Source organism: Akebia trifoliata, chromosome 6 (assembly GCF_017979445.1).
Source record: "Akebia trifoliata isolate Shusen 1 chromosome 6, ASM1797944v1, whole genome shotgun sequence".
NCBI classification, from domain to species: Eukaryota; Viridiplantae; Streptophyta; class Magnoliopsida; order Ranunculales; family Lardizabalaceae; genus Akebia; species Akebia trifoliata.
The window spans coordinates 16,726,411-16,798,499 of record NC_141380.1 but is presented as its reverse complement, the minus strand read 5'-3'; the positions used below and the strand labels follow the sequence as shown (position 1 = coordinate 16,798,499).

Below are 72,089 nucleotides of genomic sequence, written 5' to 3'. Positions count from 1 at the left end.
TCTCGTTTCTCGGACTCGAACTTAGGTTTATAGGCACTTCAAAAAGCCTATTCATTTTATGATTCAAAAAGTTGGAGTCTCGTTTCTCGGACTCGAATTAGGTTTGTAGGCACTTCAAAAAGTCTATTCATTCTATAATTTAAAAAGTTGGAGTTTCATTTCTCGGACTCGAACTTAGGTTTGTAGGCACTTCAAAAAGCCAATTCATTCTATGATTCAAAAAGTTAGAGTCTCGTTTCTCGGACTCGAACTTAGGTTTGTAGGCACTTCAAAAAGCCTATTCATTCTATGATTCAAAAAGTTGGAGTCTCGTTTCTCGAACTCGAACTTACTAAGTCACTTTTCTCGGGCGTAGTTTATAAGAACTTAAACAATCCTATTAATTGATTATATGATTCAAAATCGAACTCAAAGTTTGAAAGATCAGGCCTTTATTGGCTTATCATGCATCTGGATTCATAATTATCATTGGACTTCGCCAGACTTTTAAACTTTTGTAAGATTTTCTTTTTATCATGTGATTAAGAACAAAAACTTTGGAATTAAAATGACCTTAAAAAATGCCCCTAGTTTCAAGGTTGACTTTAACTGGGACTTGACTACGAGAATGATGAAATGAATTACGCTTGAAAAATACGGACTCTGATGTATGACAGATAGAAGAACTTACATTCTTTTAAGACTCTTAAGATTATCATATGTGCAATAAAGAATTGATCATTATTTTTGATAAATACTTGAGCTGGACTTAAAAAATCTTGATAAATATTAGAATATAAGATTTTTCTCTTCAAAGTGGTTGATGATTCTACATCTTCCATTAACGAACACTTGAACAAGTAACATACTTTTGAAAATCCTACAATGTTCAAGATGACTTCTGATTTTTTTTTTTTGATTTCAACATTGTCTTCGTCGGATATGAGCTCTTGGTTGAAAAATGAATATTGTGACTTGAATGGTTCTACAGTTTCTGCACAAGCTTCCTTCTGAATTTTTCTTCTTGATGAGACTTTTCCTCCCATTAGATGATGCCCTAATTTTTACCTAAATCGCCTCTTCAGGTTTTCAATCTAGCGGACTTTATTTTTCTTTTTCTGATGATGCCTTGATTTTTTCCTAGGTCACCTTTTCAGGTTTTCAACCTAATAGGCTTTCTTTTTTATGGTTATTCCCTAAATTTTGCTTAAATCGCCTTTTCGGGTTTTCGACTTAGCGGGCTTCTCTTTTTTTTCTTGATGATCTTGAATAACCAACTCGACAACTTTTTGATTCCCTACACCTTAACCGAGTCAATTAGCATTCAGAAGGACTTAATAGGTGGGCTTAGGATATGGTTCAAAAAGAAAAGATATAAAGCTCAACTACCCAAAATCCCCTAATTTGATATTCTCTCTTTTCTGTCAATTATTTTGATTTTTTCTAAATGCCCCTAGTTTGGCATTCTTTTCTTTTTATCAATTCTTTTGATTTTTTTTCTAATGCCCTTAGTTTGGCATTTTTTCTTTTGAATCTTCAATAGGGGATTTTCCTTTTGGATGACACTTTTCTTAAGAGAATACATTTTTTTTTCTTGACCGGGCCTGAAGTAATTTCTCAGGTTGTCTATGTACCCCAAATATTTTTTTTTCTTTTGGGATCAGGTCAAAACGTAGTTCATGCCTAGATTCCCTCCCAAGGTTGGTCGACGTGGTTTAGAAAGAAGAGGCTATTGATTTTTTTTTAAAGGCTGCGATAGGCTAAAGAAGGTTATCTTCTTTTTTGTAAGACAGGAAAATGGTTCGACCAATGAAGGCCTCCTTTAATGAAATACTACTTGATTCGATCAAGGTTTTAGGAACTCAATGTCTTGATTGCTCTATCAAGTAAGGTATTTTTTTGAGAATGAGTAATCCTCAATCTTCTTCTGAGAAGGAATAATCTTCAGTCTTTTTCTGATAAAGAGAAATCTTCAGTCTTTTTCTGATAAAGAGAAATCTTCAGTCTTCTTTTACAAAGTTGAGTGTGATTGATTTCTTTGTATTTGACGTTGACTCATTTAACATTTTTCAAACTTTGAAAAAAAATCTTATATTCTTTCGCGAATGAGAACTCTTCTTTCTTAAGTGAAAAATATGATGAATCCCTTCTTGTAGATCTTAACACCTTTGTTGATAGTTTCAACTACATCATTCTTGATAATCTTTGATTTTGAAGTTCACCCTCAACTTTAGGATTTGATCTATTTTGGTGCAATCTATCCATGTATTCTCACGAGACCATCCAGGAACGTTGTTGAATTTCTCAAGTAAATTTCTTATTCTTTCATGTTCTTCTAAGGAAAATGTAGTACCCATTTGCACTTTTTAAGTGTACTCTTTAATTCAAATATTTATCGAGCTTGATTAGTGAGCTTTGAGTCATTTCTCATGTTATGCTAAAATCGTTATTACACGCATGATATTCAGAAGTTTCTTTATTTTATTGGAATTAAAAAACATAAACTGACAAACTCATCGAAGACTCGAGAGTTGAAGAAAGACTAACGTAATTGAAAAAACTAACTGGATTTAAAGACTGACGAAAACTGAATTGAAACTCAAAGAAAAATCAGGGATAATTATGTACAAAGCGAGAAGGTCCTTCTGGGTGGATGGACTACTTGGACTTGACATTGGTACTTTGACTAGATGACTTTTTTTTACGGATCCAAAATGGTACAGATGGAGGTTTAGAACGTTTAGGACCAATTATCACCTGGTTGAAAGTAAACCAAGGTTAACCATTGACTCTAAAGGTTTGACTCTTAAGTCCAGTGGAAAATATCGAATCCAAATGCACTATAAGTCTATAGTGACCAAGAAAGTGAGAAAGGTTAGACGCGGGTCTACCCCTGATTGGGATTGAGTCTTTGATCAGACAAATTAATTTGATCATAAGATCGAATCTTTCTATACAAAGTGATTTGGATCTTTAAAAGTGAAACCAATTAGTCCAACCGATTTGGTATTGATCAGTTTGATCCATTTGTCAATTGGGCCAACTGGTTTAATTGGTTCAAATTGATCGGTACATTTCACCAATTGGGTCGGACCGATATTGTGGGTATAGTTTGAACGGTCTAGATCGGTCTGCCCACTTACCTGTTGGTTGGATTGATTAAAGCAACCCGGGAACACCCATAGTCAATTCGGGTCGTGACCTATAGGAAGGCTTCTAGACTCTAGGTTTACTACGTGCAATGCAATTTATCTGGCCACCCTTGCCCAAGCACACTTATATACATCTCGATACGTGGTGACTTGGTTTGATATACCGTATAGGTGATAATCTAAAACCTCAACTCACTTCTCTGAAGCCAAAAACAGCCAGTTTGATCTCTAGTTGAGAGGTAGCGCACAATCTGAGCAAGGACCAACTTAAATACCTCTCGTCTAGAATAGACGTAATCTATCCCGCTTGTACAGTAGGGTACAACGGGGCAAGATCTTGCTTAGGCACCGATTTTTACCAAGAAGTGCAATTGATATACTCAGATTATCTTTTACATACCTATGGGTACGAATCAAGAGTTGTAGTTTTCATAAATGGTTTGGCATCCCACGAGGGGACCGACCACGTACTAGTACTACGTTGGCAATCGGGACATGTGACTGTGTGGCTCACAATAGGTCAAAGGCTCAGGTCGCTCCAGCCTGGGTGCCTCAATATACTTCTCAGAATTACCTGATCAGACGGTATTGATGCCCCCAGTTTGATATACCCTAAGGTACGTGACTGGAGTTGTGGTTTTCATGAATGACGTCGCATCTCCGAAGAGACCGGGCCACGCACTAGTGCCACGTTGGCTATATGGGACGTGTAAGTGCGCAAAACAGTAAACGTGCACGTGGTGTATACAAAACAGGGTGGGGTGTGCCCAGGGCCTTTTTCAAACAGTGGGCCCGTGGGCCAAATCAAATCATCAATATGGATATTAGAAAAATATGATCATACAGCATGAATATCCAAAGCATCAAGATCAAGAATAAGGCATGCACATCAAAATATATATCAATCATGATCATAGCATATCAGATAGGCAATCAATCAAGGTAGTAAAAAAAGAGCAACGATACTCAATCCATTAAGATAATACGGAAACAATATCGATCATTGATTAAACATTGAGATAGGCAAAAAAAAAATTCTTTTTTGAAAAATTAAATTTGGTATTCGACAAAATTCTCAATGAGCACTTCGGTTGCTTGATTAACACCTTAAGATTTCAAATTTTACGAAGAGTCATTAGGCTCACATGATCGATAATCCAATGCCATGGCCTTTTAGATTTGATGGAAAAAATGTAGATCCGAAAATAAAATTAAAAAATAAATAAATAAATAAAACTTAGATCCAAAGTTTTGAAAATGGGTGGCAAAGAAATTCCATCAAAATGTCAAATTTAGAGTCGAAATTCTATGATAAAGTATACAATTATAAAGGATAAAATTCTAAGAATCTTAAAAATGTTCAATTTTCACGTTGGATTTCAAATTTCAAATTGGAAAATTATAGCCACCCACTTTCAATATCGACAATTAAGATCAATTTTATTTTTAAAATCTGAGGTTTTTTTTTTTTTTTTTTTTTTTCTTTTACAAAATCTAAAAGGCCGCGGCATCAAAATTTTTAATTTGATGTTCCAAGTGGACCCAATGATACCTAGTAAGATTCAAATCTTACTAAGTCATAACAGCATAGCTCATAAATTGAGTTTCAATTCAATTTTTTTTTAACTCATGTTGCTGGCAGCACACAAGTATTAACTCATTATTTTTTTATTAAGATGTGGGTCCCACGTTGTTAAGTAAAAAATTCACAAAACAAAAATTTGGTCTTTCAAACACGTAGTCCATTCAAAAAAAATCAAAAAATCTTGAATAACAAATTCATAAAGCAGATTTTTCTAAATAAAAAACGCAACAATAACATATGAGTAAGATATTATTAAAAAAAAAAGAAAAAGGTTTTTCTTTTATTCTCTCCTCAGCCACATGTTAACTGTACTCATTCGCTCTCTTCTTTCCTCTCTTTCTTAAGGATTTGAAATTTCTGTTTTTTTATTTTATTTTATTTTTTTTTAAACTTTATTGTGCCATAATACCATCTGAGGACAAAATATAAATAACAAAATAGACTCAATAAAGACGACTAAAATCAAACGGTAAAATATAAAAATAAATAAAACGCCCCGAATCTATATATTCGAAAGAACAACCATCACTCCTCATTGCTTCAAAAAAGCTAAAATAGAGAGAAGAAGAGACGAGTAGATAACAGCTCCCGATATCGACAACGTAAAACCAGCTCCATTATCCATCGATGGTGCTGGCGATTGGGCTATCTCTCCATACTAAGCCAAAATAGAGACCATTGTGAAAATAGCGATGAAGAAGAAAAACAAAGCAGCCTTGTTGGTGCTAACTTGCACCATTGGTGATAGTTGCTAAGAGACGATAACGAAGACTGCAAGTTATTCTTGAAGGTTAAGAGAAAGAAGAGAGATTTTGAGACGGAGATCGGCATCAACATCGTTACAGTCTGATCAAGAGGTAATTGAACGAGAGCACACTCAACCATTTGATCTTTAATTTCAGATACACCTCCAAACAAAGTGAAATCGGGATTAAGCCCTTCTTAAAAAAATTAAGTTTCAACTGAGTTCAAAAGACCAATCTCTACCCAAATAACCACATCAGATTTTCAAAGGGGAATCCACAAATCCTGTGTTCTCTCTTTTAAAAAAAAAAAGAATCGAGATCCTACTCTTTTATGTCGAATTACAAGTCCATTGCCGATCAAAACAGCAACCTTGCGCTCTTTCTTCGATAGGCGAGAGAAAGATCGATTTTCTCTTGATTAAATCGTTTGAACTACAGTCGGTTTCAAGAAGAACTAACGGGTTGTAAACTCTAAATCACGAGAAATCGGTGATTAATATGGAGTTCTCAATCGATTGGACTGACTTCAACCGATCGGACTGAGAGATTAGATCAGTCTCTGCTGAAAAAAAAAATGATGAAAATGGGAAAAAACCGATTAAGAAGATGAAGGTGTGTGGGTTAAAGCAGTTTTCGTTTTACTAATGACACACCCCCTTTATTGAACACTATGGATAGTTGCTGTTGCTAACAGCACACTATCAAATTGCCTTCTTTTTTTTTTTTTGATTTTTTCTTATGTTTTTATGCTACTTTTTTGCTTGCTGCCAATGGACAGCACAGCTTCTAAAAAAATTTATTTTATTTCTTTATAAAAAACATACTAATCACACATCTTTTTTATTTTAAAAAAAAAAACTAAGAAAAGAAAATGATATCCATGGATCAATTGCACACACCCTAAAAAAAAATAATAATAAATTTTTTTTTTTTTTTAAATAGATCTGCACATGTAATTAAAAAATCAAACGTCATGGTCCAACAATCATAATATTATCTTCAATAAACCCAACCATCCTGAAACCATGCATTATTTAGGATCACCTTAGATGATCCTTGATTAACTCACAAAAATAATGTGTCGAATCCAAATATTCAAAATCAAAACACATGCTCAATAATCGAACAAAAAATAGAAAACAAAGATGCAAATATAATAATAAATAAACAAATAAACAAATAAACAAATAAAAATAAATAAAAACATTCTAGGTCATTTTAGCAATGCTCCCATGCTTGGGGTTTTTCAAGTCTGATCCTCAATAGTCCCCAGTGGAGTCGCCACTGAAAGCGCCCTCGATCCGCGGGGTGCGCGGATCCGCTTTTGACCCTTAAGGTTTGGGAGTCGCCACCTAGTTATTACGGTTTAGGAACCAAACCGATTCTAAAAAAGGCAAACTAATCTACGAAAGAAAAAGGTCCGGGGATCACGTTACGGGGTTGGAAGGTGTTAGGCACCAACCCCGCCCGGCCAAAGCCGGTCTCTACTAATTTCCCAAAAAAAGTTACATTGTTAAAAAAAACCTAGATAATGATAAAAAAAATAAGAGATTATACATTTTCGATAGCAAAGACTTTGTTCCCTCAGATCCAAAAAAATTATTTCTTGTACCGTGCTCCTTGCTTCGTTCTGTCTCCGGATTTGATTTCCGATCTCCGAGGCAAGGTATCTCTTTTTTCTTGGATCTGGACTCTTCGAGTTTATTATGGATTTTGAAGTGTTTTTGAAGGGCTTTTAGGTGTTTTTTAGGCTAAAACCGAAGGAGGGATGTTAGGTAAGGAGTTGGGGCTCCAAAACTAGGGTTTATGGGAGGCTAGGGGGGCTTTTAGACCTACTTCTCTTAGGGTTTATGATTTGATACGAAAATAGGGTGTGGGGACCTCTATTTATAGATGTTTTTAGGGGTTGATTTGGATAGAGTTAGTGTTTAATTAGAGTTCTTTTAATTAGAGTTGTGTTTTAGTTAGACTTGTTTTAGGTAGAATTGTGTTTTAATTAGAATTGTTTTAGGTAGAATTATTTTTTAGTTAGAACTCTATTAGATAGAATTATTATTTAATTAGAATTCTATTATGACTTTTGGTCTTATTTGATTGATTTTTAATATTTTGACTTTAGTCTTAATTGATTGACTTTTAATATCTTGACTTTAGTCTTGTTTAATTGACTTTAATTTTGACTTTAGTCTTACTTGATTAACTTTAATACATTGACTTTAGTCTTGCTTGATTGATTTTAAATTTTTGGAGAACTCCCCTCTAGTATATCTTTAATTCTTTGGACCCCCAAATGGAGGGGTCCTTAAAGAAATATCTCACGAACCCTCAACAATTTTACTTGAAAGCCCGATTGATCGATTTTTTTAATTTAAAATTTTAAATTAATTTCATTAATGTTTCAATTTAATTATTTAATATTTTATTTATTAATTTCGAATTTTTTTATTATGAAAATTGTGAAATTATCGTTTTACCCCCGGAGAGGACTTTTCACGTTTTAAGTCAGTTTTTAATGTTCTAGGATGTTTTAGAATTGATTTTTCGTAAGGAATTCAATGGAAATTTGTGCCATTAATTTGTGTTCACCTTTGTGAATTTTTTAATTTTGTCAAATTTTGTTCATTTATTTGGTTTTGATTTGTTATTTTATGTGTTTGAATGGGTTTTCCTAATCGTAACGTAGGCTCTAGGGTTGTTTTGATGTTAGGGGTATTTTGGTAATTTTTAGTGATTTTTATCGTGAAGCTTCTTTTTGGTCTGCAAGATGATGATTTCTATGTTTTTGGAGTCGTATTTTCCTAGCGTAGCGTGGTTTCTAAGATTTTGTCAGTTCGAGATACCTCATCCGGATTTCTGAAACACATCTGGTAACAAAATAAAGCAATGGAATACACATCCATCAATTAAAATCATTGCGATCGGGTTGACGAGTTGATTAATCAGGCGAATGCAAAAATGGGGTGTCTACAGCAGCTATCACAGTGTTTGATGTGCAGTGTTGCATCCTTCTGCAAATAGGGCCAAAAATAGTCCTGGGAGAGTACCGTATGCACCAGGGATCGCACCCTTGAATGATTTCCACAGTTTTCCTCATGTATTTCGCTTAACACCTCTTTTGTTTATTCCGTGAATAGACAACGCAAGAGTGGTCCTCCCATAGACTTCCTATATAAAACCACATCCAAGATTGTGTACCTCTCTGCTTGGCTCCTAACCTACTATGCCTCCTTCGAATCACTAGGTATCTCCCACTACTGAAGGAAGGCTAGGATTGGATTCATCCACCATTGGTCTCTCACAATTGCTACCATACTGGCCAATCCGGGCTCATCTATTGCTGGACACTCCTGATAACCTAACACAACTCTCTCTTGTCTTACCCGGCCAACATTGAGATGGTGTAGGCTAGAGAATCTGCATGCCTATTATCTGTCCAGGGTATATGCTCTACTTTTATTCGTCCTACGTGATGCATAACGGATCTAATCTTCTCTAGGTAGAGGTGCATCCTGGGATCTTAAGCTTCAAACATCTCATTGATGTGATTTACTACTAATTGAGAGTCACTGTAGACTGTGGCTTCGAATAACCCCAGTCTTGCTAAAGATTCGAGGCCGAGCAACATCACCTTGTACTCCACTTCATTGTTTGACGCTCTAAATCCCAATTTTACCACCTTCTCTATTCCCATCCCATCTAGGGTAACCAACACTACTTCAATGCTCGATCCTTCAAAGTTAGACGACCCATCCACATAAGCCCTCCATCCTGGACCACCCTGCAACTCTTGCTCACCATCCTCTTATTCCAACTCTTTTACTAGTAGATCTATTTTCTTTTTCACTGGGAAGTCTACCAAGAAATCAACTACCACTTGGCCTTTCAATGAGGTTTTAGGCTTGAATTCAAGTCCAAACTTTTCTAACTACACTACCCATTTAGCCATTTTACCCGAGCCTTTCCCAATACAGATTTCAAGGGAAACTCAGTGATGACTTGCACCCGATGTGCCTGGAAGTACGGTCGTAGGCACCACGCCGTATAGACTAAGGTTAACCTTACCTTCTCAAGTCTGGAATAGCGCATTTCTACATCCGTGAAAGTCTTAATCAAAAATTAAATGGGATGCTTTGTCACTGTCCTAATCCTGACCAAGACTGAGCTGGGGGCATGGTTAGAAGTGGCCAAATACAATCCCAACTCATCCCCTACTTCTGGCCTCGAGATTATGGGTGGTTTGCCAAGGTACCTCTTCAGTTCCAAAAAAGATTGCTCACACTCATCCATCAATTCATACCTAGAGTTCTTTCGTAGTAGCTGGTACAAGGATCAGTACTTATCGAAAAATCTAGCGATAAAATGGTTTAGTGCCACTACTCTCCTCGTTTGTACTTCTGAGTCCTTGGGGAAGGCATTTCCAATAGTGCTTTGATTTAATCTGGATTAGCTTCAATCCCTCTCTTTTTGTGACTAGGTAACCCAGGAATTTCCCTAAAGTTAATGCGAAGGTGTACTTCTCTGGGTTGAGCTTCATTCCCACTATCCTTACTCGAGCAAAGACTTCTTCTAGATTACTGACATGGTCTTCCCTCCTCTTTCTTTTGACCAGTAGGTCATCTATGTACACCTCTGTTGTTTTGCCCAATAAATCTCTAAAGAGCTCCGTTACCAACCTTTGATACGTGGCTCCCGTATTTTTTAGGCCAAAGGGAATTACTTTATAACAGTAAAGCCCCTGCTCTGTTATGAATGCTATCTTCTCTTAATCTTCTAGGCTGAGCTAGATTTGATTGTACCTAGAGTAGCCATTCATGAAAAACAGCCTCTCGTGATCAGAAGTAGCATTTACCAGTTGGTATATCCGTGGTATCGGGAAACTATTCTTGGGACAGGCCTTGTTTAAGTTCATGAAGTCTATGCAGACTTTAACCTTCCCATTATTCTTAAGGACTACCACAATATTAACATCTCTTCGATGAACTAGGCGAAGACATCCCTATTCTTCCTCAGACATTCTGCTAACTCCTTCAACTCATCTGGCTCTAGCTCCGTCCCTACTCCTATTTTCTTTCCTTCTCCCATATCAACCATCTCAATGCCTTCCAAGCATAGGGGTCCATTGAACTTAGCCTCCCCCCACTATAATTATTATTATTGTACCTTGGCCTCGGATGAGTCTTCCCTGTCCAATGTGCACACCTGAGCTACTACTTGATTGCTTCGTACATCCCACATCCCCTACGGTGTGAGGAATCAAAGGACCTAATAGTACGTGGATGGAACTGCTCGCATCTCATTTGTCCACTATCTCCCCAAAATAGTATTGTACGGTGAACTCGTTTTAACAATTACGAACTTGGTCATTAAAGTTACCAGTCCCGCTTGCACTGACAACATTATTTCTCCCTAAGATTGATTGGACCTTCCATCGAACCCAATCAACGGTGCTCTTGTTGGGGAAAACACCTTCCTATTAAGGCACATCTTCAAGAAAGTCGAAGCATACAAAATGTCTACTGAACTTCCACTGTCAATCAGCACCCTCTTGAGCGTGAAGGTGCCTACTCGGAGTATTACTACCAACGCATTGTAATGGGGTCTCACTACCCCTTCCAAGTCTTTCTTGGTGAACGCCATCGTTTGCTCCCCATAGGGGTCCTGTCTGCTTAGTAGGCCTACTCCTTGTTGTAAAAACGTAGGCCAGATGCTCTGCCCTCCTTCTCTTTGTCCTCTCATTGGTTCCATCTTACCTTGACATTCTACTCTCCTCACTAAAGATAACATGTATCACTGATGCCCTTCCCTTTTGCTCTTCAACAGGTGGCTGGTCAAGCCTACGGTTCCTATCTTGGGGCAGGTCTTCTCTTTGTTTCTTGGACTGGTCTTTCAACTTGCCCTGCTCTAACAACCTCTATAGGAATCTTCTCAAGGTTTGGCATCTATTAGTGGTATGCATCCACACCTTGTTAGACTCATAATATCTCTCATTTCATTTAATTTGATCTCAAAGAAGAGGTGCGGGCCATTCAAAATATGGTTCATTTGCGATGAGAAGCAAGATTTCACTGGGTGGCATGACAAAATATGTCCCCCCTCTTCTTCTTTCCCCTTCTTGCTCAAGCGACCTTTTCCTGCCCTACTGCTCCAACTGATGCTATTTATTGGGCTTTTCTACAGCATGTATAACCTTATTCTTCCCCACTAAACTCTGAGGATTATATTCTAAGTCGATGTACTTCTCTGTACTTCCAAATAGCTCGCCCAGATTTTTTGGCCTCTTCTTCACTAGGGAGCTATATAACCGAGATCTGGATGGTAAAACATTTTTGAACGCTACCACAACCATTTTCTCTAAGGCTCTCTCTAGATCCCAATTTCATGCTAAGCAATGCATCGACGTCTCCTCCACTCTTCCTATTGTCAATGTATCATACTATAAAGGCAATGTAGAGTTCCTCGAATAAGGAGATGGAACCGCACGGCAACTTGTGGAACAAAGTCAATAAGTTCTCCTACAAGCTCAAGGGGAACAATCTACACATCAACCCTTCCTTCTCCTCCCACAATGCAAGCATCTGTCAAAAATGTTAAAGATGCTCCACTAGGTCCTTCATTCCTGAGTAAGGGGTGAAACACGGTGGCACAAATTTCTTCAAGATCTCTTTGGCTAAAATTTCTGGTGTAAAAGGAGACTTCTGAATCCCTCGAACGGCTTGCATTGTTGTTGTACCTATGTCAACATTCTTCATCATCTCTTTCTCTTTCTTGATCATCTCTCTAACTTCCTCTCTAATTAAACCCATTTCAGGCTCAGTCCGAGCGATCGTCGTAACAACCTCTATTTTGCCTTCTCTCCTAGGGATCAACAGCGATATACTTCCTTCTGTACTGAAAGCATGATCATCTTGCTTGCGGATAGAGAATCTCTTGGTAAACTCTCTTGCCTAGCAGGCTATTGGTTATCAAAGTTCTGGCTTAGGTTCCGATTATATTCAACTAAACCATCCATTTTTATTTGCATTTCCTTCTGTTGTTTTCTCATGGCATCCAACATTACCAAAAGTTATGCATCTGCAGCTGGAACCGTTGGTAGGGGCGTATTGTCTTCGTTTGTTCTTGTGGATCTCACCATTGTTTCAACTGAAATCAATCTTCTTCTGGTGTTCCCACGGACGGTGCCAATTCTGTGCTACCAGACTCTAGTAAACGGCTACGAAGAATCCAACCGCACTGATCTAAAATCGATCCTAGCACCTCTCTCTTCATGGTGGCGTGGTACCTATCAAAATCACTCCAACGCTCAAGTTAGTGAAGTCGAGGAAATCATCCTTAGTACTAGTTAGACTCTAATATCTCCCAAAAAGATCCCCCTTAATAGTGCTTACGCTACTTATCCCCCCCAACTGCCCATAGGATTTCCTCCTTTATAGGCTGTAATCATAGGACTTCCACTAACTCTGCGGAGTTGTTTACCTAATCGGGATCTTCTAGATCGATTATACTTACCTGCAGAGATCTCTTCTGTGATCTCCGGGATTGACGTGCACGTAACAGTTTTACGATTTTCCTATGACTTGGCCTGCCATGCTTGGTATGCCTGGTCTAGCTTATTGCTATGTTGCCTTACTAGCCAGACTAGGGAGGTCCCTATTCTTACCTACCCTACTTGTAGGGCTGCGCCCCATATACTGTTTTACGCCTGGTACCACATAATTGATTCAAACACCTGTATGGTTTAAATTTAACATGCAATTATTTCCCTCTACAACCACGATACAATTTTGGTAGATAATTATTATGCACTCTAGGATAATAGTTATTTAATCTTAATTAAGCATTTGGGAAATGAGAAGGGTCAAAGACGTTTCTTTTGAGACTAAAAGTGAAATTGAGTATATCGTTAGCATAGAGTATATAATGCAATGTGAATATAAACCTAAAATCTTAAAGAGCAAAAGTATTAAGAATTTGAAAGAAATTCAATAGAGAATTAATCTGTATGGAACTTGCAACGTATATATTTGCATGTGGTGGTCTTGGATATGCAACTACTCAAGATATCATCTCACTATCCTTTGGGTTGTCCTTCCCTTTGTCACTATATGACAGAACCAGTTGATTTGTGTATGAGATTACAAATCGATGACACTTGACCTCAAACTGATTCCCTAGAAACTAAAAATATAATTTTCATAAATAACTACATCATCTCCAACATTTTGAACTTGTTTCCTAACAATATCAGCTATAGGATTCAAAAACAACATATTGAAAACAACATAAGGATCTAACCATGATATAAATTAAGCTATAAGGTTGATTGGATAGTTTAAAAATTTTGGTTACCTATGCACCAATGCCATATTCTTGTGAATCAATGGGCAAGCCCAACTCCTCGTTGGCTTCCACAATGTCACGACCATCGTCTTGCGGGTTGTATGCACAAAGCTTGTGGCCCAGACCAATGCCCCTTCCCTCGTGTCCACGTAGGTATACTAACACACCTCTCCCAATTGTTTCAATCTGTTGCATTACAAGTGTCAGTTGGTTCCCATTATCACATTTGGCTGACTCAAATATGTCTCTTTTGAGACACTCATAATGTACTCTTACAAGAATATCTTGCCCATCACCAATCTCACCCTGTTTACATCACAAACATGTTAATCAATTGGGGTCATATTACAAATCAGAGTCACATTTGGGGTCATATTATTACTCTAAAATAAGAAGAGTATCTTTAATGCCCTATTGGTATTGCATATTGCACCTAGATTTTCAGGTTTTGTTACTTTAAAACAATGAAACATAAAGAAAAAAAAGAAATATTTCCTTAAATTTCAACTTTTTTTCTTACTTTAACACCATCTTTAGCTAGGTTACTATAACTATCTGAATCTAAGTTGTCATACGATGTACATAGGACAATAGAGGGAGTTACAACTTACAGTGCAGTGAGGTACTTGATGTTTGTTGATTTGATAGTGTTTATGATAACCTAAAATGCACAAGCCAAATAAAAGAAGAAAGAAGCATGTGAGCTACGAAAAGGTTTTATAATGTGAGTATTAAAATTCGGCTAATCACTTAGAAAATCAAACAAATCATCCAAGTATGCCAAATCACATTGGGGATGTAAAGACACCCCATTTTTGCACTTGCTTGATTAATCAACTCGTCAATCCGATTGTGACGGTTCCCAATGATGGATGAATATTTCAATATTTTTTATTTGTTGCTAAATATGTTTTAAAAATTTGAATGAGGTATCTTAAGCAAGTAAAACTTTAAAAACCATGCTCACTAGGAAAATATGACCCCAAAATGCAGAAATCATCATTTTCAGATAAAAAGAACCTTTACGAGAAAAATCATCAAAAAATGATCAAATTACTAAAATACCCCTAACATCAAAACATCCCTAGAGCCTACATTACGTTTAGGAAAATCCTTTCGAACACATAAAACAACAAATTAAAATCAAATAAATCGTTTCGCCAATTTTCTCTAAATTTGACAAAATTATGAAAATGCCCTCATAGGATACACAATTATTTCATGCAAAAAATCTACAAATGACACAAATAAATATTCTCATTGAATTCCTTACAAAAAAATCGATTTCAAAATATTCTAAAACATCAAAAATCAACCTCTCAACTCAAAAGCCCTCTTTGAAGGCAAAACGATAATTTTCCAACCATAAAATTCAAAATTTTGAAATTAATAATTAAAATATTAATTAACGTGAAGTGAAATATTAATAAATCGAATTGAAATTTTTAAACAAATAAAATTAATTAATTAAACCCACGAGTCAAATTTTAAGTGGGACTCATATAATATTTATTAAAAGATCCCTCCATCTAAGGGCCCAAATTTTTAAAATTTAGTCACACTTTTTGATTCTTAATAAAAAATAGACTATTTACTTGTCATTTTTGAAGTATAGAAAGTCAAATTCTCGTAAAAAATGAAAACGACGTAAATTTTACGGTCCCAATGGGCCGAAAAAGTAAATTTTTGTTAGAGATAGAATTTCTAGAATTTGACCATACCATTAGATCCAGAACAAAAAATTAGATAAAATAGAGTATTCATTCATCACTTTTGAAGTCCGGATGGTCAAGTTATCGTCAAACGAAACAATAGGTAAAATACCGATTTCATCCTGCACTTATATAAATTATTTTTTTAATCAAAAATACTATTCATCATCACTTTAAATAGTTACAAAAAAGCAAAAAAATTTCACACAAAAAAATATTTAGTTTTTTCAAATCTTCAAACTCCGATTCATCGCAAACGGTCCGTCTTCAACCTCCAACGCAGAAGGGAAAAACGTCTACAGCCTCGTCCTCTATAAAAGCCACCTAGTTTCATTTCATTTTCTCTTATTTTTCACCTCGTATAGTCAAAAATCAATCGTATATGATATAGGGGTTTCGAAACTTTGACCCTAGATTTCATCTGTTTTGAGGCCAAACCGTCCTCTGTCTTAAAAGGGAGAAAGGACGACAACATCGAGATCTTCAAAACCACCAGGTCAAATTCAAAAATCAACTACCTCAAAGTTTGATTTACCTTGATTTCTACGCATGCGCTTTAATCCAATGGCATAGAGAATTGTAAGGACTCAATTTTTATTAACAACCGTAGATTGTAAAAATTGCATTTAAGGTTTTAAAGAAAATTTATTATATGTTTCAAAAATATAGAATTTTTTTCGCTATTTCAAATTCATGCAATAACTTGCATATTTGATGTGTTTAATTTTATTTTATAATAAATTATATGTGAATAGGATATTTTACCTGGTTATTTCCGCTAGTTAGGTTTCGTGCACTGTTCGGACCCTATTTTGATATAAATTTTGTAAATTTTCAATTTAAATGATAAAAATGAATTTCAAAATATTAAAAAGAATTTGATATCAAAAAATAAATATTTGAATGAATGAATTCGAAAAATGAATGATGTGTTTAAAAAAGTAAAAAGTGTAAGAATTAAAAAAAGGGAAAAAGAGGATAAAATGGTAAAATGTAAGAATCACATCTGAGGGGTAATGTCTACATTTTATATTGTATTGTTGTGTATAGGTTGGTGAAGGGATATATTCTAGGAATAATTATTAATTATATGTTTATTTAAATTTTATTAGCGTAGAAGCTTCGAGTTTTGTTATTTATTTTAAGCTGTGTGACTACAGTTGCATTGTAAGAAATTTTATATCCATTCTCAACTTTGTATTGCTAATATTTCATTTATTTTTAAAGAAAATTTTCTAATTACTTTTAAAGAAAATGATATATATATAGCTATTTTGTGAACTGTTAAAGAGCTTGTAATACTTGAAGGGATAGACTATCATATCATCCGAAATAATATATTATCCTGGGATGTAAGGTAGGGAGAACCAAACTCATATGTGGTACAGGACGCGTATGAAAGTGGAGTCACAATTGGAATCTGGGTTTATTCCTCTCTATCTTTATCAGTGAACTTGTAATATAAAGGTGGTCGTATAGGAATGGATTGTATATTTGGGAATCACATGTACGCCTGGTAAGTATAGACGATGATGATTTGTCAGTGATCACTAACAATCTATAGTAGTCAAACGCTCTAACACATCGAAAAGAGACCCATTATTTATGTTTACGTCAAATGGCCAGCCTAAGCCGGATAAATGATTTCACAAGTGTGGTAAATAGTGACCAATCACAAAATAAAAAACTAATACTTTATTATGAAACATCATGTCCCGATTGAAAACGATCTAGTCGTGAATCCCAACTCTCTAATTCTACTACTCCACTATTGTGTATTATGTATCTGTTGCCTTATTTTTATATATAAAATGAAATACATATTTAATGTTTCTATTTGGTCAATTAGATTTGTATAAAAAGAAAATGTTATAGTGAGTACTGTTGATTGATGTAATGTGAGTTTTAAAATGTTTAATTAGTCATCCCTAGCTATATGTACCAATTAATCGTAGTTTATTCTGTAAAACTTTACATATTTTAAAATAATTCAGTATGTTTATTCGTTCATGTTAGGAAAGGTTATTGATAGAACTTGTTTGCTTCCCTATTGGGTAACCATTCTTACTTACATTTTCCTTCTCCATTTTTTAATTTCAAATCCGAAGTTTGGCGAGACAGGTATAGAAAATGAGTGAGGACTATTTGGTAGGTCAGATAAACGACTAGAGTTCGTTACATGGTGAGTATTGGGGCTATATCCCCTATTAGTATTACTTCGTTCAGGTAGTATTATGAGTATTATATTGAGCATTAGGACTTTTGTTAGAGTGATGAATGTTTGTATAATCCTATATTTTATTTCTCCTTCCGTACTCTGATTTATCATACATTATTAGATGTATATAGGCTTCTGTTATTATTCTATTTTGTATGTATATATACAGGATATAGTATATGTCATTTATGAGGTGAAGGTTGAACGCCTTGGAATGCTAATATAAATAGAGGAGACCATGCTGAAATTTCGAGGCGCCACCTAGTACCTCGAGATCTGACATAGGACTTTGTGTTAACGTTTGGCGGGACGTCACAGATGGTATCATAACATAGCATTAGATCCGTATGGGATACATATCTATTATGTTTTGGAGAATTAGCAGATACCACAAATATTAGAGCAATAATCATAGAGTGTTACTAGGAATTTGATATCTGAGCTTATTAGTAGTTTCGTATTGGAATTACGAGTTCTTCCATGTCTAGAAGTCTATAGAGCCTAGTAAACCTAGGATAAGATTCTAGGTTTGTTCTATTAGTAATAGAAATGGATTCCATTACTAAGTTTCAGGTTACAATAGCAATTGGACTTATTTTGATACGTACCTTGTTACGGATAAACACAAGCGAAAGGAGTTGATGAGTTAGAGGCCGAAACGTAACAGGGACAAGACATATTCTGGATCAGACCACTGGCCCAATAACACAGCTAATGTCATTCATGGGACAGATGGTTGAATCTCATGTCAAGTTCAAAGAGGAAATATAAATAATACGACCACCACAACTTCGAAACCAAATGAATGAAAGATAATTAGTATCTAGTAGAGACAAACAATTACGAAACTAACAAATTCATAGGAAAAATAACCATACATGAAGAGTGAAATTATAGACATACCAACTCAATGGATGGAAGACTTTTATAAGAAACAACATATACTACTAAATCAGTAAAAAAAGAGTTGTGATATACTACGAATGTGACAAATTGGGACATAAAGAAGAGCAATGTTCGGGTCAACATCAACCGATTAAGGATATGTGGTTCAAAAAGATACTAAACAAACCAATTCAGGGAACAATAAGGCCACAAGATTTCAATAAAGTTGATAACATACTCGTGCCATCCTGAATAGATAAGACTAGCAATCGGAAGCAAGAAATAGTACAAGACTTACGACAATTGCAAGGTACACCACTAAATCCAAGAAATGAGGGAATGCTGGACTTTTTCGTAAAAGAAAAATACTATTCCACCTCAGGGACCACTACTGCAGGTCATGCCTTTGAAGAATGAGAGAATTCCCTAGTCCAACGGATACGTAAATCCAAAGATGTTGTAGAATTTTCAATGATTACGTCCACCAAGATTTTGGGGCTTTTTCGATCCGGTTGAGGTCAATGAGTGGGTTTTGAAGACTTGAGAGATCAGTGGGTAGCGGTGACTACTTTCCAATTGGATGGGGATGCCAGTCATTAGTAACGTTTTGAAAAGAATGTATTGGGAAATGGATCGTTTGAGTGGGTAGACTTCGAGAGGAGTTTTGTTGATAGATTTATATCCAAAGCTACTCGAGAAATCAAGCACTATGAGTTTTTGAGGTTAGTGCAGGGTAATCTATCAATTATAGACTATGATATGATGTTCACTAGGTTGTCATGATATGCGCCTGAGCTTATCCTGACATATCTATAAAAGGCCATAGATTCTTTAGAGGACCTTAACCCTCCCTAAGGGTTAGGAGGTAAATGATTGAGATTACCAATTATAGAGATACAATGAATCGAGCTTAGAGGGTAGAACGAGGGGAGATGGAGTTACAGATCTTGAAAAGGTAAATTCGTCAATCTTAGATTTCTTTTCTTCCCAAATCAGATCCTACCAAGAGGTCGATGTATCTGAGGCCAATCTTTCCCGGATCAATGTATTCACAATATAGAACTCTTCCCATACTGAGTTGTAGAGTTCCTCCATTACCGAGTCATAGAACAATTGAGACTCCAATGATGCCAACAAAGCCAAAGGAACCAACAAGGCAGGTTCAGAGTATGCAAGCTCCAATTTACCAACTACCCACTCCATATAAATCTATGAAGATAAGATCATTGATATGTTACGTCTGTAGTCAGGTGGGATATATCAAAGGAGAGTGCTCTCTATCATAGTTGCAAGCAAGGGTTGTGACCTAGGAGAAAGTACCTGTCTTCTATGAAGTTTTGAAAGATACAATTTTTAATTATGATATTAGGAAGTGGAGTTCTATTCAATACTAGTTTCTCTAGATCATATAATTCTATTCAAATTTTGTACACTTGCTAGATCCATAAACTACTGACATAAATCGAGTAATGAAATATTCTACACCATAGGGAGATTATAATTGATAAAAAGTTATTGAGATAGTATGGGACAAAAAGTGTTAATGAAATATGTATGATAAGGTAGAGTAGAAAATGAAATATTGCATTGAATATAAAGATAATGGTGTATTGGGAATGGAGAATTTAATGCAGTTTGTGAATTTAGTATTAGTAAATATTTGTATTATAGTAGGGATATATTAAGTGTGGATGTTGGATATTATTTTATTAAAAAATATTAAATGGTGTGTAAATAGTAGTAGTGTGTTTGCGATAAGTCTATGCATTGAGGAGTAATAGTCATGGCAAGTATGAGTAAAACACAATAGACGATGTAATTAGTGAGAGAAGTAAAGATAAAGAATATAGAATATGTGAAAAGATTATTATTGATAGATATTGGTGGGAAAGTGATATAATGTGTGTTAATTATTGTCTTAGGATTATACAAATAATGGATTAATTGGAATATGAGAGTGATTTGGAGTGATTAATTGATAAATGTATTGGATTGATGAAAAATAGGTGACATAAGATTTATGAATTGAAAATAACATTGGCTTAGAACCGAGAATAGATGATAATTGAGAGTAAGCATTGTCTATTATACATGTTGTGTGGTGACGACGAATTTGATAAGGTATGACTTCAATTTTGATGATGAAATTCTTACTAAGGAGGGAGAATAGAAATCCTGAGTTTTCGATTTGTATCTTGAAGAAAAGTAAATAATGGAATTTTGAGAAAATCTTGAAAGTGGGATTTAGGGTAAAACTGTAGGATTTTGTTCTGATCTTTTTTAATGAAACCTGACCTCACCATTGGATTCAAAATGGTTGAAAAATATTCTTTAGCCTATAAGCACACTCAAATGAATCTAAACAAAAAAATTACAAAATCCTTGATTTTCGAGTCGAACTAGGCCAAAATAATGACTTTTTGCTAGAGTAATAATTTTTAAAATTCAATCACACCATTGCATTTGTTACAAAAAATTATAGAAAATGAACTATTTACTTGTCATTTTTGGACCACAGAAAGTCGAATTAGTGTCAAAAATAAAAACGACGTCAATTGTAGGGTCCCATTGGACCAAAAAAGTAAGTTATTTTTAGAGATAGAATTTCTAGAATTTGCCCACACCATTAGATCCGGAATGAAAAATTAAACAAAATAGAATATTCATTCATTATTTTTGGAGTCCAGACGATCAAGTTATCGTCGAACAAAACAATAAGTAAAATACCGATTTCATCCTGCACTTATATAAATTATTTTTTTAATGAAAACATTATTCATCATCACTTTAAATTGTTAAAAACCAGCAGAAGGTTTTCAAAAAAAATTATTTTTTTCAAATCTTCAAACTCCGATTCGTCGCGAACGATCCGTTTTCGACCTCCGACGTAGAAGGGAAAAACGTCCGCAACGTCGTCTTCTACAAAACCCACCCAATTTCATTTCATTTCCTCCTTTTTTCACCCCGTATCATATAAAATCAGTTGTATATGATACAATAATTTCAAAATTTCAAACCGTCCTCCGTCATAGAAGGGAAAAAGGACGACGACATCAATATCTTCGAAATCACCGGGTCAAATTAAAAAAATTAATCATCTCGAAGTTTGATCTACCTCGATTTCTACATCGATCGTCTCGATTTTCATGCATGCACTTCGATCCTATCGCATAGAGAATTATAGAGACTCTCAATTTTTATTGATAACCCTAGATTGTAAAAATTGCATATAGGAGTTTAACGAAAATTTGTTATATGTTTTAAAAATATAGAAATTTTTTCATTATTTCAAATCCACTCCAGAACTTTCATATTTAATATGTTTAATTGTATTTTATAACAAATTATACGTGGGTATGATATTTCACCGGGCTATTTCCACTAGTTGGGCTTTGTGCACTGGTCGGACCTTGTTTTAATATAAGTTTTGTAAATTTTCAATTCAAATGATAAAAATAAATTTTAAAATGTGAAAAAATATTTGATATCAGAAAATGAATATTTGAATGAATGAATTCGAAAAATAAATGATGTGTTTGAAAAAGTAAAAAGTGTAAGAATCGAAAAAAGGGGAAAAGGGGATAAAACGGTAAAATGTAAGAATCACACCCGAGGGGTGATGTCTGCAATTTACATTGTGTTATTGTAATGTAAAGGTCTTCACATACAAATGGATTGTACATTTGGGAATCACATGCACGTCTGATAAGCATAGACGAAGATGATTAGTCAGTGATCACTAACAATCTATAGTAGTCAAACGTTCAAATAAATCGAAAAAAGACCCATTGTTTACGGTCACGTCAAATGGTCAGCTTAAGCTGGATAAATGATCCCATAAGTGTGGTAAACTGCGACTAGATACAAAATTAGGAACTAATATTTTATTATAAAACATCATGTCCCGATTGTGAGCGATCTAGTCATGAATCCCAACTCTCTAATTCCACTACTTACCATTGTGTATTATGTATATGTTATCTTATTTTTATATATAAAATGAAATACATGTTTAATATTTCCATTTGATCAATTAGATTTGTATAAAAAGAAAATGTTATAGTGAGTACTATTGATTAATGTAATGTAAATTTTAAAATATTTAGTTGCTCATCCCTAGCTATATGTACTAGTTTATTGTAGTTTATTCTGTAAAATTTTGTATATTTTAAAATGATTCAGTATGTTTATTCCTTCATGTTAGGAGAGGTTATTGGTAGAAATTGTTTGCTTCCCTATTGGGTAACCCATGTTACTCACCATTTCCTTCTCTATTTTTTAGTTTCAAATCTGAAGTTTGGTGAGGCAAGTGTAGAAAACAACTGAGGACTATTTGATAGGTCAGATAGACGACTAGAGTCCATTACCTGGTGAGTATTGGGACTATACCCCCTAGTAGTGTTAGTTCGTTCAGGTAGTATTATAGGTCTTATATTGAATGTTAGGACTTTTGTTTGAGTGAGGAATGTTTGTATAATCCTGTATTTTATTTATCCTTCTGTATTCTGATCTATTGTACATTATTAAATATATATAAACTTCTGCTATTATTTTATTTTGTATGTATATATGCATGATATAATGTATATCATTTATTAGGTGCAGGTTGAACGCCTTGGAATGCTAACATAAATAGAGGAGACCATACCGAAATTTTGAGACGCCACCTAGTACCTCGAGATTTGACATAGGGCTTTGTGTTAACATTTGGCGGGACGCTACAAGTACTGAGGGAATCGGCCGTCACAGTCACCCATGGTAACAAAGGTAATATTTTATTTTGATTTTTAGGTCATATTTTTAACAATGTAAATTTTTTGAAAAGTAGAGATCGGCATTTATCGGGCGGGATTGGTACCTAGCACCTTCCAATCCCATAACATGATACCGGGACCCATAATTTCTTTTTCGTAGATTAGTGTTATTTATCTGTTTAAAGTTATGATCCAATTCCTGACCGTAAAATTAGATGGCGACTCACAAACCCAGAAAAGGGATCTGCAACCCACCGATCGAGGGCACTTTCAATGACAACTTGGCTGGGGACTTTTGAGGATCAAACTTGAAGAATCCCAAATATTAGTGCATTGCCAAATCGACCTAATTTTTTTTATTACTTTGTTTATTTTTATTTTTATTCTTTTGGTATGATTGTGGATCATTTGTTTGATTTTTGGATATTTTATTTTTTATATTCTTCTTGTTCTATGATCCAATTGAGGGTCACTTGTGATGATCTTAAATAATTTAAGATTTCGAAAGGTTAATGGAATAAGGATGGAATGATGATGTTTTGGATGAGGAGCCATGAATGTTTTTTTTTTAATCGGTGTTGTTGTACATAGTGTGCTGATAATTTTAAAAAGGAAAAAATTTCTCTTTATGCCTGATGAGGAGGGATTTCAAAGAAAAATCGCAAAAAAAAAAAATAAAACAGCACTATTGTACGTGGTGTGTTGTTAGCAAAAAGAGTTTTCTACTTTTTCTATCTTATTCTCATATGTACTGAAAGAGGCAGCAGAGAGAGAGAGAATGAGTTTCTTTCTGTTGTGTTTCAGAGATGGAGAACGTTGTGATTAGAATCAGAAGAATCTTCTTCACTTGTGAGTATGAAATTCTTCTAGGAATTAGTTTCTTGTTGTGGATCCACAGAACGTGAGACGGTTCCAACGATTCCTCCTCGCATAGAGAAATAACGATACCTAATGCCGTGATTTTACGTTGGGAGTGATCCTTCACCATGTAGGAAACTCGGGAAGAGAGTTCATCCTTGAATATGTTCTTTTAAAAATGAATTTTATAAGTTTACGATTCTCTCTCTACAAAACCCAATGATTTTTCTACCATTAACGTTCTGAATCAAGCTTCAACAACTTAGTTTTAAAATGATTTTTCGTTGATTTTCTTTAAATTCTTAAAGGGCTTTGGGTCGGATCATCATTGGAACGCTTTTAATTTGTGGGTATAATTGAGATCTCAGTCAAGTGGATTTGTTTATTATGGGAACAACTTTGGATCTTTCAAGAATTTCTCATCGGTTTTGTGGATTCAATTGTTCGAGTGTTGAATTTCTGGCGTTTTTACTGGTTGAATATTTGCATTTAAAGAGAGGTTAAATGTAGTATTCTTGAACAGGGAAGAGGTATTGCATGCCGAATGCAAGAGTGATGATCCATCAATCACTTGGAATTGCTCGAGGGAAAGCAACAGAGATGTGGGAAATATTCTTATTTTCTAAGTGGTGGCAGCAACACATATAAAAACAAAAAAAGGGTTATGTGAGTGTTGCTGGCAGCAACATAAATAAGTAATGTGAATTGTGTGTGCTGCTAGCAAACAATATTATTTTGGGAATTGCTTTCCTCACAAATTTAATAGGATCTTAAATCTTGCTAACAGTCATTGATCTCATCACGTGGCAAAAGAAAATTCATAACTTCTTATCTTAATAACTATTATTCTATCCTCAATTCAATATTCGTTGAAATTTCAATTTATTTGGGTCGTCCAAAGTAATTTTTAATTGGACTATTAAAAAAATCCTTTTGTTTTTGATAAAAAAAATAAAAAATAAAAAACAAAACAAAAAAATTTTGTGCATGCTTCAATGTTGGATCTGATATTATTCTGTGTTATATTCATTGATTACTCATCTAATATGCCATGATCTCTACATATATATTTTTGATGTGCTTGCTTTCATTTTGATCTTGATGCTATAAATTTTGTATTCTCTGATTAGTATTTATGTGGCATCCATATGTTGATGATTTGATCTAGCCCATGGGCATAGTTATCTAAAAAATGCCCTGGGCACTCCCCACCTATTTTGTATATACCACTAACACGTTTTTTTTATTATATTATACGCTTGCATGTCCCTTACAGCCAACGTGGCACTAGTGCGTGGCCCATTCTCCTCGTGAGATGTGAAGTCATTCATGAAAATCACAACTCCAGCCACGTACTTTATGGTATATAAAACTGGGGTATCACGACCATTTGATCAGGTGACTCTGAAAGGTATATCAATGCACTCAGGCTGGAGCGACTTGTGCCTTTGTCCTATTATAAGTCGCAAAGTCATATGTCTCGATTGCCAACATAGTACTAGTATGTGGTTGATCCCCTCGTGGGATGCCAAACTATTTATGAAAGCTACAACCCTATACTCGTACTTATACAGTATATCAAAGTTAATCTAAGTTGCACAAATTGCACTTTTTGATCAAAATCAGTGCCTAAGAAAGATCGTGCCCTACTGTACCTTGTGTACTAGGGGGATAGACGATGTTTATTCTAGACGAGAGGTGACTTAAGAGTACTCTTGCTTAGCATCGTGTGCCACCTCTCAACTGGGGATTAAACTAACTACTTTTGATTTTAGAGATTTGGGTTGGAGTCTTAGATTATCACATATACGGTATATCAAACCAAGTCATTACGTACCGTCTAATTGAGTATGCTTGAGAGGTATATAGGTGCACTAGGCCAAGAGTGACAAGATAAATTGCATTGCATGAATAAACCTAGAGTTTAGGAGCCTTCCTATAGGTCACGATCTGAACTGACTATGAGTGTTTTCGGGTTGCTCTATTTAATCCAATCAATAGGTAAGTGGGTGGAGCGGTCCAAACCGTTCAAACTAAACCCATAATATCGATTCAACCCAATCGGTGAAATGTACCAATCAATTTGAACCAATTAAACCAATTGGCCAATCGACAAATGGATCAAACTAATCTGCTGGACCAATTGGTTTTACTTTCAAAGATTCAGACTATTTTGTACAAAAAAGATTCGATCTTATGGTCAAATTAATTTTTCTAATCAAAAGTTATATCATAATCAGGGGTAGTAGACCTGTGACAAACCTTTCTCATCTTCTTTGTCATTATAGACTTATAGTGCATGTGGATTCGATGTTTCCCATCGGACTTAGGCTAATTTATATCAAAATTTTAATCATGTGGTTAAAGGTCAAATCTTCATAATCAATGGTTAATCTTGATTTACTTGCTCCTAAATATTTTAAACCCTCATCTATGCCACTTTGGGTCTATCAAAAAAGTCGTCAAGCGAAAGTACCAATGTCAAATCCAAGTAATCTAACCTTACACTATAGTATTATGTCCATCTACCTAGAAGGACCTCCCCATTTTGGAAATAAGTATCCCTGAGTTTTTTTTAAGTTTTACTTTAATTTTTATTAGTCTTGAAATTCAGTTGGTCATTTTAGTTACGTTAGTCTTTCTTTAATTTTCAAGTTTTAATCAGGTTATCAATCAATTTTTTTAATTCCAATGAATAAAGAAACTTCTGATTATCATGTGTGCAATAATGATGTAAACATAAAATTTGACATGAGGAATGCCTCAAAGCTCACTAACCAAATTTGATAAATATTAAAATTAAAGAGTACACTCAAAAAGTGCAAATGGGTATTACATTATCTTCAGGGGAACATGAGAGAATAATAAACTTACTTGAAAAATTCAACAACGTTCCTGCATGGTCTCATGAGGATATATTGATAGATTGTACCAAAATAGATTAAGGCATAAAGTCGAGGGTGACCTTCAAAGTCGAAGATTATCAGTCAAAAATGATGCAGTTGAAACCATCAACAAAGGTGCTAAGATCCGCAAAAAGGGATTCATCATGTTTTTTCCTCAAGAGAGAAGAGTTCTCATTCGCAAAAGAATATGAGATTTTTTTATTAAGTTTGGAAATGGTTAAACGAGTTACTGTCAAATACAAATGAATCAATCGCACTCAATTCTATAAAAGAAGACCGAAGATTACTCCTTCTTAGAAGAAGACTAAAGATTACTCATTCTCAAAAGAAAAACTTACTCAACAGAGCAATCAAGACATCGAGTTCCTAGAATTTTGACTAAATCAAGTAGCATTTCACCAACTGAGACCTTCTTTGGTTGAACCATTTTCATGTCTTACCAAGAAAAAAAATAACCTTTTTTAGCCCCTCGCAGACTCTAAAATATTAATAGCCTCTTCTTTCTAAACCATACTAACAAACCTTGGGAGGGAAATCTTTGGTATGAACTATATTTTGACCTAATCCCAAAAGAGAAAAGAAATATTTGGGGTACGTAGGCAACCTGAGAAGTTACTTTAGGCCCGGTCACGCAAAAAATGTATTCTCTTAAGAAAAGTGTCATCCAAAAGGAAAATCCCCTATTATAAGGTTCAAAAGAAAAGAATGCCAAACTAGGGGCATTAGAAAAAAAATTAAAAATAATTGATGGAAAAGAAAAAAATGTGAAACTAAGCGCATTAAAAAAAGAGAGAATCAAAAGAATTTACAAAAAGGAAAATAATGTCAAACTAGGGCCATTAAAAAAAAAAGAATATCAAACTAGGGGCATTCTAGGAAATCGAGCCTTATATCTTTTCTTTCTAAACCATGTCCTAAGCCTACTTATTAAGTCCTCCTGAATACTAAATGACTCGGTTAAGGTGCAGGAAATCAAAAAGTTGTCGAGTTGAATATTCAAGATCATCAAGAAAAAAAAGATAATCCTACTAAGTTTAAAATATGAAAAGACAACCTAGGAAAAAATTAGGGTACACAAAAAAAGAAAAATCTCACTGAGAAGAAAAATTCAAAAAGAAGTTGTCGAGTTAGTTATTCAAGATCATCGAGAAAAAAATAGAAGCCCACTAAGTTGAAAATTCAAAAGGGCGACTTAAGCAAAAATTAGGACATAACCATAAAAAAGAAAGCTTGCTAAGTTGAAAACCTGAAAAGACGACCTAGGAAAAAATCAAGGCATCTTTAGAAAAAAAAAAAAGCAAAACCCACAAGGTTGAAAACCTGAAAAGGTGACCTAGGAAAAAAAAGGAAATGCTGAATTAGAAGGAAAGAAAACATCCCATTAAGAAGAAAAATTCAAAAGGAACTTTATTAGAAAATACAAAAAATTATTCAAGTCACAACATTCGAGAGTTCACATCCGACAAAGACAATCCTGAATTAGATAAGACTCGAAAGTCATCTTGAGCATTTCAGATCTTTAAGAATATTTACTTATCCAAGTATTCGCTAAAGGAAAGTATAGAACCATCAACTACTGAAAAGAAAGATTTTATATTCCAATAATTATCAAGATTTTAAGTCCAACTCAAGCATTTTTCAAAGAAAATTTAAAACGAAAATGATCAAATTCCTTATTGCACTTATAATAATCTTAAGAGTCTTGAAAATTTAAATGAATGTCAATTCTTCTGTCTGTCATTTATCAGAATCTATAGTTGCTTGTTCATATTTTTCAAGTGCAATCCATTTCATCAATTTCGTAGTCAAATTCTAGTTAAGGCCAACCTTGAAACTAAGGGTATTTTTGAAAGTCATTGTGATTTTAAAGTTTTGTTCTTAATCACATGATAAAAAAGAAAAATCCTATTAAAGATTAAAAGTCCAACAAAACCCAATGATAATTATGAATCCAGATGCATGAAAAACCAATAAAAGCTCGATCTTTCAAACTTTAAGCTCGGTAATACCGAATCTTTAACTAATTCAAGCCTGAAAAGCGTGGCCCATATAAGTTCGACTCCGAGAAACAAGACTTCGACATTTTAAATCATAGAATGAGTAGGATTTTTTAAGTTCCTACAAACCTTAGTCCGAGAAGCGTGGCTCCAATAAGTTCGAGTCCGAGAAACGAGACTCCAACTTTAGTAGGATTTTTTAAGTTCCTACAAATCTTAGCCCGAGATGCGTGGCTGAAATAAGTTCAAGTCCAAGAAATGAGACTCCGACTTTTTTTTAATCATAGAATGAGTAGGATTTTTTAAGTTCCTACAAACCTTAGCCTGAGAAGCGTGGCTCTAGTAAGTTCGAGTCCAAGAAACGAAACTCCAACTTTATTAGGATTTTTTAACTTTCTACAAATCTAACCCCGAGAAGCGTGGCTTCAGTAAGTTTGAGTTCGAGAAATGAGACTCCAACCTTAGTAGGATTTTTTAAGTTCTTGCATACCTTAGCCCGAGAAATGTGGCTCCAATAAGCTTGAGTCCAAGAAACAAGACTCCAACTTTAGTAGGACTTTTTAAGTTCTTACAAATCTAAGCCTGTAAAACCCCAAATTTTCAATTCGTATCTCGAGAAAAAAATAATGTAATTTTAAGAAAATCTTGAAAGTAGGACTTAGGGATAAAAATTTAGAATGTTTCTGATCATTTTTAATGGAATCTGACCTCACCATTGGATTCAAAATGATCGAAAAACATACTCCTATAAGCATGCTCAAATGCGAGTTCGAATATAAAAGTTGCAAAATTCTTGATTATTGAGTCGAACTAGGCCAAAATAGTGAATTTTTGTTAGAGTAAGAATTATCAAGATTCGATTACACCATTGGATTCGTAACGAAAAATTATTAAATATGAACTATTTATTTATTATTTTTGGAGATCAAGAGGTCAAATTGTCGTAAAAAATGAAAACGACATCAATTTTAGGGGTCACCTCAGGTCAAAATTGTAAAAAAAATTTAGAGACAGAATTTATAAAAATTGACTATAACATTAGATTCGGAATGAAAAATTAGGTGAAATAGAGTATTCATTTGTCAGTTTTGGCGTCCGGATGGTCAAGTTATCGTCGATCAAAATAATTGACAAAATACCGAATTCGTCCCAAATTTTGTATAAATAAAATTTTTAATTTTTTTTATAACTTCGTCTTCTCCAACCCACCCAAACACAACCAATGTTTTGTTAAAAAAAAAAAAATTCTTTAAACTTCCACAATAGATCTATGACAAATGGCTCACCGTCGACGACCGCCGTCGAAGTGAAAAAGATCCACAGCTTCGACATATATAAAACCCACCCAAGATCCATTCATTTTATCTTCTCTTTCACCCCTTATCGTCAAAAATTAGTCGTATTTTTATATGGAGATTTCGTAACTTCGACATCGGATTTCATCCGTTTCGGGGTCAAACCGTCCTACGCCGCAGAAGGGAGAAATGACGACTACATCGAGATCTTCGAAACCACTGGGCTGATTTCAAAAATTAACTTCCTTGAAGTACGAATTATCTCAATTGACGCACACGCTTCAATCCTTTTGCATAGAGATTGTAAGGAACTCTTAATTTCTATTAGTAATCGTAGATTATGAAAATTGCATTTAGAAATTTATCGAAATTTTTTAGAAGTATTTCCAAAATATAGAATTCTTTTGTTATTTAAAAATTCTCGTCAGAAATTGCATGTTTGATATGTTTAATTGTAATTTTTAACAAATTATACGTGGGTAGGGTATTTTAACCGGTTATTTCCATCAATTGGTTTTTGTGCACTGCTTGGACCACGTTTGATATAAAATTTGTATTCTTTTTCAATATTATTGATAAAAAAAATAAATTCTATAGTTGGAAAATGTGATTTAATATTCAATGAACTCATATTGAGTTGATGAATATTAAAAAATGGATATTTTATTGAAGAGATTGAAAACTGTAAAAATTGAAAAAAGGGAAAAAGGATATGAAACGGTAAAATGTCAGAGTCACACTCGAGGGTGATGTTTGCATTTTACGTTGTTGTATTGTGTGTAGGTTGGTGAACAGATATCTAGGAAGAATGATAATGGTCGCATGTTTATTTAAATTTCTGTTAGCGCAAGGCACTGTTTATTTTTCCGTTATGTTATTTATTTTAGGCCGGGTGGCCACACTTGCATGGTAGGAAATTGGATATCCATTCTCAATCTTGTATTGTTAATTTCTCTTTTATTTTCAAATGAAAATAATATATATATATATATATGTAGTTATTTTGAGAGCTATTAAAGAGTTTGTGAATACCAGAAGGGATAGTGCGTCATATCATCCGGAGTGGTGTATTATCCTGGGATGTACGATAGGGACCACCAAGCTCATACGTGGTATGGGACGCATATAAGAGTGGAGTCACAACTAGAATTCAGGTTATTCCTCTCTATTTTTACCAGTGAACTTGTAATGTAAAGGTGGTCGTATACAAATGGTTTGTATATTTGGGAATCACATGCACGCCTGATAGGCATAGACGAAGATAATTAGTCAGTGATCACTAACAATCTATAGTAGTCGAACGTTCTGACACATCGAAAAGAGACCCATTGCTTACGGTCACGTCAAACGGCCAGCCTGAGCCGGATCAATGGTCAACCAAACGTGGTAAATGTAGCGACAGGCCACAAAATCAAGAACTAAAAGTCAGAGAAGAATTGTAACATCATGTCCCGACTGGGAGCAATCTAGTCGTGAATCCCAGCTCTCTAATTGCAATACTCCACCATTCTATATTATGTATCTGTTGTCTTATTTTGATATATAAAATGAAATGCATGCTTAATGTTTTCATTTGATCAATTAGATTTGTATAAAAAGAGAATGTTATAGTGAGTACTGCTGATCGATGTAATGTGAGTTTTAAAATATTTAGTTGCTCATCCCTGGCTATATGTACCAGTTAATCGTAGTTTCTTCTGTAAAACTTTGCATATTTTAAAATGATTCAGTATGTTTGTTCGTTCATGTTAGGAGAGGTTATTGGTAGAAATTGTTTGTTTCCTTACTGGGTAACCATTGTTACTCACCCATTCCTTCCTATTTTTTTTAGCTTCAGAGCTTACAGTTAGCGAGGCGGGCGTAGAACCAGCGAGTGGGGACCATCTGGTGGGTCAGATAGACGACCAGAGTCCATTACCTGGTGAGTATTGGCGTTATTACCCCTAGTGGTATCGATTTGTTTGAGAGTAATATAAATTTTGATTTTGAGCTTTAGGAATTTTGTTAGAGTGAGGAATTCCTGTATAATCGTGTGTACAAATTCCTTCTTCCGCACTCTGATCTATCGTACGATATTAGATGTATATAGGCTTCCGCTAGTTATTATATTACGTATGTATATGCATGATTGTATGTCGTTTATCAGGTGCAGGTTGAACGCCTTGGAATGCTAACATAAACAGAGGAGACCATGTCGAAATTTGGAGGTGCCACCTATTACCTCGAGATTTGACATGGGGTTTTGTGTTAGCCTTTGGCGGGGCGCCACAGATGGTATCAGAGCATAGTATTAGATCCGTATGGTATGCAGATCTGCTATGTTTATAGGAGTTGTCTGATACCATAAATATTAGAGTGATGATCATAGAGTGTCACTAGGAATTCGGTATTCGAGCTCATTAGTAGTTCTGTATTAGAATTACGAGTTCTTCCGTGTCTAGAAGTTTATAGAGCCTAGTAAGCTTTAGATAGGATTCTAGGTTTGTTCTGTTAGTAATGGAAATGGAGTCCATTACTAAGTTCCAGGCTACGGTAGAATTCATAATTACGTAAGAGTAGTTTTGGCCTTATTCTGATAAGTGCCTTGTTACAGATAAACATAAGTAAGAGGAGTTGACGAGGTAGAGGCTGAAACGCAACGTAGACGAGACAGATTCTAGACTAGACCACTAACCTGATAGCATAGTTAATGTCATTCATGGGACAGATGGTTGCATCTCATATCAAGTCCAAAGGAAAAATATTAATAATACAACCACCACCTCGAAGCCAAATGGAAGAAGAACAATTATTATCTAATGAGAGACAAACAATTACGAAACTAGCAACTTCATAGGAAAAATAACTATATGTGAGAAGTGAGATGATAGACATACCAACTTAATGGATGGAAGAATTTTAAAAGGAATAACAACATATACTACTAAATCAATCGAAAAAAAATTGTGGTACGTTATGAGTATGGCAAATCGGGACATAAAGGAGAGCAATATTCGGGTCAACGTTAGATGATTAAGGATGTGTGGCTTTGAAAGATGTTACACAAACCAATGTAGAAGACAATAAGGCCACCACATTTTAATAAAGTTGATAACTTATTCATGCCATCCCGAACGACAAAACTAGCGATCGAAAGTGAGAGATAATAAAAAACTTACCACGATTGCAAGGCGAACCATTAAATCCAAGAAATAAGGAACTGCTGGACTTCTTCGTAAGAGACAAATACCATTCCACCTCAGGGACCACTTCCACATGTCATGCCTTTGAAGACTGAGAGAATTTCCCAGCCCAAAAGACAGGTAAATCCAAGGATGTAGTTGTAGAATTTCCAACGATTACGTCCACCGAGATTTAGGAATTTTTTGATCCGATTGAGGTAAATAAGTAGGTTTTGAAGACTTGAAAGATTTTGAGTGCCATATAGTGCCCTAGAGATCAGTGGCTGACGATGACTACATTCCAGTTGGACGAGGATGCTAGTCATTAGTAATGTTTTGAAAGGAATAAATTGGGAGATGGATCACTTAAGTGGGTAGACTTCGAAATGATGTCTGTTGATAGATTTATATCTGATACTGCTCGAGAAATCAAGCTCTAGGAGTTTTTGAGATTAGTTCAGGGTAATCTATCGATTACCGACTATGATATGATATTCACTAGGTTGTCACGATGTGCGTCCGAGCTTATCTTGACAATTCTACAGAAGGCCCATAGATTCTTTAGAGGACTATGATCCTACCTAAGGACCAGAAGGTCGATGATTGAGATTACCAATTATAGAGATACGATAAATCAAGCTTAAAGGATAGAACGAGAGGAGATAGAGTTACAGACCTCCAGGGGGTAAATTAGTTGACCTTAGATTTCTTTTCTTCCCAGATTAGATTCAAACAAGAGGCCGATGTATTCGAGGCCAATCTCCCCTGGATCCATGTATCCATAATATAGAACTCCTCTACTATCAAGTTGTAAACTTCCCCAATCACCGAGTTATAGAGCAGCTGGAGCTCCAATGATGCCAACAGGGCTAAAGGAACCAACAAGGTAGGCTCAGAGCCTACAGACTCCAATCCACCAATTGCTCGCTTCACAGAGATCTATGAAGATATGATCATCAACATGTTACGCATGTGGACAGGTGGGACACGTATTATTTATTCCAACAACTACAAAAGGCAAACTACAGCTAATAGTTAATAGGCTGAAGTGTAGATAAGACAAAGAACAACTTAAACAGCTTATATAGCTATTAGAATAGAACAAGAACTACTGCTTCCTAAGAGACGAGAACTCATAACTCAGGCTTATTAGCTTAATTAGTAAGTAGTATCGTAGGCAACGTAAAGGTAAGCCGTAGTGACACTAGTAGATAAAAATAAGAAATGTCAAGCCCTACATTAGTTATTAGCTTAGATAGAGAGCGATAAAATGATTCAAAGCGGGCAATGTAAAGTGTAGTGTCATTTTGTTTTGTCAGTTCCGTCTCAACTAGTTAACTCCGACTAATTTCTAGTTGTAGTTCCTTTAAGTACTGTTCAATTGGTACGCTAGTCTTTATATCAATAGTCTAGTCAATTACTCGTATATTACGCTAGTAGATAAAGCACGTGTTTCTTGTATATCCTTCATGTCGAGAACTACTTCCTCAAATATCAACACAGGAAGTTGCGTATCTTTCCTTTCGATTGAAGATGGCTTAAATTTGGGAGGCCTAACGACTAAACTATTAGATGAAGCAGCCCTTGCTTTACGACCTCTTGAATCAATTCTCCTCCTTTAAAAAGATAAATCATTCTTTCCCTTTCATCTTTTTATCTTCGATGTCGGCACTAACTCTTCTATTACTTTTTCATTTCACGATCGCCTTCTAGTAGAGGAATTCATTATTATCGTTCTCGTTACGTGATCAATGCCTTCTACAGACAAGCACTCACTTCGAGATTTCGATTGTGGTTCCTTTTCACTCATTGAAACGAAAGGGCTATAAGTAAAGATTAAGACTCCGTAGAAGCAGCGACTACCACTTGCCTATGCCCACATCCATCCTAAAGAGAAAAGGTCTACAATCAAGACATACCCTTCTTATAATGTAAGGTTCATTTGTTTATGTGATCAATTTTTAGATGAAAAGGAAAAAAAAAAAGATAGACGTGTGGTTCGGTTAAATATTGGCTTTTCATAGGCGAGTCACAAAATGCCCTTGGTTATACGGTAAAACTATGCATTGAGGAGTAATATTCATGCAAGTAGGGGTAAAACATAATAGACGGTGTAATTGAGTAGAGAAATAAAGATAAAGAATAGAGAAGATGTGAAAGGATTGTTGTTGATAGATATTGATGGAGAAGTGATACAAGGTGAATTGATTGTTATCTTAGGGTTATACAAATAATGGATTAGTTGGAGTATGAGTATGAAATAGAGTGATTAATTAATGAATGTGTTGGGTTGACGGAATATGGGAGACATAAGTCTATGAGTTATAAATCAGATTGGTTTGGAACTAACAATAGGTGGTAATCGAAAATAAGTGTTGTTTATTATACATGTCGTGTTAGTGGAATCGCGACAAAGCTCGATAAGGTATGATTTCCATTTTGAGGACGAAATTTTTATTAAGGGGGGGAGAATGTAAAACCCCGAATTTTTAATTCGTATCTAGAGAAAAAAAATAATGGAATTTTAAGAAAATCTTAAAAGTGGGACTTAGGGGTAAATTTTTAGGATGTTTTTGATAATTTCTAATGGAATCTGACCTCACCATTGGATTCAAAATGATCGAAAAACATACTTTAGCCTATAAGCATGCTCAAATACGAGTCCGAATATAAAAATTACAAAATCCTTGATTACCGAGTTGAACCAGGTCAAAATAATAAATTTTTGCTAGAGCAAGAATTATTAAGATTCGATTATACCATTGGATTCGTAACAAAAAATTATTGAAGATGGACTATTTATTTATCATTTTTGGAGATCAAGAAGTCGAATTGTCGTAAAAAAGGAAAACGACATCAATTTTAGTGGTCACCTCAGGCCAAAAATGTAAATTTTTTTTATAGATAAAATTTGTAGAATTTGACTATACCATTAGATCCGGAACAAAAAATTAGGCGAAATAGAGTATTCATTAGTCAGTTTTGGAGTCCAGATGGTCAAGTTATTATCAATCAAAATAATTGAAAAATATTGAATTCGACCCAAATTTTATATAAATAAAATTTTTAATTTGTTTTTATTACTTCGTCTTCTCCAACCCACCCAAACAAGCCAACGTTTTTTTAAAAAAAATTATTTTTTCTTTAAACTTCCACCGTAGATCTATGACAAATGGCTCACTGTCGACGACCGCCGCAAAAGGGAAAAAGATCCGTAGCTTCGACATCTATAAAACACACCTAAGATCCATTCATTTCATCTTTTCTTTCACCCCATATCGTCAAAAATCAGCCATATTTTTATACGGAGATTTCGTAACTTCGACCTTAGATTTCATCCATTTCGGGGTCAAACCGTCTTCCGTCACAGAAGGGAGAAATGATGACCACATCGAGATCTTTGAAACCACCGAGCCGATTTCGAAAATCAGCCTCCTAGAAGTATGAATTCTCTCAATTTTCGTACTATTTACCTCGATTTTCGTGCACACGCTTCGATCCTTTTGCATAGAGATTGTAAGGAACTCTTAATTTCTATTAATAATCATAGATTGTGAAAATTGCATTTAGAATTTTATCGAAAAAATTTTAATGTATTTCTAAAATATAGAATTCTTTTATTATTTAAAAATTCATGTCAGAAATTGCATATTTGATATGCTTAATTGTAATTTTTAACAAATTATACGTGGGTAGGGTATTTTAACGGGTTATTTCCATCAATTTGGTCTTGTGCACTGTTCGGACCCCGTTTTGATATAAAATTTGTATTCTTTTTCAATATTATTGATAACAAAATAAATTCTATAGTTGGAAAATATGATTTAATATTCAATGAATTCATATTGAGTTGATGAATATCAGAAAATGGATATTTTATTGAAGACATTGAAAACTGTAAAAATCGAAAAAAGGAAAAAAGGGTATGAAACGGTAAAATGTCAGAGTCACACCCGAGGGGTGATGTCTGCATTTTACGTTGTTGTATTGTGTATAGGTTGGTGAACAGATATCCAGGAATAATGTTAATGGTTGCATGTTTATTTAAATTTCTGTTAGTGCGAGGCACTGTTTATTTTTCCGTAATGTTATTTATTTTAGGCCGGGTGGCCACACTTGCATGGTAGGAAACTGGATATCCATTTTCAACCTTGTATTGTTAGTTTCTCTTTTATTTTCAAATGAAAATAATATATATATATATATATATATATATATATGTAGCTATAGTAACTAAGCAAATAGTGACGTAGTCGTTGAGATGCCCAAACTAACGCACAACAAGTTTTCTCAAGTGTCGAATATTTCGCTTCGTACTCGGTAAATTTCTTGCTGAGATAGTAGATGGCCTGTTCCTTCCATCCTGATTCATCGTGTTGCCCCAGTACATACCCCATTGACGTTTCTTGCACTGAGATATAAATAAGTAGGGGTCGCCCTGGAGTAGGAGGGACTAGGACTGGTAGATTGAGCATATATTGTTTGATCTTATCGAATGCTTCCTAACAATCTTCGTTCCATTTTTTCAATGTGTCCTTCCTAAGTAGCTTGAAGACTGGCTCATAGATAGGCGTGAGTTGAGCAATGAAACAGCTAATATACTGTATTCTCCCCAAGAATGCCTGAACATCTCTCTCTGAAATGAGTGCTTTCATCTCGAGGATATACTTGATTTTTGCCGGATCTATCTCGATGCCTTTTCTACTGACGATGAAACCCAGTAGTTTGCCCGACGTTGCCCCGAATACACATTTTGCAGGATTTAGCCTAAAGCTGTACTTCCTCAGCCTGTCGAACAACTTCTTTAGATTCACCAGATGGTCTTCTTCAATACCGGATTTAGCAATCATGTCGTCTACATAAACCTTCATTTTCTTATGGATCATATTGTGGAATAATACGGTCATTGCCCGTTGATAAGTCCCTCCTGCGTTCTTTAAACTAAATAGCATGACTTTGTAATGGAAAGTACCCTATGGTGTGATGAATGCAATATTTTCTTAGTCTTCTTCTGCCATTTTTATCTAGTTCTAGCCTGAGAAGCCGTCCATGAACAAGAATATGTCATGCCCTGCTGTACTATCGACTAGAGTGTCGATGTGTGGTAGTGAAAAATCATCCTTAGGATTGGCCTTGTTCAAGTCTCGATAGTGAACACACATGCGTACCTTCCCATCTTTCTTGGGTACTGGGACGACATTAGCCAACCATTCTGGGTACGTAGAGACTACAAGAAATCCTACTTCGAACTGCTTCATGACCTCATCTTTAACCTTGAGGGTCCATTCGGGCTTTAGTCTTCTCAATTTTTGCTTGATTGGTTTGCTTCAGGAAGCAATTGGTAGCTTGTGTACAACAAGATCTGTGTCCAATCCCGGCATATCTCTATACGACCATGCGAAGACATCTTGATACTTCCGTAAGAGTTTGATCATTTCTTCCTTTTGCTGCGATATTAATAAGGCTCCGATCTTGACGATTTGTGGGTCCTCTTCGATACCAAGATTGATTAAGTCTGTATCTTCGATGTTTGGCTAAACACCTTTCTCATGACGTTCTACCAAGTCTTTGATATTTTTGGGTAGGTATTCCATTTCATCCTTAGATTCTTCTTCGATCCCCATGCGGTCGAAGTCGAGTTCAAGATCGAAATCATACTCGTCCCTTTCAAATTCTATTTTATCTGGATACTCATGTGATTAAGGCAGATCCTTTGCAAACTCTTTTTTTGATTTTTGGAAAATATCTATTTTTTTGTAATTTTGAAAGATTTTTTATTTTTTTGTCTTTTGAAATTTTTTTGATTTTTTTGCTTTTTGAGAAATATTTTTTTTTGTTATTTTTGGATACCTGAAATAAGAAGAACAATCATGCAAATTCATCAATAAAGATAGGGAGCCCTCAAAATAGTATTTACCCAAGGACGAGTGCTCATTATGATCCTCGGGCAAACTAAATTCATTTAACGGCATTTTTTTTTGGAGACCTCAACAACCTCAAGTGTTAACGGGAATTCCTCTCAATTGTTCAGAACTTCCCCTTCTTTGAGGGGGCGGATGAGATGAGAGAGTGATTTGTTGGGTGATTTAGTGGGTAGTTCGGAGATAGCCATTATCTCCGATTAATCTTTGTCAGATTGGGGCATAGTCCCTCCCAAACTCGGTGGGATGACGACTGATGCCCAGTCAATGCCGGTGGGGAAGGGTGATTCTTTTCCCTTACTCTCAATTGCTTCCTCTTTTGTGGGTTCTCGAATTCTTTCTGATAGACTTTCGTCGGAATCCCCATTGAATAAAACATCAATACCTTCTATTAAGGATGATTGGGACTCAATGACTGAGTCTTCTTGAATGTGCATAGGTTTGAAATTTACCGTCTTTGACTTTTTTGTTGGTTTTGTTGGCAGTAGTTCTGATAAGTTGTTGGGTCTAATCTGTGATGTTGGAAAGCTGATACTGATATGCGGAACTCTGCCCAGATTCCAGAGATTTGATTCACGATTTTTCTTTCTCGCTAGTCGAAGTTCTTTTTTCTTGTCATTCATTTCTATTATGTCCTTTTCTGTGGGCCTAAACCCCAAACCGAAATAAGGATCATGCTTTGTTGCTTCGACCAGTGTAGCTTTCCCTTTTTCTCCTGGTCCCAACCCCTGTCTGGGTCGATAACCTGCTTTCTTCAGAACTCGTCCAACCATCAGATTTGTCCTTGAAAACTCTGCTCTTACCTTCTCCTTCCCCTTTTAAAAATGATTGACAGCAGCGAATTGGTAGGAATGATAAAGTATTTTTTCATTTGTCATCTCAAGGTCGATAAAAGGGACGTCCGGAGCTCTCCCCGTTGGGATTAGATTTTTAGCTAGTACCGATATCATTCTCTGTCCCATGATGAATTTGACTATTTGATGCAACGAAAATGGTACAGCCCCCACTATATGGATCCACGGCCTGCCCAGCAATAAGTTGAATGTCGTCGGTATTTCCATGACCTCAAATGTTACTTCGAACGTACAAGGGCCTACTGTGATCGGTAAATCCACCTCTCCCAAAGAGTCCCTTCTCGAGCTATCGAAACCTCAAACAACCTTGTTGTTAGGTTTGACGTGTGACCAGTCGGCGTTGAGTTTTCGAAAGGTCTCAAGAGGACAAACGTTGAGAGCTAAGCCATTATCAATTAACACTCTGGCTACTATCATGCCCTTGCACATGACCATGATGTTTAATGGTTCCACGTGCCCCCGCCCTTCAGGCACAAATCACTTTTTATGAAGACAATGGGGTTAGGAGCCATGATTTGACTCACTGTTTGTTCTAACTGTGCTGGCGAAGTAGTTGTAGGTACATGCGATTTTCCCAGAATTCTCAACAGTGCTTCTTGATATTCTTCTGACTTTTGTAACAGACCCAAGATGCTGATCTGAGCCGGTTGTTTGTTCAGTTGATCCAAGATATTGTGCTCACTCTTACAAATGAGCTTAATGAAGTCTGTTGTTTCCTTGTCTATCACCTTCCCTGTTTTCTCTTTTTTTCCCTTGTCCTTTTCCTTTCTTTTTTCCTCATCCACTGTTTCTTTTGTTTCTTCCCTGATGCTTATCCCTTTTTCTGGCACTCTTTGGCACCTTCCTGTTTTGGTCATGTGGCCAATGTCAGCTACCATTGTCTTTTCCATCGTCTCGTCCCCTGTTGATGTGGTGATAGTTGTCTCGTAGCTCCAGGGGACTACTTGGTTAGAGTTATATGGAAAGGGTTTTGGTGAGCGTATGGTTATTGAGGATAGATCAGGTTTTACATTGAGGATGAGGGGTGGTGGTTGTGTTTTGACTGTTGTGGTGATGGGAGGAGCTACTTGAGGGACTGGTGAAGTGTAAGGAATGACTAGTGGTGGTCGTGGAGTGTAAGGTATATGAAAGGGTGATCGAGTCATATATTGAGAACCTTGCGATGCATATGGTATAATGAGAGGCGATCAAGTAGCAGTATTGGGAGTTTGATGAGTGGGATGGATGGTGAGGTTAGCCATTCTGAGGGGCAGTTGCAAGTTTCGAGGTGGATTTGTTGTGTACTGGTCGATGGTGTGAACTGTTGGTGTTTCTATTTTTTCTGCTAGATGGATCCTGATTTTCGATCCGATGGGAGCTATCAAAGCTGATGGGTTAAAATCAATTTTCCCAAGAATGACATTAACTTTGTGCCCACTTCCCCCTCCATTGTGGTAGGTAGGGGGTTTTAGTTGATGTTCTACTGCTAAGTGGGATTCGCTGGTCCATCCAGTATAAGTATTTTTTTATCTATTAAATTTTGCACTTGGTGCTTGAGTTGTCAGCACTGATCAGTAGAGTACCCCGGTGCACCCATATGAAATTCACAAAATAAGCTGGGGTTATACCCTAGTCCTTTCGTAGCCTCTGGATTTGATGGTCATTTTGTGAGGTACTCTCCCCTAAGCAAGATCGGAAGTAATTCTGTCAGCGTCATAGGCAATCTAGTAAATACCCTGTTGGGCCGTGCTTGTTGATTTTGCCTATACTGTGGTGCTGGTTGTGTTTACGGAGGAACTGTCTCAAAGGGATTCTGTGGTGCTGGAGCCCAAGCAGCTCGAGGTACTGGCGCCCAAGGGACTTGTGGTGCCTGCGGCCTCTGAACTGGTGCATGAATGAAAAGAGGTTGGCTGGGTTGTACATTGTTGACTTGAGTTTCCTCTTTCTTTTTGACAAAAGGCACTAACTTCTTCTGTGCCGATGTCCTTGCTACTGCACTTAGGGCTGTAAAGTCAAATATTAAACCAGTTCGGATCCCATCCTCGACTCGGTCTGCCACTTGAACAAGATTGGAGAAAGTGCCCATGTTATGCCCTACTAGATGAGTGTAAAACGAATGTTCCAATGTAAAGATAAACGTGGTATTCATCTCTTGTTCGGTCATAGCGGGCCGTACCTGGGAAGCTGACTCTCGCCACCTTTGGGGGTATTCCTTCAATGTTTCCCTCTGTTTCCTCGTCATTCTAGTTATATCATTCCTGTCTAACCTACATCTGTGTTGAATCGGTAATTGTGCAAGAACATTTCAGCCAGGTCTTGCTAGTTCTTGATGAACGTGTGATCTAGTCCTTAAAACCACTTGAGGGCCGACCCCGTTAAGCTTCTTTGGAATAACTGTACCAGTAGCCTGTCATCTTTGCCATATTGGCACATAGATGCACAATATAATTTCAAGTGTGACAGCGGACACCCCACCCCACTGTACTTCTCAAACTACAGACATTTGAACTTGGTCGGCAACTGTGCATTAGGATAAAAGCAAAGGTCCCTGAATCTTGTCCCTCCTAAAGTATTTGTACCCTTCATTCATCTCATTTCCTCTTGGAGAGACTCTATCTGCTGGGCCATTTTGTTATCAGTGCCATTTTTTGCCTCAGGCACTGAAATCGACTCGACCCCTGACCATCGGCTAAATAACGGATTAGGGTTCGATCTACGTATCTCGAAGACTTTTAAAAGAATAAGGGAGTCGCCACCTAGTTTAGGTCCAGGAACCAAAATTAACTCCAAATGGATATGGGTCGGTCCATGGATCAAAGAGATGGGTAAGAGGTCAGGTTACAGGTTTCGGAAGGTGTTAGGCACCGAACCCGCCTGATCAAGATGATCAGTTTCTACTACGATCCAAAAATATCCTACAGTCAACAATCAAAGACTAGGGTCAAGACCATGGTCCAATAATCATCATCAATTTATTGCCTAGTTTGCCAAACGAATCTTATGGTTAAGATAAGTACATAGATTCTCGAATTCGCATAAAAGGAATCCCACAATTTAATAAGGCTTACGTGGCAACAAAAATTAATTGATCAATTCGGTCACATTTTGAATAATATGAAATCGATTTTCAATGTCATGTATGCAACATTAGTGAATTGGCTCATTGACGACATTTTATCAAAGAAATCAGTGAGTCGACTCACATATTTTTTTTAATCAAAGAAATTCGATTTTTGAAATGCCACGTGCATTAAAATCAGTGAGTTGACTCACATAATTTTTATCAAAGAAATTCAATTTTTGAAATGCCACGTGTATTAAATCGGTGAGTTAACCACGTGCCTAATTTTAAAATAAAATCGATTCAAATTTTCAATGTCCCAAAAATCAGCGAGTCGACTCGCAATTTGTTAATCAAAAGAATCCTAATTTTTTTGGAATCGTCACGTGTATTAAATCGGTGATTTAACCCACGTGCCTAATTTTTTAAATAAAATCGATTCAAATTTTCAATATCCCCAAAATTAGCGAGTCGACTCGCAATTTGTTAATCAAAAGAATCCGAATTTTTTTGGAATCGTCACGTGTATTAAATCGATGATTTAATCCACGTGCCTAATTTAAAAATAAAATCGATTCAAATTTTCAATATCCCCAAAATCAGCGAGTCGACTCGTAATTTGTTAATCAAAAGAATCCTAATTTTTTTTGGAATCGTCACGTGTATTAAATCGATAATTTAACCCATGTGCCTAATTTAAAAATAAAATCGATTCAAATTTTCAATATCCCCAAAATCAGCGAGTCGACTCGTAATTTGTTAATAAAAAAATCCTAATTTTTTTGGAATCGTCACATGTATTAAATCGGTGATTTAACCCACGTACCTAATTTTTTTTTAAAATTCGATTCCAATTTTCAATGTCCCCAAAATCAACGAGTCGACTCGCAATTTTTATTGTGAAAATCAATTTTTTATTTTTATCTTTCATGTACACCAATAAATTTTATTGAGTAGATCAACATTAATGAGTTATCCCAATAACATCAAAAATAGGCAAATCGACTCGATAGACATTAACAATCAATGAACCGATCCACTAACTTGAAAATAACGAGTTGGCCTAATCAATCTATCAACAAAAATGGTCGAATTAATCCACTAATTTTTCGAAAAATTAAAGGTTGCCATTAATATCACGTATTCCCCTAAAATGAACGGATTAATTCAAATGCATAAAAATGTGAAATCAAGAATCAATAATAATAAAAATAAACTAGAAAAAAAAAAAAAAATAAAATAAACAAATTAATAAATAAAATAACTTACCTTCACCAAATAATTTTCGATGCGTGGATTCCTTCAAAAAGAAATCGAAAAAGCTTGTGATGCCCAATGATGTTGGAATAGGAGGAGATGATGACCGTTGTGGGGTGTCCAATAAATCAAAGGAGCGTTATCGTTGAATAGAGGACACCAAAGAGAGAGAGAAATTGCTATTATTTTTTTTATGGAGCGAAAGAGTATTGGAGAGAAGTTATAGAATTAATGGAGATACAAAAATAGACAGCAAACTAATTAAAATTGGAGCTTTAATGGAGACACTGAAATGGGCTGCTAGGTGAAATTGAAGCTTTAATGGGGACACAAAAATGGACGGCAAACTAGACGAAATTGAAGCTTTAATGGAGACTAAAAAATGATTATCAAACTAGGTGAAGTTGGGGCTTTAATGGAGACTCAAAAATGGACAGCAAACTAAGTGAAGTTGGAGCTTTAATGGAGATACAAAAATGGACAGCAAACCAGACGAAATTGAAGCTTTAATGGAGATTCAAAAATGGGCATCAAACTAGGTGAAGTTGGGACTTTAATGGAAACTCAAAAATGGACAGCAAACTAAGTGAAGTTGCAGCTTTAATGGAGACGCAGAAATGGACAGCAAGATGGGTGAAATTGGAGCTTTAATGGGTGGAATATGATGAAGGTTGGCTGTAATGGAGATGGAAAAGTTGAAGCAACTATGAGGGAGATCAGAATGGAGAGAGACCAAGTTGCAGGTTTTCTTTTTTACATATATAGAAGGCAGCCAAAAATCTCTCCTCTAATTCGTTGTTTCCCTTATCTTTTACAATAGTATTCCTCATCAAAATGTGAGAGAGGGAGAGAGTGGGGAGAAAGAGGGGGAGGGGGTGAGGACGTGAGGTCCGTTGGAGAAGAAGGGGCGTTGAGGGAGAAGAAGATGTGGGTAGTTTTTTTAATTTTTTTTTTTTTAATATTTTAAAACATTTTTTTTAGAGAATAGGGTGTGATCCAGTACTACTCGCCTTAACAGTAGTTTATTATCATTGAATTGGTTGATTTTTATTATTATTTTTTTAGTTGAATTTGAATTTTGGATTCGTCGACATTTTGATTTAAGTTTGATGTTTTAAATTAAATTTGAATTTGTGTTTGGTTTTAAATTTTGGATTAAAATTATTAGATTAAAATTTAATTTGAATTTTGATCGTAATATTGGTTGTTGGTCGATTTGATTTTGTTTCGATTGGTTGATCGTTCGATTTTAATTTTATTTTTACATTTTAATTGGTTAAGTGATTTTCAATTTGATTTTAATTTGACTTTTAATTGTTTAATTTGAATTTAATTTTTGAACGGGTTGATTAATTTAAATTTAAATTTTAAATTGACTTTAAATTTTAATTGGTCGATTAATTGAATTTTAGTTTGATCGGATGTATTTTAATTTGTTGACTGCACTTTGATTGATCGATTTGGTTGATTGATTTTAAAGTTTTAATTCAATTTTGTATTTTGATTGGTTGAATGATTTTTAAATTGATTTTCAATTTGATTTTGATTTTGATAATCGGTTTCTTGATTTTTAAATGTAATTTTTATTTTGTATTTTAATTAAAATTTAATTTGATTTTACGATTTTAAATTTTGGATTTTAATTGGATCTTAGTTAAATTTTAGTTCAATTTTCAATTTGAATTTTATTTTGATTTAATTTTTTATTTGAATTTTATTTTCCTAGGGATCAAGGTCTCTATGTTAGAGTTGGATGTTAAAGGGCGTTTTGGTCATTTTTACCATTTTTGACGATTTTTCTTGAATTTCTCTGTTTTCATCGATTTGGGTCTCGTTAGAGTCGAAATCATATTCTGAGTGCAATGGAAGTACTTTCGAGACTTTTCGAAGATCCAAAATTTATGAAGGGTATTTTCGTCATTTTTGTGATTTTTACAGATTTTTAGGGGTTTCATCGTGAGGTTTCTTTCAGTCCCTGTGTGATTATTTCTAAGTCTCAAATCCATATTTTCCTAGCGTAACGAGGTCTTTAAGTTATCGAACTGTGTAGTGAACCTATGCGTACATGCTTCCTAAGTCGTGTGTAAGATGTAGCGATCCTAAGCGTGTGTAACTTTCTATGTTGAATCGTGACGAGTAGGGGGGATGAAAAGACTAGAAACAGAAGGAATCAAGCAGTACTCACAAGTCTTCGAGTTCTTTTATATTCATCATTAGGAATCCACCAAAATCGGGTGACGAATTGTTGAATTAGGTAGATGCAAATGGGGTGTCTACAGATGCCCCTCTTTGGCATAGGGTGGAAGCAAACTAGATGCCCAATCTATTGTGGTAAATTGTGCGACATCTAAATGTCAAATCTAGTGACAGTCCATTTTGCAGTCTAATTCGATAATTTGTCGAACCGTTCAGATCCTTGAGGGTAACCTCTCTTTGGAAAAATGTCAAATCCTTGAATTTTGAAAAAATCTCCTTGGTTAATACGAATGCAATGCTAGTGCACGGGTGTGACATTGTGTAGTAATGAACATAAAAATTCGTGCAACATGTTTTTTCAGAAAATCAGATAAAACTGAGTAAAACCTAAGCATAAACTGAGCAGGTCTAAGTAAAGTCCGAGACAAATCTCACTGGGTCTGAGCAAAATCTGAGAAAACCCTTGGTGGCATCTGAGAAAAATCTGAGAAAACCCTCGACGGTATCTAAGTAAAATTCGATAAAGAATCTCGACAGGTCTGAGCAAAATCTGAGTCGATCTGAGTAAAATCTGAGAAAACCCTCAACGGTGTCTAAGCAAAATTCGAGAAAGAATCTCGGTGGGTCTGAACAAAATCTGAGCAGGTCTAAGTAAAATCCGAGAAAACCCTCGGCAGTATCTGAGCAAAATCCGAGAAAACCCTCGGCTGTGTCTAAGCAAAATTCAAGAAAGAATCTCGGCGGGTCTGAGCAAAATCTGAGCAGGTCTAATTAAAATCCGAGAAAACCCTCGACGGTGTCTGAGAAAAATCTGAGAAAACCCTCGGCGGTGTCTGAGCAAAATCCGAGACAGAATCTCGACGGGGTCTGAGTAAAATCCGAGAAAACCCTTGGCAGTGTCTGAGCAAAATCTAAGAAAACCATCGGCGGTGTCTGAGCAAAATCTGTGAAAGAATCTCGGCAAGTCTGTGCAAAATATGAGAAAAAATATCGACAGGTCTGAGCAAAATCTGAGTAAGTCTGAGTAAAATCTTAGATGACCCTCGGCGGTATCTGAGCAAATCTGAGAAAACCCTCGGCGGTGTCTGAGCAAAATCTGAGAAGGTCTGAGTAAATTTCGAGATGACCCTCGACATTATCTGAGCAAATCCGAGAAAACCCTCTACGGTATCTGAGCAAAATCCGAGTAAGAATCTTAATGGGTCTGAGTAAAATATTGGAGTAAAAAATCTCACAATTTTTTTTTTTTAAATGGTCAGGTAAACATTTGAACCTCAGGGGTTTTCAAAAAATGCTATCAAATGGGTAACCTTTAATTTCAGATTTTTCTTATCCTTTGGGGCTGGAATTGATCAGGCTTAAGAACAAAAAATGCCCCTAATTTGATAGGACATTACACTGGGGATAATTGAACATATTTTGAAATGACATGCCCCTAATATAAGGGGAAAATAAATATGCTTCCGAACAAAAGGAGAAGTGCTTCTCAATATGAAAATTAGAAGTCTTAGATTACCACAAGTGCAATAAGGATTCACTTTTAATTTCGACTTTATTGAAGATCATGAGTCAGGCTCATATGTTGGAAATAAATATTCACTTTTGAGATTCATCTTGGAGATCACGTTATTCCCCTTTGGCTGGCTTAGCAAAGTAAACTTTTCCAAATCAGCCGTAGACGAGATACACGTGGCTTCTAAGTCTTTGCCTGACTTAAACTGGGTATTGAAGCTTGGTCATTCAATCTTCTGATGCTCTGACTCGGTTCATCTTTTTAGATTCTCGACTCGACGGAGATTTTCTTTTGATTGCTCTATGTTTTGCCTAAATTGCCTGTTCAAGTTTTTAATCTAGCGAGCATGCTCTAATTTTTGCTTAGACTGCCTTTTCAGGTTTTCGATCTAGCAAGCTTACCTTAATTTCTTTTTCTTTGCTCTGATTGTTGCCAAGGCCGTCCTTTTAGATTTTCAACCTTGCAAGCTTGCCTTAATTTTTGCCTAAGTCGCCCTTTCGAGTTTTCAACCTAGCAGACTTTTTTTTATTTTAAACTTCTGAAGTTACTATCTGATCACATTTGCTATTTTCCTAGACCTTTTCATGCGGTACTTAAGAGGACTTCCATAGGTGGGCTTAGAAGTAGGCTAAGAAATAAATGAGACTTGAGGTTCAAAAACCCAAATGTCCCTTGTGTGACATTCTTTTAAAATAGTTTTCTTTTCCTTCCCCATTTTGACAATTTTTTCTTTATGGGGGAATATATTTTTTTTATTTTGAACTGGTTGGGCCTGAAGTAACTTCTTAGGTTGCCTACGAACCCCAAAATTTTGGGATCAGACCAAAACGTAATTCGAACATTTCCCTCCCCTAGGTTAGGTGAATGGGCTGAGAAAAAAGAATGGTTTTTTTTTATATATATTTTTTTTAAATGGCTGCAAGTGGCTGAGAAAGGAGATATTTAATTGGGTGACAGGAAAATAGGTTCAACCGAAGATGGCCTCCTCAAATGTAATACCGCATTATCTTGTCAAGGTTTGTCGATTCTGGTAATTCGACGCCATCGTGATCTTGGAGTTTGATAGCTTTTCCAGGTAGTACCTCTTTGACAATAAAATGACCTCCCCAATTGGGCTTGAATTTGCCTCTAGGATCGAAGATGGGTGCTCGATTTTATTTAAGTACGAGGTCTCCAACTTGTAAGTCGTAAACTTTAACCCTTTTATCAAATGCCCGACCGACTCTTCTCTGATAGGCTTGCACGTGGTATAATGCTTTAAGCCATTTTTCATCAATTAAGTTCAACTCTTCGTACCGGTGACAAATCCAAGCTACTTCTGATAACTGACTTTCCATTAAAATCCTGAGGGACGGGAACTTTATTTCAACTAGCAAGACAACTTCCATTCCGTACACTAGTGAATAAGGGGTGGTTCCGGTGGAAGATCGTATCGAGGTACGGTATACCCAAATCGTAAATGGTAATTGTTCAGACCAATCCCTATGCGATTAACACATCTTCCTAATGATTGTCTTGAAATTCTTATTGACTGCTTCAACTGCTCCGTTAGTCTGGGGACGGTAGGGTGATGATTTGTGGTGTTGGATCTTGAACTTTGAACACAGGGAAATAAATTCAACTTTGAAATGTGACCCGTTATCAGAAATCAATTCAGAAGGTACCCCATATCGACTGATAATATGAGTTTAGACGAACTTGGCAACTTTGGATGTAATGAGAACAGCATATGAAGTGGCCTCCACTCATTTTGTAAAATAATCAATAGCCACGAGAATGTACTCATGTCCATTTGATGTTTTAGGTGTGATCTTACCAATTATATCAATTCCCCAAACAGAAAATGGCCATGGCGAAGTCAAACCAACTAACTGAGATGGAGGTACATGTATGAGGTGAGAATGTACTTGGCATTTATGGCAGCTCTTGACCAGGTGATGACAGTCTGTTTCCATTGTTAGCCAATAATATCCCTGTCTCATGATTCGTTTGGCTAACATCTTCCCACTCATATGCGGCCCACAGTCTCCGAAATGCAAATCTTCCATTAACCGTTCAGCTTGATTTTCGTCAACACATGACAAATGAATTCCATCATAAGACCTCTTATATAAGTTTCCTGCACACAGGATGAATTGGGATACGAATCTCTGTAGGGTTTGTCGTTCTTTCCTTGACACTTCAACTGGGAACTATTATTTTTCCAATACTTTTTGGATGTCAATGTACCATGGCTTTCCGTCAGGGAGTCGAGCAGCTATGTCGACCTGATGGCAATATGCAAGTTTATATTTGATTTTGACTGTGATAGGCCTTAGTTCGATGCCTGAAGGCAAATGGATCATCGAAGAAATAGTAGTCAGAGCGTCAGCGAATCTGTTCTCTTCCCTTGATAGATGTTTGAACAAGATGGCTTTGAACTTCCTTACTAAATTTAGCAGATACTCATGATAGGGTTTCAGTTTCACATCCTTAGTTTTCCATTCTTCCAATGATTGATGTATAACCAAGGCTGAATCTCCAAATACTTCAATTTCTGTGATACCCAGATTCAAAGCAGCCTCGAGCCCAGCAATGCACGCTTCGTATTCAGCTATATTATTAGTATTGGAAAAAGTTAGCTTAATAGCGATCGGGATGTGGCATCCTTCAGGAGAGAACAAGACTGCCCCTATTCCATTCCCGTTCTGATTCGCTACTTCATCAAAGTATAACCGCCATACTCTATCTCGCAATTCTTTTCAAGGTTCAAGATATTTTCATCTGGGAATTGATCGATAGGTCTTGTTCTTTCTACCACTGGGTGATCAGCCAAGTATTCTGCTATTGCTCTTCCCTTGACAGATTTTTGCGTAACATGTGTAATGTCGAATTCTGATAACAACAACAACCAACATGCAGTTCTACCTGTCAATGCCGACTTCTCGAAGAGATATTTTAAGGGGTCCATCCGAGATATCAATATGACTGAATGAGAGAGCATGTAATGCCAAAGCCTTTGAGTAACCCATACTAGTACTAGGCAGGTCTTTTCAAGAACTGAATACTTTCGTTCATACTTTAACATCTTCTTGCTGATATAGTAGATGGCCTTCTCTTTGTGACTATCTTTGTCGTACTGTGCCAGCATGCATCCCATAGCTTCTTCAGTGACTGACAAGTAAAGGAGAAGAGGTTCATCTAGGGTAGGTGGAACCAAAATGGGCGGATTTGAAAGATACTCCTTAACTTGGTCGAAAGCTTTTGGGCATTGCTCATTCCATACTGTCGGTTCGTTCTTCTTGAGAAGCTTGAATATAGGTTCACACACATTAGTGAGCTGAGCAATAAATCTGTTGACATACTGAATTCTGCCTAAGAACCCCCGAATCTGTTTTTCAGTTTTAGGAGGTGCCATTTCTTGTATAGCTTTGATTTTTTCAGGATCTACTTCGATCCCCCTTTGACTGACCACGAATCCAAGTAATTTTTCAGAAGTTACTCCGAATACGCATTTTTGATGGTTAAGGCGTAATTGGTATTTTTGGATTCTTGTGAGAAACTTCTCTAGTACACCGATGTGTCCCGATCGTTCTTTGGATTTCACTATCATGTCATCCACGTAGACCTCTGAAAGCGCCCTCGATCCGCGGGGTGCGCGGATCCGCTTTTGACCCTTGAGGTTTGGGAGTCGCCACCTAGTTATTGTGGTCTAGGAACCAAACTGACTCTAACATGGATAAAAAGAACTAATCTACCACAAAAAATCTGAATTCGGGGATCAAGTTACGGGGTTGGAAGGTGTTAGGCACCAATCCCGCCCGGCCAAAGCCGGTCTCTACTAACTTCCCAAATATATCACATTGCTAAAAACCTAGATAAAAATAAAAAAATTACATACCTTTCCGATAGCAAGGATTTTGTTCCCTCAGATCTGACAAAAAGAGCTCCTCGTACTGTACTCCCTTGCTTCCTTCTGTCTCCGGATTTGACTTCGGATCTCCTAGATCAAGGTATCTCCTTATTTTTGGATCTGAACTCTTCAAGTTTATTATGAATTTGGGGGTGTTTTTGGAGAGATTTTAGGTGTTTTCTAGACTAAAATTGAAGGAGGGATGTTAGGTAAGGAGTTGGGACTCCAAAACTAGGGTTTATGGGGGGCTAGGGGAGCTTCTAGACCTACTTCTCTTAGGGTTTATGATTTGATACGAAAATAGGGTGTGAGCATCTCTATTTATAGAATTTTTTTAAGGTTGATTTGGATAGAGTTAGTGTTTAATTAGAGATCTTTTAATTAGAGTTGTGTTTTAGTTAAAATTATTTTAGGTAGAATTGTGTTTTAATTAGAATTGTTTTAGGTAGAATTGTTTTTAAGTTAGAACTCTATTAGATAGAGTTATTATTTAATTAAATTCTATTATTACTTTTGGTCTTATTTGATTGACTTTTAATGTTTTAACTTTAGTCTTAATTGATTGACTTTTAATATTTTGACTTCAGTCTTGCTTAATTGACTTTAATTTTGACTTTAGTCTCAGTAGATTGACTTTAATACTTTGACTACAGTCTTGCTTGATTGACTTTAAATTTTGGAGAACCCCCTTCCATTATTTCTTTAATTCTTTGGACCCCCAAATGGAGGGGTCCTTAAAGAAATATCCCACGAACCCTCAACAATTTTACCCGAAAGTCCGATTGATCGATTTTTTAGGTTCAAATTTTTAAATTAATTTCATTAATATTTCACTTTAATTATTTAATGTTTTATTTATTAATTTCGAATTTTTTAATTATGAAAAATGTGAAATTACCGTTTTGCCCCCGGAGAGGACATTTCACGTTTTAAGTCGGTTTTTAATGTTCTTGGATGTTTTAGAATCGATTTTTCGTAAGGAATTCAATGGAAATATTATTTTGTGTCATTTATGAAGTTTTTTGTGTGAAATGATTGTGAACTTTATGAGGGGCATTTTCGTAATTTTATCGAATTCTTTTAAAATTGGTGAAATGATTTATTTGGTTTCGATTTGTTATTTTATGTGTTCGAGAGAGTTTTCCTAAGCGTAATGTAGGCTCTAGGGTTGTTTTGAGGTTAGGGGTATTTTGGTAATTTGATAATTTTTTAGTGATTTTTATCGTGAAGTTTCTTTTTGGTCTGCAAGATGATGATTTCTATGTTTCTGGGGTCGTATTTTCCTAGCGTAGCGTGGTTTCTAAGGTTTTGTCAACTCGAGATACCTCATCCGGATTTCTGAAACACATCTGGTAACAAAATAAAGCAATGGAATACACATCCATCATTGGGAATCATTGCAATTGGATTGACGAGTTGATTAATCAGGCGAGTGCAAAAATGGGGTGTCTACAACCTCAACATCTTTGTGTATCATGTCGTGCAATAAGGTCGTAGCTGTCCTCTGATAGGTAGCCCCAACGTTCTTCAAACCAAAAGGCATGACTTTGTAGCAAAATGTTCCCCATTGTGTGATGAATGACGTCTTTTGCATGTCGCAAGGTTCCATCTTTATTTGGTTGTGCCCCGAAAACCCATCCATAAACAAAAGCATGGCTTGCCCTGCTGTATTATCAATCAATATATCTATGTGAGGCAACGAAAAGCTATCCTTTGGACTGGCTTTATTTAAATCTCTGAAGTCCACGCACATTCTCACTTTTCCATCTTTTTTGGGAACTAGAACTACATTAGCGATTCATTCTGGGTATTCTACCACTTCCAAGAATCCTTCATTTATCTGCTTAGTGACCTCTTCCTTAATCTTCAAAGTCCAGTCTGGCTTCACACAACGGAGTTTCTGCTTTATTGGCCGAGCATCGGGATGCAATGGAATCCGATATTGAACGATATCTGTACTTACTCCTGGCATGTCCTCATAAGTCCACGCGAATACGTCCTTGAACTTTCTAAGCAGATCTACTATCCCTTCGCGTTCCTCGGGAGATAAGGTGACTCCAATTTGAATCTCTTGAGGATTTTCTTTAGTCCCAAGATTGACTAGTTCTGTTTCTTCTATTATAGGTTGAGCCCGACGTTCATCTTCTTGTTCAAGTAGTTTAATTAATTCGATAGGAGTTTCTTCATCAGAAGATTCGTCCTTCGAGGTCAGATTATCAATTAAATCATTATTGCACTTGAGGTAATAAAAAATTTCTTCTATTTCATTAAAGATAGATGGGGTGACAGGACTTACTGCGGACTCAACAGACTCAACGTGACCAGACCCGACTACAGGTTTGATTACAGACTGTGGGTTTAGAGCACCACTCTTGACTGATAAGACTGACATGTTTCCTTCTTCGAGAAATATCTGAGCAATATTGAGTGAATCCACAGTTTTCTGCTAATCATCTGCTCTTACGAGTTCTTTAGATGTTTCGTCTCCTTCCTTGTTAGGCCAACTCATTCCAAAAAAAATCTCAAATCCCGGCTGACGGGTACCCGTGAGGTGATCGATGAAAGGTTCTGAAAAATCACAATAAGGAAAATCTTCTCCTACTTTCACGAAGCGTCCATTAAGGGTTTTACGATAAGGCTTCATATTGATTAGATCGATGACATACCTTTGCCTCCTTGCATTCATCTTATCTTTCCTTATCTTCCAATATCGGGTCTAGTCTTCTTTAATAGGTTCGTACCCCAATCCGAATGTCCCAACTACTTCTTGAATGGCTGGTGCAACTTTGATCCCTTGTTGTCTATGACCCAAACCCATGCCTGGGAAGAATCTCATGTTTTTTAACATGCTGGCCACACAACAACTGAACGTATTATCAATAGGTACGAACTCTTTCGTAAAATCGTCCCACTAAACAACATGAATATTTTCAAATTCAAACCCACTGAGTCGTATTTCTTTTTGTTCGGGTTGGATTTCAGGCAGTGACTTATCCTTGGTTTCTATTTCGTTAACAATCCTCATGAAATGTGATCACCAAACCGTCCTTGATGAATTTAATCTTCTGATGCAAAGTAAAAGGTACGGTCTTGATCTGATGCAGCCTCGGTCTCCCTAGTAATAGGTTGAATGATGACTGAATATCCAAGACTTAGAATTCCACAGGGAAGTTGGCTATACCCGTGGATATTCGTAGCTGCAAAGTCCCCAGTATATCCCTTTTTGCATTATCGTAAGCTCTAACGCCTTGGCTAGTTGGTTTGAAGTCTTCTGTTTTCAACTCGAGGCAAGTTGCGGTCTTTAAAAGACAGACATTTAGTGTGCTACCATTATCTACCAAGACTAGAGGGACTCTCATTCCGTTGCAGTCAATTGTAATATGTAACGACTTTGTGTGGCTCGACCCTTCTTTCGGGAGATTTGAGTCTGAGAAGGATAGATTATTTTCAGCATAGGTTGCCCCAACTATATTGGCTAGTTGATCCGGAGATGTGTCGAGGAAAACTTGGGCTACGCTTAATGCTTTGAGAACAGCTTCCCTATGAGGTATGGAGGCCATGAGCAAACCCCAAACTGAAATGTTGGCGCCTGCCTTTTTTAGCTGTTTGATCATAACATCATCCTTTTCAATGATTTCTTGGATGGGGTCTACTTTTTCCTTCCTTGCCAAGGCCACTGGATTGTCAACACTGAGTTCCGGTGGCTTAAAGACTCTTCCTCCTCGTGTCATGTGCTTGACTTCATCACAAGAGAGTGGAAATGACTCGTCTTCTTCGGCCAATAGGTAAGGATCTTCATTTGTTACAGAGAATGGGTTTTTCGAGATCATTTGTGCCAAGAGGTAGCTGGTATATGATGGTCTATCGTAGCGAGGTGGGGATAGACAGTATGATTCATCTTCAGTTAGATCAAATGGCTCATGGCTTGTGGCATAGACCTCATCATTGAAAGTTATTCCAACAAGAGGATAACTGGGTGGTTTGGCGTAGATTGGGTGGATGAGAGAGACTGGGTCGAATGGTAGTTGGGTGTTTGAGACCATATTCAATGTTGGTGGAGGTTTATATTCAGGTAGTGGATTGGTCTTGACATTTGATGGTGTCGGGGTAAGAATGATGACTTTTTTATCATCAATGAGATTTTGGATGGCATAGCGGAGAGAGATGCAACGGTCAGTATGATGACCAGGAATTTGATGGAATTCGAAAAAGACGTTAGGGTTATGAGAAACTAGTAGGGGGTTTGGCAAAGGTCGAGGTTGGAGAGGGGTGAGAAGCCCTTTTTTCAATAGTTTCTGAAAGACTACAGTGAGGGTCATCCCTAGATTTGTGAACTGTCGAGGGGGGGCTCTACCCGAATTTGCCTGATTATTGGTTTGAGCTGGGGGTTGAACTGGGGTGGTGGAAGTGTTGGCTATGCATGATTGATGTTGGGTTTGGAATTAGTGAAGGGTTTTTTGGGAGAAGAGTTGGAAAGGATCCTAGAGGTAAAAACATCCTCAAGTTGGCTTCTAACTTGTAAAAGGGATTCAAATGTGGGGAGATACTGGGCAACTAAATGCTGAGCATACCCTTGCGAGAGGTTTTTCAAAATGATTGCCACTTGTTCCTTTTCTGATGGTCTATCCCACATATGTGCAGCCTTAGCCCTCCAACGACTAATAAAATCAGTAAATGTTTTCCCATTCTTCTGCTTAGTGGATTCCAAATCCCTCCGAGAAGTTTCGATTTCAGTGCTATACTTGTACTGGTGCCAGAATATCCTTGACATATTTTCTCATGTCCCTATTACAGCTGAATCTTGGGATATTAACCATCGTAACGTTGATCCTGATAGAGTACGCTGGAACAATAATGTCATATGTTCGTCACTGAGGCCCATTGTGCGCATGTTAGTGACATATACCTTGAGATGCATTTTTGTGCAGCCTACTCCATTGAATTTTTCCATTTCTGGCATAATAAACTTCTCAGGCAGACGGATCTTAGGGATTTGATTCAAAACCTCTATTCCTACCGCAATTTCATCAATCCCTTTTATGTTCTTCACGACTATTTTCAATTGAGTCATTCAGTTGGTTAACATTGGATTCTCATTAAAATGCTCCCCATTTCCGTCAAGCTCATAAACCTCATCCAGATTCTTAGCTGTGCTACCTTCCGGTCCCTTGCCCCTTTGATCGTCAGGCTGATCTCTTGTTGACTCAGAGATCTGTTCTAGCATTTCTACCTTGTTTTTTTATGTTGTTCATATCCATTGCAAAGACGGCCAGGATTTTACAAATTTCTGCGAGTTTAGAATCAGAAGTCATTTTTGATGGTTCACTTGGAGCTGATGTTCTTTCCAAACAACCTGACTCTCGACTCCAACCAGCTAACGGATGCTTAAGTATGGGCACAATAGTATCCTGAAACCTCATCAAAGGTTAATTAAGAATTGATCCCTTTTGATAGCATTTGCTTTTATTATTATAATTGACGAGTTGTTCGGGTCGAACTTATGTCTGATAAGGTGATTTATTGTTAATTAGAGCCTTATATATAAAAAGAGACTTCTCATTAAAAATCGTACCAATGAGACAAATGCGACCACAAAAGAAATGAGGAAACTCTCCTCTTAAAGCAAAGATGACTCGATCTAGGACCCTACATGCTCTTCTACTTCTCTCTTCTGATTCTTGAATGCTTGTTGATCTTCTGATTCAGTAAGCATCCGATGATCCCAAGTGATTGCTATGTGTTCCACCAAATGCACAATCAGCTCCTTAACAGAATGTCGATTCCTCAGAAGCATTGGAATCCACGAAGGGAATCCTATCTGTCTTGGTATCATCCTTGGGCAATAAGAAGATGTATTCAACATACCAGTAAGCATTACATGATCAGACCCTTTTGAAGCAAGTACAGTGCCTTCATCCATTCTTGATCCCAATCTATCCCAATTTACATCTTGTGTAGTCAAATTTGAAAGCCAATCCTTCTAGTCTTCTATGGATGCAAAGTCCACCAATGTTTTATTTTTTGTGAATTTTTCCCATTTGCTTTCCTTGGTTTGCGGGAACTCTGCGATGCAAAGTCAGATACATAACCACTGATAAAGAAAATGGGGACTTCCTCGAAATCCTGCCCCTCCTGGTGCATTCTCATTTGATAACCCCTCAAAAGTCTCAACGAGTATTATGGGGACTGGGTGAACCTTGTTTTTAAGTTGTCCGGCAATATTCGCAAAGAAATCAGGTAATTGATGACCCACCCTAAAGGAAACCAAGAAGTATGTAGACAATACCCCCAAGCATAAGGTAAAATCTCTAGCCCTCCTGTAAGATTCCGGAGCAAAATCCCTGGGATGTTCAGGTTTAGGAGTTCGGTGCACTTCTAAGAGTCTACGCATGTTAAATGAATCATGATTGATGAATCTTCTTGCTTTCTTAGGCGTAACCCCTAATCCTCTTGCAAGTTCTTCTGCATGTTGAGATGGTAATGACCGATGGGCCATTGGGCCTAATGTACTTATCCCCATGATGCTACAGAAATCCTCGTGAGTTGGACAAAGTGTGACTGAACCAAAGAGAAATATATGATAGTCCTGATCCCAGAAATTGGCTGCAGCACATAAGGGGTTCCAATTGACATTCACTGACTTGAGGGAGAATACGCTTTGAAGTCCATATGCACCAAAATTGTACTTTTTGACAGTAGTGAATGTTTCTAAAGCTTGCTCCATCAATAATCGTACATTATCATAAGTCATCTATACAAACAACTACTTTCCATTATTGACACATTAAAAGAAATCAAGTCTACTTTTTATTTGGTACGATCTTTAATGTGAGTCATTCATTTTGACTTAAAGGAAGGTTGATCCATTAAGTAAAACTGGTAAGGTAGAGAAATTTGATTGTCAGATTTGGACCGGCTCTACCTAATGGATTCAAAAGAATAATATATCACCTCATTGACATTTTATTAAATCAATTAACTCGATCGGCTAACATATTGATCTAAAGATTGATTTACCAATCGGGCTAATGGGTTTAAAAAATTGGCCGGCACATCTTGTCAATTACATCCCTTGGGTTGGATCGATATTGCGGGTTTAATTTAAACGATGTGGATCGGACCACCCACTTTCCTTTTTGTTAAATTAAATAAAGTAACCCAGGAGAACTCTTGGTCATTTCGAGTCGTGGCCTAGTGGGACCGTATCAAAATTCGAGGTTCTAAGCTCACTATATGATTGAGGCTAGGTTAGGACAAGGCTTAGGTCACTCTAGACCGAAACACCGATATACTATCCCAGTTTTACTTGGTCAAACAGTACGTGGTGCTCTAGTTTGATATACCCGAAGGTACAGTACTGAAGTTGTAGCGTTCACGGTCATCCCCTGTGTCTCGAAAGACCAGTTTAGCTTGGATCCGGCTATGGGGGTTTATAAGGACATATCGTGATGCAAACATATATATGCATGCTCGTGAGTGTGTGCAAAGGGACAAAGAGCGCACGGGGCGTTTTCGTGAATATACATCCATACAAACCACATTCATCCCATCATCAAACCAATCACAATGAATACAATAATTGATTACTTTCAATCACAATCCAATGAAAAAAAGGACAAAATCTAACCTAATCTGAGAGTCTCATTAAGTCAACTGGGTTGACTCGAGCAAAAGGTCAACCTAAGGATAGTCTTTGATCGGGTCAAGTTTGACCCTAAAGTCCCCAGTGGAGTCGCCACTGAAATCGCCTCGACCCGTTTTCACTAAATAGTAGATAGGGGTCCGATTTATTAAATTGGGGGACTATTGAAAAATGGGAGTCGCCACCTAGTTTAGGTCTAAGAACCATAAATAACTCCAAATGGATATGGATCGGTCCACGGATCAAAGATATGGGTAAGGGGTCAGAGTACGGGTTTTGGAAGGTTTTAGGCACCGAACCCGCCCGATCAAGATAATCGATCTCTACTACGATCAAAAATCATCCTATGGTCAACATATAAAGACTACGGTCAAAGTCACAGTCCAATCATCATCATAAATTCATGTTGGATTTTCCAACCAAATCCCATGGCTAAAAATTGTCCCAATTATCACATGATTCTTCTTTGAATTCCACAAAATATGGAAGGATTTGAAAAAGTCCTAATCAACTCCATGACCTGAAATCAATTAAGAAACTCCACCTGCAAGTATTCCTCAAACTGTCCAAAATAGAAAATCATGAGAATATCCTAAATAGGAAGATTACAAATAGAAACCTGTCAAAGTTGGACTTAATATTTCCAAATTAGGAACGTAAAATTTCCTAAATTAGAATTCAAGAGATATATGCTAAATCTCCAAACTAAAAATTTAAAAAGATACATTTTCTAAAATAGAACATTCCAAAAATGTAAATTTCTAAATTTGAACATTCTAAATATGAGAATGCAAAATCTTTTAAATTGGAAAATTTTTGAAAAATGAAACTTCTAAATTAGAAATCTGTGAATGTACATTCTCCCAAAATAGAAAAAATCACGCAATCTCATGTTAGAAAGTTTTCGAATACAAGTTTTCCAATGATCCACGAATAACAGCCAAAAAAGAGAATTATATAAATAACGAAATCCCAAATTAGAAGATTACGAATTTGCCAAAAATCACCAAATTGGAAATTTATCAAAAACAAAGAATCAGAGTTATCATACTTACCAAATTAGAGGTCCATAATTACCAACGCACTCATAATCTCAAAATTTGAGGAAAAATCACACTCGACCAATTTTCAAAATAATCAAACGGGCATGCATTCATGATTTTTGATCTTTCCAAAGGAATTATTATTCAATGACATAGATGTTTATCAAGTCAAGGGGTACATTAATCACATGAAAAAATTCTAAAATTACACAAGGAGTTTGAATATCATCACAAAACATGTAAATCGGAATTGAGCGTAATGATCATGATGATAAAAAAAATTCCTTTAACCCTTCTAACATGCAAAAATAATTACAATAACAAATAAAGATGAAAAAGATGGAAACATGAAAATATTCTCCTAACCTATCAACATGCAAAAAAAAAACAAAATATAAAAACGAAGCCTACGTAAAAACAAAAATTATTCTTGACCTATAGATATAAAAAAAATATAGAAACTACATGAACTAAAATCATCTACCTATCTTATCAAAAAGAAAAAAATAACTTTAAAGCATATATAAATAAGGGAGAAAAATAGAAAATATATATATATGAAAGATTTTCCTAATCTTACTAATTACAAAACAAAAATAAAAACTACACAAAATAAAATAAAAAATTTCTTAATCCTAAAGATGTGTGGAGATAGATAAATAATAATAAAATAAAAAAATAAAAATACAAAGGGAGCAGATTTCCCCTCTATCAATATACAATAAAAACACCTAAAAAAACTAAGAAAATGTATAAAAAGTGTAATAAAACCCTCCCATGGCATAAAAAAAATAAAATCTGTCTCATACCAAACTTCATGGTGACCATGACACCAAGAACCTACGGAGAACTTTAATGTGGAGGCAAGTCGTAGCATACAAAAAGTAGATAGGAAAGGAGGAAAACAGAGAATAAAAAAAATAACAAAAATTACCTGTATGATGAAATAGTGAAGTCGGCTCCTTCAGGTATAACTCGGGGACTTATGCGTGTTGTGGCTGTAGAGATGTAAGCAGCTAGCAAGAGGTGTTGTAGGCAAAGAAAGAGACGTCCTTTTGCAGAGAGGAATTGAAAGAAATTGCTGGGCGTTGGGCAGCAAGAAAGAGAAGCAGAGAAGGATTGTAGAAGAGGGAGGGTAGAGAATGCAGAGAGATGGATGAAAGAGAAGCTCTTTCTTTCTTCTTCCCATCACTTTTCCTCTCTTTGTTGCTGTCCAAGAGGACGTTTTTTGCAGAGAGAGAGGGATTGAACAACGAAAAAATATGAACCAAGGTTGGTAGAGTGTGTTGTGGGTACTTGTAATAGAGATGGGGTAGCAATGGACGTTGGAAATTATGAAGGCTGAAGGAGATGTCATTTTAGAGGTTAAGAGGGTGTTGATGATGTGGAGAGAGGTGGGTTGGGACGTTGGTACAGCAACCAACAGAGAGAAAGGGAGGTTGGGGCGTTGGTAGGGGGTAGAGATGGCTGCAACAGCCACGGTTTGCAGAGAAGGCTATTGCAGCAACTTCGTTGGAGAAGAAGGAAGTCTAAGAGTGAGGGAGAGAAGAGAGAGAGAGCTTGGCGTAGTGAAGAAGACGTCTGTGAACCAGTCCCAAGAGCAGAGACAAAGAAGACCAGCCCCCAAGAGAGAAGACGTCCTCTCTTTTTTTTTTTTTTGATAAATAGTATTGTATTCAATAAAAAAACCAAATCGGTCGAGATGACCAACCTGGAAAAAGCTTACAAGACAAAACTACTCATGAACAAGACAGCAAATCCTATCCCACCTAAACACAAAATCTTCAAAAAATATGCCCCTAAGCTCCTTAAATACTTTCGACCAATAAAAGATAAGACCCAAGATAGACATAGTTGTTTGTGGACAATCTAGCTGCTTCCCCTCGAAGATGCGCCTATTCCTCTCAATCCACACTCCCCAACAAATTGCGAATGGTGTAATGCTCCACAACATCCTCTTCGTGCCACCAAATGTGTGTCCAATTGACGACCAACTAGTGAAAATATCCTTAACTGATCTCGGTAGGCATGTTGAAATCCCAAATAACTTAAAAAAATGAGTCCAAATGGCATGTGAGAATTTACAATGGATTAGAAGGTGATCCGAATATTCTCCATCTTCCATACATAACACACAACAACTCGCCCCGCACCATCCACGCCGCATCAACAAATCCGTCGTTTGAATCCTTCCTAGAACCGCCGTCCACATGAAGAAAGCAACTTTGCTTGGCACTTTTGGACCCCAAATTGAGGCATGAGGAAAGGGCGAAACCCCATTGTTGGTCAAGGATTGATAGAAAGACCGAACCGAAAATCTTCCATCTTTACTGACCGTCCAAATCCTCTCATCTTCCCTTCCCGTACGAAACTCGATCCTGGAAGCGTCACTGACTAACCTGCCAACTTCTTGGAGTTCCAACTCATCAATGCCCCTTCGAAAACCAAGGTCCCATGCCCATTCTCCACCCATGACTCGACGAATGGATGTGATTGGTTGCCCTTTCTTGGAGGATATGGAATACAACATTGGGAATACCTCCATTAGAGGTCGGTTTCCACACCATGTGTCTTCCCAGAATCTTACTCGACTGCCTTGACCCACTTTGAATTTGACTCTCGCTTTGAACAAGGGGATAACCTTCATGATGCCCTTCCACATCCCGCACCCATATGGTTGTCTGGTTGGTCCACTTTCCCACCCTGTCTGGCTGGACTTGTACTTGCTTTCTATAACTCGTCTCCATAAGGTGTCCCCATCGTTACCAAACCTCCACAACCATTTTCCCCTTAAAGCCACGTTCATTTCCCCAAGTCTTCTAATACCGAGACCACCTTGCTTCTTATCAGAGCAAACCTGTTTCCAATTCACAAGGTGGTGTTTTCTATTCCCATTTCTGTCATGCCATAGAAAATTACGAAATAGCTTGTCTAGCCTTAGTTCTACACTACGAGGCATTGAGAGAAGCGAAAGGAAATATAATGGGATGCTAGAAAGAACGCTTTTTATCAGAGTCAGTTTACCTCCCTTAGATAAGTAATTGGCTTGCCACGTGGCTAGTTTCCTTTCAATCCTTTCCACTATCGGGTCCCAGATCGCCACCCTCCTGTAGGGGGCCCCCAGAGGCATCCCCAAATAGGAAGAGGGGAGACTACCCACCTGCCAACCCAACGAAGCTGCTAGAAGAGTTATGCACCTAGTCAAGCCGATTGGAAGTACCTTGCTTTTCCTTGTGTTAACTGGAATACCTGACACCGCTTCGAAACAACAAAGCAGTCCGCCTAGTCTCCTTGTCTGCTCTATGGAATCATCCAGGAACACTAAAGTATCATCTGCGAATTGTAGGTGCGAAATAATAACAGTGCCTGTGCCTACTGAGAACCCTGAGAAAAATCCATTCTCTACCCCTCTTTCCATCATCTTCCCAAAAGCTTCTGCTACTATGATAAACAAGAAAGGAGAGAAAGGGTCCCCTTGTCTGAGACCTCTTGTGCTCCTAAAGAAGCCGTGGGGCGTTCCATTCACCAGGACCGAGTAAGAAGGGGAAGTCACGCACGCCATAACCCAAGTGATCCACTTCCTACCAAAACCCATATTCTCCAACATATATTCCAAAAATTGCCAGTTGACGTGGTCATAAGCCTTCGCAAAATCCACCTTGCACACTACCCCTGCTTTCCCAGATTTCATTCTAGAGTCAATGCACTCGTTTGCTATTAGAACCCCATCCAAAATTTGTCTTCCTTTGACGAATGCGCTCTGGTTGCACCCTATTATACCGTGGATGACGCATTTCAATCTCTTAACCAGAATGCTCGTGATGATTTTGTAACTAGTGTTCACCAAGCTGATAGGCCTCAAGTCCTTAATATCTTCAGTCCCCGCCACCTTTGGAATTAGAGCAATGAAAGTACAGTTGGAATCACGATCCAACACTCCCTCTCTAAAGAACTCATTGATTAGAGCAATAAAATCACTCTTAATGGTTTCCCAACAAGTCTTGTAAAATTCCACAGGGAAACCATCTGGCCCCGGTGCTTTATCGCTCTTCATACTTGAGATAACCTCCCATATCTCATCTTCTTCAACGGGTCTTTCCAACCATTCACTATGTGACTCAGAGACTCTATCAAACTGGAGAAGGTCGGGTTTCGGTCTGTTATCAGTTCTTTCGGTGTACAACTCCGAGTAAAAATCTACGATCCCCTTGGCTACCGCCTCTTCGCCTTCCACCCACTCCCCGTTCACATACAACCTCGTGATGTGATTGTTCCTATCTCGGGCATTGGCCATGCAGTGAAAGAATTTGGTGTTGCCATCCCCTTCTTTAAGCCATCTAATTCTGGATTTCTGTTTCCAACTGATTTCTTCTAGAAGCGACAGTCGTTGATATTTCTCACGAAGGTCTAATCTCAATGACCTCTCGTTAATCGACATTGGATTCACCTCTTCCCTACGATCCAAATCTTCAATTCTTGAAAGGATCGCCTTACTCTGCGCATCCACCCTTCCGAAGGAATCCTTATTCCATTCTTTTAGAGTCATCTTTAGGGCCTTCAGCTTCTTCCTGAAAATCTCCCCTGCTGTTCCTGTAACTGGGAATCTCCTCCACCAATCGGTTACTAATTCCTTGAAGTTGTGGTATTTCAACCACATCAACTCGAAACGGAACGGAATGGGACCCCTATTGAGAGGTCCTACTACCAACTGAATAGGACAATGATCAGATACCGGGTTTGGAATGGCCGTTTGGGATAGTTGGCTAAATATCGAAATCCAATCATCTGAAACCAAAAATCTGTCTAATCTGCTGAGAGTGGGCAAAACATGTTGGTTGGACCAAGTGAAGCTTCTACCCTGGAGTGGGATGTCCATTAGGTTATTCCGATTCACGAATTCCCCAAATCTTCTCATCTTTGTTGTTATCCTTGAACCTCCTTGTTTCTCACAAGCGAATCTAATAACATTGAAGTCACCTCCCAAACACCACGGCCGGTTCCAATAACTACCCACATCATCCAACTCCTCCCAGAATTGCTTTCGTTCCCATTCTCTAGTTGGGCCGTAGACTCCCGAAAACACCCAATTGTCTTCTTTCCCTGTACACCGGCACAAAATAGATACAGAAAAAGCTCCCACTAATGAATCTTCCACCTCGATCAGCCTCTTATCCCATAGCACCCAAACACCTCCTGCTGTCCCATTGGCTGAGAGATACTTCCAACCCAAGTTCCGCCTACCCCAAATGTCACGAACCACCGCCTTATCCACTTGTTCCATTTTGGTTTCTTGAAGTGTTACAATGTGTGGTTTGTGAGCCTGAATTAAAGCCTTAACTGACGCCCTTTTGGATCTGTTGTTGAGGCCACGTACATTCCAAGAAAAGATTCTAATCGACATTTGCAACCTTGAGTTTTCTCCCGCTTCTTAAGACTAGAGACGGTCCAGCCTTAACCATATCCCCAGACTTCTGCAACTCCTGAACTTCTTTAACCAGTCTGACCTTTATTTTTTTCACTTTACTCTCGTCTGCCATCTCAATTCCTTTCCCTTTACCCAAACATCTGTGCTGTCGTGACTCTTCTCGATCTACCTCTGTCCTTAGAAATAATTCCACCTCATCCCGGATATCATCTTGTTCCTCTTCTGAAGTGCCTTCCTCTCTGATCACTGAATCGAAGCACTCGCTAACCTCATTTCGTTTCTTGAGTGCCAGTTCAAATAGAATGCCAGTACCTTCTGTCTGTCCTTCTTTGCTCAGCCCAGCAGCCCAACTAACCTCATTCAAATTATGAATAAGCCAGTCAGCTAAAATTTCCACTATCTGATTCTTCGATTTATTCCTTCCCCGACTCCTCGAGCTCTCCTCAAAATCTACCATGGCTAAGGGTATGGTATCCAATTCAGGTTCCATCTGTATCACATCCTCTGTGATATGGCTAGCAAAATCCCCTCCAATTGCCGCTTCTCCACTGCCACATCCATCTCTCCGAGCATTTGAGTCTTCAACAGACTGTAATAGTTGTAAGAAACCTCCCTGTGACAAGGTGACCCGTTCTCCCCTCCTCCAATCATCCGTCAGTTCGTGTTGTAGCTCTCCAAACACTCCTAGTTGAGCTCCAACTCTAGGAGTCCGCTTACACGCCGTTGGATCCTCATGATTCAGCGTCAGAGACCCCTCAATGATTGGTAATGTCTCTGAATTGTCTTCCTGACGAACAGCCTTGTCCAGACTACTAGCTTCATCATGCTCCGATTTCAGCATATCCTGAATGAGCTCCCCTTCTAAAAAGACAAGGTCCGAGGATTTCTTTTCTGTCGACTCATTGTTGTTGCCATTAGTTAGCGACCTGACTGTTGAGCTTGTGAAACCCACTTCTGTACTCATAACTTCACCTGAGCCATCAACTTGGATTAAATCAAAAGTGGGCTGGGGACATACCTTAGGAAAAGTTGATTCGTCCAAAGTGGATGTTAGGTTCGTTGCACCCATGGGCTGGTGATTAGTAAGCCCAATCGATGGGCTTGCTTGGACAGGCAACAAGTCTTCCACACTACCAAGCTGAATATTAGCGGCATCATGGCCTGGTCCGACTGATCTAGAGGTCTGACCCACCTCACGTTCGGGCTGAGCATAAACTCCAAGTAAAACTGGGCTATCGGGCCCAATAGGACGAACCAGTTCACGGAGAGGCTGCTTGTTCCTCAGATTTGTTTGTGCTGACATTGGGCCGCTTGGACCAGTTGTCTGTCCCATCTCATGATCGGCCTGTGTGCTTGACTCAAACAACAATGGGCTGGCAGGCCCAATCTGACGGTCCGTTAAGCAAACGGCCTGTTTACTCCTCATGTGTGATAGATCTGTCTCTATCAAGTGGCTGCCCAGTTGACTAGGCCCAATTGAAGCTCCATTTGTCTTAGTAGCCCCTACTGTCTCTACCGAGTCAGAGCAAAAGACATTTGAAAATCTGCCTTTGCTTGTCTCACACTCAAGTACAGCCTTCTCTCCTATCCTAGGATCTGACATGGCGTCTATGCATCCCTCTGAATTGCCCACTGAAACTACGTTATTAACTGCAGTTGCATTAAAAGACTCTGACACTAGCTGGCCTGCTAATCCCACATCTCCTTTGATAACACCAGGCATCATCTTCTCCAGCCCGCCCTCCCTGTTCTCAGACAACTTGATGCCAACTAACAAAGGAACGTTCCTAGCTGGAAGCTTAATCCATCTGGGGATGTCGATGGCCCTCTGCCTAACCTTGATGCTTGCTACTGTAAGATCTTCCAATGAGCGAGTACAGTCCTTAACCTCCAATAGTCCGCCTAGCATATCTCCAATGAGGGTAAAAGACCTCAGCTCCCATCTATGGAACGGGAGCCCAATGATGTCTATCCAGGTGCCAGTCTGTGTCCAACTCTCCGAGATACTATTGCAATTGGCATACCACGCTCTCAATCTGACCACGGTATCTTGGACCTGAATCTGTTTTAGGTTCACGAAAACATCAAACTCTCTCCTTTTGTGGCACACAAATATTCTCTTGCTAATCCCGCATGGTCTTAGAGCAAAATTTCTAGAGCTAGGGGCTAAAGATTTAAGCACTCTCTCCACCTCTTCCCAACAAATTGATTTTTCCCCTACATCACAGATGATCGCCCATCTCCAAACGCCGAAGTTTTCTAGAGTGTCAAGCTCACTAGTGAGTTTTGATGGTTTAGGGAATTCATTCCTATATTTTCCATGTGCAGAGCTGCCTTCTACCTCTCTCTTCCAAGGGCCTACATCAGCTGCTCCACCTCTAGTTAGAGCCTCACCAAGGTTATCCCAACCTACTCCTTCCAATCCTTCAGGGATCAGAAGGGAAGGGAACCATCCTTGCCCTGAGTATTCCGATATTTTGAGGAATCGCCCATATTCATTCTCATATCCTCGAGCCAACTTACAATGACCCAAAATTGTAGATTTTTTCCAGAATTTTCTGTCCGTTTTCCAGCTCTTTGCCTCCTTCAAAGTTTGCACCAACCACCATTTCTCTTTTTCAAATAACACAAGCTCAGACCCTCCCTTGTCTCTCCTCTCCACTACCCTAATTGCTTGATTATTCTTTACCCAACATTTCTGAATCTCAAAAACCTTCTGATCGACTTGGACTATAGTGGCCCTCCCTGCTAGAGAATAGTCCGTGTGTCTCCTGCCTGAGGGCATCATTGTTAACGACCGGGACTCTCCAAAGTAAGGCTGTTTTTCATGAGACAAGTAGACGACGTTGATGGTTGGGAATTAGATATCCATATATAGACTTTCCACCTCTTCGGGAGCGGATCCTCTATAGTGCTTCTCCTCTCTTTTAAATAACAAGTAAGTTTCTAATTTTTTTTTCTTTCTAATTTTTTCTCTCTTTCTTTTTCCCTCTTTTAAACGTCATTTCCTTTGGGAGAATGGTACTGGGGTGATCCCACGCTACTCATAGCACAATAATCTCGAGTTGTAATTGGTCAATTCTAGTTTTGATTAAAAAAAATTGTTTTAAATTTTATTGATTTGAATTTAATTTTAATTTTATTGGTTTAACCAACCATTTGATTTATTAATTTTGTTAATCGATTTGAATTGGTCGGTGGGAGACCAATTTCAATTTTAATTTGTTCGTCGACTTTATTTTGATTTCAATTTGGATTTAATTTCTAATTTTAATCATTTGATTTTTAATTAGATTAGATTTTAATTGTTAATTTTGAATTAGATTTTAAATTTTAATTGTTTAACTTTGAATTTGATTTTAATTGTTTAATTTTGAATTGGATTTTAAATTTTTTTTAATTTTAAGTTCGAATTAGATGTTAATTGTTTAATTTTAAGTTTTAATTGTTTCATTTTGAATTAGATGTTAAATTTTAATTGTTTAACTTTGAATTGGATTTTAATTGTTTAATTGTGAATTAGGTTTTAAAATTTTTTAGTTTTGAATTAGATTTTAATTGTTTAATTTTAAGTTTTAATTGTTTAATTTTTAAATTTAAGTTTGAATTAGATGTTAATTGTTTAATTTTAAGTTTTAATTGTTTCATTTTGAATTAGATGTTAAATTTTAATTGTTTAACTTTGAATTGGATTTTAATTGTTTAATTGTGAATTAGGTTTTAAAATTTTTTAGTTTTGAATTAGATTTTAATTGTTTAATTTTAAGTTTTAATTATTTAATTTTTAAATTTAAGTTTGAATTGTTTTATTTGAATTGTTTGATTTTTTAATTTGAATTTTATTTTTTTAGTTTAAATTGGATTTTTAATTAGGTTTGATTTTGTTACATTTTCCTAACGATCGAGGTCTCTAAGTTGAGTTTGGAGGTCGAGGGGCATTTCGATCATTTTTATGGTTTTTCCTAAATTTCTTTATTTCCGTCGATTTGGGTTTCGTTAGACTCGACATCATGTTCTGAGTGTAATGGAGGTATTTTCGAAGTCTTTCGGAGGTCCAAAATTCATGAAGGGTATTTTCGTCATTTTATCGATTTTTACAAATTTTTACGAATTTTTACGTGAAGTTTCTTTCAGTTGCAATGTGATTATTTCTAAGTTTCAAAGTCATATTTTCCTAGCATAGCGAGGTTTCTAGGTTATCGAACTGTGTAGCGAACCTAAGCGTACGCGCTTGCTAAATCGGATGTAACGTGTGGCGATCCTAAGCATGCGTGATTTTCTATGTCAAGTCATAACGAGTAGGGGGGATGAAAAAAGTGAAAACTGAGGGAATTAGGGACAATACTCACAAGCCTTCGAGTTCTTTGTGATCATCATTAGGAATTCACGGTAACCGGATGACGAATTGTCGAATTAGGCAAATGCAATAATGGGGTGTCTACAAATGCCCCTCTTTGGCAGAGGGTGGAAGCAAACTAGATGGCCAATCTATTGTGATAGATAGTGTGACATTCGAATGCCAAAGCCAGTGACAACTCATTTTGCAACCTGATTCGGCAATTTGTCAATGCGTCCAGATCCTTAAGGGTAACCTCTCTTTGGACTAAAAATGTCAAATCCTTGAATTTTAAAAATTCTCCTTGACTGATGCAAGTGCATGTGTGTGCAATAGTGTAGCTATGATTTTGAAGAGGCACACCTCCATTTTGCGCATTCATGTTGGGAGGATAACAACCTTAACCCTAGAAAACATATGGAAACATAAAATCTGAGCAAACCCTGGGCATAATCTGAGAAAATCCTCGGCGGCATCTGAGCAAAATCTGAGCATATCTGAACATATCTAAGCATAATTCGAGAAAACGCTCGGCGGCATCTGAGCAAAATCTGAGCATAATCCGGAAAAACCCTCGGCGGCATCTGAGTAAAATCTGAGCATGATCCGAGAAAACCCTCGGCGGCATCTGAGCAAAATCTGAGCATAATCTGTGAAAAACCCTTGGCGACATCTGGGCAAAATCTGAGCATAGTCCGAGAAGACCCTCGGCGGTGTCCGAGAAAAACCCTCGGTGGCATCTAAGCATAATCCGAGAAAAACCCTCGGCGGCATCTGAGTAAAATCTGAGCATAATCCAAGAAAAACCCTCGGCGGTATCTGAGCAAAATCTAAGCATAATCCGAGAAAACCCTCGGCAGCATCTGAGTAAAATTTGAGCATGATCCGAGAAAACCCTCAGTGGCATCTGAACAAAATCTGAGCATAATCCGAGAAAACCCTCGACGGCATCTGAGCAAAATCTGAATGTCTTACTCTACATACTCGGGGTGGAAGAGTAATGAATTATTTTAGGCAAAACAACACTTTCAAAAAGTTGAATTTTATGAAGGTCCGATCAACGTTTTAACTTTCTTTGAACCCGGGGGTTTAAAAAAAAACTGTTATCAAGAGGGTAACATTTAATTTAGAATGAACCTTATCCTTTGGGGTCGAAATTGACTTAGCTTCAAAAAAAATGCCCCTAGTTTGATGGAGGACGTTGTATTGAGGATAATTGAACATGTTTGAAAAGAACTGCCCCTAATGTAGGGGGAAAATATACTTCTAAAGAAGAAGGAATACCCCTCAATGTGAAAATTAGAAATCTCATATTACCATAAGTGCAATAAGGGTTTACTCTTAATTTCAACTTTATTGGAGATCATGAGTCGGGCTCAACTATT

The 72,089-nt window shown here is 37.0% G+C and overlaps 1 pseudogene; it reads right to left on the bottom strand.

The window, feature by feature from the left end:
* Positions 1-13,808: 13,808 nt before the first annotated feature.
* On the bottom strand, positions 13,809-54,230 carry LOC147400335 (bifunctional riboflavin biosynthesis protein RIBA 1, chloroplastic pseudogene; annotated as a pseudogene).
* Between the last annotated feature and the right edge of the window lie 17,859 nt (positions 54,231-72,089).